The sequence below is a fragment of the Dermacentor andersoni genome, chromosome 1 (genome assembly GCF_023375885.2).
Source record: "Dermacentor andersoni chromosome 1, qqDerAnde1_hic_scaffold, whole genome shotgun sequence".
Lineage (NCBI taxonomy): Eukaryota > Metazoa > Arthropoda > Arachnida > Ixodida > Ixodidae > Dermacentor > Dermacentor andersoni.
The window spans coordinates 194,923,640-194,995,728 of NC_092814.1; the positions used below are offsets into that span (position 1 = coordinate 194,923,640).

Below are 72,089 nucleotides of genomic sequence, written 5' to 3' on the forward strand. Positions count from 1 at the left end.
GCTTCCGCAGTCTTTCGCGCGTTATAATTTCGAATATCCTTTATTTGCTCCTTGTTGATCAGTTTTGGCAATTCCGCGAATTCTATCTGATCTCTTGAGTTGAACAGTTTCATTCTTTGTCGTTTCTTTATTAGGTCCTTCGTTGCTTGGTAGAGCTTACCTATAGGTTACATTGGTGCGTTACCTCTCACTTCCATTGCTGCTTCTGAAGCCAGCCTAGTTACGGTTTCTTTCATTACCTCTATGTCATCATCATCATCTCTGTTCTAAGGCTGCATATTTGTTTGCAAGTACCAGCCTAAATTTGTCTACTTTTACACTTACTGCCTCTAAGTCGACCGGTTCTTTCTTGACCGATTTTACTCTTTTTCTGTTCAAATTGAGGTGACTCCTAGCTCTCACTAACCTGCGATCACTGCACTTTACCCTACTACCTATCACTTCTACATCCTGCACTATGCTGGGATCAGGAGAAAGTATGAAACCAATTTTATTTCTTGTTTCACCATTAGGGCTTTTCCAGGTTCACTTTCTGTTGCTATACTTCTTGAAAAAGGTGTTCATTATTCTCAGCTTATTCCTTTCTGCGAATTCTACCATCATCTCTCCTCTAGTGTTCCTAGAATCGACGACGTAGTTGCCAACTGCTTGTTCACCAGCCTGCTTTTTCCCCATTTTTGCATTGAAGTCGCCCATTACTACAGTATATTGAGTTTGCACTTTTCTCATCGCTACTTCAACATCTTCATAAAACTGATCTACTTTATCATCATCGTGACTGGATGTTGGAGCATAGGCTTGTACTACCCTTAATCTATACCTCTTATTAAGTTTTATTACTACTGCTACTCTCTCATTATTGTTGTAGAATTCGTCAATGTTGCCCGCTATGTCCTTATGGATTAGAAATCCTACTCCGTGCTGCAGCTTATCTGGAAGTCATCTAGAGCAGAGGACGTGGACATTAGTCAGCACTGTATAAGCCTCACTAGTTCTTCTAACCTCACTAAGGCCAATGATATTCGAAACAATGCCTGATAGTTCCTCAAAGAGGCCTGCTAAGCTAGCGTCACTCGAGAGAATTCGTGTGTTAAAGGTTGCCAGGGTCAGTTTCCATTGGCGGCCGGTCCGTGTCCATTGATTCTTAGCACCCTATGCTGCGCTACAGGTCTGACCACCGCCTTGGTCAAGTGCTCCGCAACATTGGGGACTGAGGGCCACCGGTTGGAAATTGCAAATACCTCCATCCAGTTGGAGTGCTCGTCTATGTAATCGACATCAGTGGTCCTTCGTAGGAACCAGAGAAGTCTTCGTCTACTTGAACTCCTTCTAAAGGACGGGTAGGCCAAGCCCATGGGTGCAGCGGAGCCAAACTAAACTACGTACTTAGTGACTGGTGCGACTGGCATGCGCTTTCTTGCCTTTCTATATGCTGGTCCATGCTTGAACACCAGACGTAATTTGTCGCCAACCTTTTAGTCATTGCGATTCTCAGGGTGCATCTCCTGAACCATAAAGGAGTGGAAACCCGGAGAAACGCTTACATGACACTAAGTGCCAGACATCCTCGCTGCAAAGGCAACTCGAAACGTCTCTTGAAAATTGGCTTCAGATTTTCATTTAGATCCCGATTCGTCGAACCGCTCAGCACATACTGTGAGAAGCCCTTTATCACAAGAAATGGTGATGTAGGCCGCGTCCCGGTCGAAACGCTTTTTGTTGTTTTTTGTGTCCTAGAAATATGGCTCATACCGACGAGAAGGATTGGTCACACTGGAGTTGATAAAAAGCACACAAAAAAAAAAGAAAAAAAAGAAACAACAAAAAGAAGGATTACATAACAGGAGGACAACAAAATTTCGGTAGGACATACTTCACAAAAGAAATTTAAATTTATGACAATCGGCATCCCTCGTAACCTACCGGACGCTTTAATGAATAATACACTTGTGGCTGGTATCCAAGTTACACGCACCAAAAGACAATAGGTTTGGTGGCCGTCAAGTTTAGCCCGATTTTATAGTCGGAAGTTTGAGGAACCTTCTGCTATGGGAACAGATGCGGCTGCAGGGAAGAAAAAAAAGGGTCAGTTGTTTCTGATTCGTCACAAAAAGAACAACAATCTGGGTTTTGTATGATTTGAGAAACCAGATCTATATAGGGAGAAATGTACACACAGAACTCTAGAGCCGAAGGCTCATGACGGCGTGTTGTTATGAAAGACATTTTTATGTGTTCTACGGAAATTATAAATGTCTGAATTTATCATTTGAAATCGGGGATGGCGATTATGAGCATTTTAGAAATAAAAGACGTTGCAATCGAGTGTCTGTAGTAAAAGAAAATTTAGGAAGGACATTTAAAACCCGGCTATGCAAGATAGTCAGCGTGCTGATTTAGGAAAAGTCCTTTGTTTCCGGGGAGCCACCCAAAGCGGTCTTCGCGCAAGCTGGTCGGCATAAGTGCCGAAAATAGGCGCAGCAGTGGCGGCTGCTTACAGAGATTCTGATGACCAATATAATTGCCATAAATCACGCCAGAAAGATAGGAGTGTAATGAAGCAGACGGAGAACAAGAGACAAGCTAAGTTGAACAGGAGAGACGCCGACTTCGGCTTTGCCTAAACATTGAGTTGTGTCCATGGAAATAACAGAGTGACAAAGATATTGAACCAGGTGATCTTGAAGGAAACCTTAAGAACCCTCGCAGGTAAAGATTTTGTGTGGTTTGGTAATGTATCGTCAAAAATCAATCCAACATGTATCGAATTTGAAGTTCGAAAATCTAAACCAAGCACGCCAACTTATTGTTCCGAGATCAGTTATTGGGCGTAAATAACCTCGGGCCACCAATAATGGCGTCGATGTGCTGTGAAAAAAGAATGAGGAGAAGCTATGAAAGGGCGGTTTGCGAACCGGCTAGAAATTAATCATGGAGCCTCGGGAAAGTTTCCATTGTCAGCTGCTTAACTTTAGAATCTAGCGGAATAATTCGAGCAATTCGGTAAAGCACATTACGAGCCACGTAGCTCAGCAGAGGTTGTTTTTCCATTAGTATTAGAGGGCATAGCCTGTAGGCTGCTCATCGTGAAATAAAAACATAGCCGAATTGCAAAATGCGCAGAACATAAAGTTTGTAAATGGTCAATAATGCAGCTCTACGCATACCAGTATTTTTTATGAATCGAACAGTGTGTTGCAACAACCCCATTGCACGTTCTCGTTTACGAAAATTTCCCTCGATGTGCTGATGTCAGTTTAAATTACCGTCGTAAATAGTCCTCAAATATCTTAATGATGCGACTTACGGAATTCCTTATTGTGCTCATGCTAACAATGAAGAGCAATAAACATACGCAGAAACCATCGACGGTGATTGTCGAGTAAGTAAAGAGGCCGAACCAATGAACGAACCAACGAACAAGCCAGCGACAGATCCTCCAACCCCTTCCCTCACGCCCCTCCCGCCCCGTAATTTGGATGCGTGAGGGCACGGGCCCTTTCCTTCGGCGCTTTTCTATCGAAAGTCGGACCACCGATCATCGACCGCCATCGACCGCCGCCAACCACGAAAACACGCGAAAGTGTCATTACAGCTTTTCGCTTTACAATTGGATTTGACAATAAAAAGGCAATATCGAGCATTTACTAACGTTAAGGGAAAATGAGAGCCGATCAAGCCAGGACTCAAGATGTGACTAACAAGTTTGTGAAATTTAGTACAAGGTATTGATCTTCCGCAATTAAGAGGAAAAGCACCAGCATCGGCATTGAGGCGCAGTTGAACATCCTGATAAACTAAGACAAAAAATTAAATAGTAAACAAAAGTAGAGGAATAATGGATCCTTGTGGCACGCCTCTAGTCTGTTGATGAGCACTTCTGAAAACGAAATAATTAAATTCCATAAAGAAATTCCTGAATCCAGCACACTATGTAGTTTCCAACGACACTGTTTACTAATCTACGAATTAGTAATCCATGTTCAGTACGGTCATGGTAATGTCTGAAGTGACCAAAACTGAAAGTGTGTAGAGTTGCTAAGGCTAAAATCTTCCCCGACAGTCCTTGTATAGTTTAATGCTACCACTCGACGAAGTTCGATCTCCATGTATGAAATGAAAATATCTACTATTTCAAACAATTGGTGATGTTTAGCATTAGTTGCTACACGTCACCTCTCCCTAAGTAGATAGGCCTGTTTAAGAAACCAGATATATGAAGGTAAAAATTTAGGCGCTGAACTCTACAGCGGAAGCTTGACTACAGCGAATCGCCTTCATCTCTCTCGGGAGCATCAAACGTACTCACGCTGCGTTTGTCTCTGGCTCGTTTATCGCCTCGCTTTGAATGGAGACGCATGGGTGGAGCTATTATCGGCACGGCCTGTGCAGGGCCAGACCTGCCCTCTTGCTTCTAAATTCAATGAGATGAACATGGATTACTTTTTGAATAATTTATCTAGTTTGGATGTAAAGGTAATTGCTCGAATGTTATCGAGGGCATAATCTAGACTGATATGTAAGCAAGAGCACAGTTCTTGCTTGTTTCTATGCGCGAGGGAACAATTTATATTGTTGAGAACAGATAATTATATTCAAAAGGTCGAGAGAAGGCATTAAGCAATAGTTTGACCGTGGCGATGGAAGTACGTTCGGAGCCAAGAGCCGATTGGTGAACGGTTAAGATTTGATCAGACAATTCTGTCACGGTAGCTCCAATAAATTCAGAAGTATATATATATATATATATATATATATATATATATATATATAGAGAGAGAGAGAGAGAGGCTTTATTTGTCAGGAAGAGATATTAAGGAGGGGTGGTCGGAGCTAGGTGCAGGCCCCACTGGCCCCTGCCGCCTGCCTGACCTGGCTAATTAAAGACTTTTGTCCTGCCAAGTCAGAAGGGGCGAGCTTTGCCTCCCACTGCTCCATTCTGTCATTGGTATTGGTCCTATGAGGACGCTTTGTTCATTGCCAGGTTACATGTATTAGGGTGGGTATGCCACTGCACCAAGGGCAGTTGGCCCTATAACGAGTGGGATACATGGCGTTTAGCAATTTTAGATGGGGGAACACCCCAGTCTGTATTTTTGCGCCAATCGGTCTCTTCCCCTCTAAGTTATTGGTGATGCGACGGGTATTTTCTGTGGACTCCGCGCTGATGAGCAAGGATGTATTTGGCATTTAAATTGATGGGATTTTTAGAGGGATAGTGTGAGTTGTTAGGGTAAGAAGAGGACGCTGTCGCTCGGTTAGTACACTCTCGAGCTAACGTGTTAGCCTGTTCGTTCCTTTGTACCCCCGCGTGTCCCGGGTACCAGAGTAGGCGATGACGGTGGTTGAAAGACTTGGGAATCATCGCGAAGCTAGTGGCAGACACGTGGTCCTTGAGAAACATGTGACGTGCCTCCAGGGAGTCGGTGGCCACAACTGAGTCCCTTTGCGAACGCTCTACATGCGCGAGGTTGATCGCCACTGCTAACATTTCGGCCGAGGTGGGGGATCCCGCCGTAGCCGACGCGGTTATTTGTTGCTGGCAGATCGCGTTCACAATTGCCAGGCCGTATTGGTAGCGCTGCCCGGTCGCCTCTGCATATGCAGCTGCATCCGTGTAGTATGTATAGTACCTAGGGTTATTAGAGTGCATCGATTGAATATGTTGTGCGCGTGCTTTGCGCCTTTCCTTGTTGTACTCGGGATGCATGTTCTTGGGAATTGGAGCTACTGTAATTTTGGATCTCAACGAAGGAGGGAGAGGTACGGCCTGTTCAGTGAAATAAATGGGGTATGCTGGGAGACTCAGTCCAGCCAATATTGCCCTACCAGTTTTTGTGAAGCTGAGGCGTTCCCTCTGTCGCGTCAGAGTGGCCCACCTGAGTTCATCGAAAATATTATGTACTCCCAAAGCCAGCAAGCGCTCCGTGGAGGTACATTTAGGCAGGCCCAGGGCCGCCTTGAAAACGGTTCGAATTATCGTGTTGGCCTGCTTTTCCTCTTCCCTGTTCAGGATTTGGTAAGGTAAGCCATACGTGATTCGACTAATTACTAAGGCCTGTACGAGTCTCAGGGTATCGTCTTCTCGCATGCCCACCTTTCGATACGTCACTCGACGTATCATTTGGGCTATTTTGTGGTTAGTGGATAGGAGTGTTTTGAGCGTCTGTGCTGCTCTCCCGTCGCTCTGAAGCTACAAACCCGGGACTCGCACAGTGGGTACGTCTCGGACCGTGTGGCCCTCAACCACAATGTTAATCGACCCTTTGGATTTTTAGGCTTTCGCGTGTATCCGGATGACCTAGGATTTTTCGGGCGCACACTTCAGCCCGCTACTCGGGAAAATTTCTCCACCACCAATACTGCGCTTTGGAGCGTATATCTCTTATGCCTATATAGGGAACCTCTGCTCGCCCGCAGCGTGATGTCGTCCGCGTAGAGCGTGTAACCTAGGTCGGGTATCAATCCAGATCACGTGCGAGGCGACATATCGCCATGTTGAAGAGCAAATGCGATATTATCGCTCCTTGAGGTGTTCCTTTGCTAGGCATTTTAAATGTCTCCGATGTGATTTTGCTAATACTGATTCGTGCCTCGCGGTTCGAAAGAAACGCTCTTATGTAATTGTAGGAGCTGTAGCCGCAACCCGCGAGTTCGAGTTCCTCGAATATTGCGGCGTGAGAGACGTTGTCGAAAGGCTCCTTTAAGGTCTAGTGCTAGCACTACTCTCTCGGTCGCCGTACGGTATATTAGCTAGAATTTCCTCTCCAAGTAGGAGGGACACGCCTTGACACAATAAACCCGTGCGAAATCCTACCATGGAGTCCGGGAGTCAGTTCCGTCCGCTCTTCCAGGTATCGCTGCAGTCTGCTTTGGATCACCTTCTCATAGAGATTTCCCAGGCAGGACGGGAGCGATACCGGCCGGAGTGTATCGATCGAGGGATTCTTTTTTGGTTTGGGGATTATGAATATTTTAGCCAATTTCCATTCCTCGTGCAAATCGCCCTTGACCTCGCTCGCTGTTGCTGTACTCGCTGTTGAAAATCTTTGTTATTTTCGCTAGGGCCGTCGAATCCATGTTTCGAATTTGTGATCGAGTCTGGGCCCGGTGCCGAGTTTTTAACTGCGGCTTGTGACGCCTCATACACTTCCGCGAGCGTTATTTCTTCGTGTAATTTAGGGTTGACTTCTCCCGCATATGGTCTCATCCTGTAGGGCGATCCCGTCGCGGGTGAGGGTCCTATGTATTTGTTCTGAAGGGCATCGAGTATAGTTCTTGATTTGTACGCTCGAAGTTGTCTGCTATAATTTGGAGTTTCTTGTTATTCTCAGTACGCGTACTCATCGGGTTTAGCATGCTCCGTAGTATTCGCTACGCACTGGTCGTACCCAGAGTCCCCGATAGGGCTCCGTAGAACGTCGCCCACTCGTTTTTAGCTAGCTTGTTGGCGTGGCCTTGAGCTTGCTCTGCCAAGAGGACGATGCGTTGTCTCAGGCGTTTGTTTAGACGTTGTGTGTTCCACCTCTTGGCCAGTTTCCGCCGCTATTGCCATAGGCTGACCAGGTCAGAGTCTATCACCGGGGCCTCCGCTGCGCGCCCAATGGCTCTGGTCGTGTCCGCGTGCACTTGTTGAAGGAATTGAGTCCATTCCCGTACGTTGGTCGGGGTGGTATCCGACTCCTCCAGCGCCCTTTGCAGTTCTCTATAACGAGGCCAGTCGGTTAACTTTGTGGTCTCTATTGTTCGCCGGATGTTGGACGTGGAGAGCGCTACTTAATTGTTAACTTCGTCGGTCGTGAGTATGGAGAAGAAAAGTGGGCCTAAAGTCTCTTAGGGAATATTTCTAGCGAATGAGCTACCTCTTTGAGGGACATTACGACGGCATACGACCACGCAGACTGTTGGGGAGATTTATTCTTGCCACGTAAATATCTATGAAGTACACTTCTTTGATCTGGTTTTGACAAAAAAGAATGCAATACGTTTTTTGTGTTCATCTTTTGCTGGAGCTCCAGTTCGTTTAAACACAGCAGCGTAGAATTTACAATCCAACTAATTTATCCGCGAAATATGTTTCAGACTTTTCCACACTGCTTTTCTTAATCGCGTGTGCATGCATCATTACACCAAGAGGACTTTGAAGAAGGACCACCACACCTAACCGTGAACTCGGTGGGCTGGATAGCAGCATGTAAAAGTAATACAACCAAAACTCCTATTCTTTGATTATCCCATACAGTCATTGACGACAACGCTGAAATTATAGCAGACATACAAAGCTGATAATTGACGAACGGTCGCTGGCCTTACGACAGCAGCCTGACACTAAAGAATATCTATGAAGATAATGGGGAAATGATATCACTACTCGTCCGATCGTTGATTGATTCATGGGTGTTCGTGTCTCAAAGCAGCTTTGGAGCGATGACAGACGCCCTATAGTGGAGGGCTTTGGAATAATTTTGACCACGTGGGCTTTTTCGACGTGCAACTTGTGCGATCGCCAAATGCGATCCAAGATGAAATGAGAGGAAGCGAAAGTCAGGTCTAATGGAGATGAGGATTACCCGCGTAGAAAAGTAACTTGGCCTGAATTGTGGTAATGTAAATCGTTATCGTGAACTCGATTCCAGAACTGCCTTACACAAGCATCCGTTTTCATTCCAAAAGAAGTGTGGTTAGAGTTAATTCTGCCAGGAGCATCGCATTTGAGCAATTTCGGAGGAGAAAATCAATGTGTTTGGCATAAGTATTAGGCTTATTATACTGGTATAAGTATTAAGGCGCGAAATAAAGGAGACTATGAGACACGCATCTGGCGCTAGCCCTGTTTATATGTGTCTCTTCGTCTCCATTTTTTCACCCCTTAATACTTACAGGTATTACTGTAGCGGCATGTCAGGATCGTACTGGGTCACCATGGACTCATTATAGGCATGAATGCGCACGGGATGAAACTCGCACCCTTGTTCTAATCTGCTAGCAGAATGTCATAGCCCCTGAGCCATTACGGCAGGTGCATTAGTCAACTCCTGATCAGCTGTTGTTTTACTCAAATACACCACACCGATCAGACCACGTAGTGACTGGTCTGTTTCGGATCGCGTCTGGGTCGCCCCATTTAGAAACTACTCAGTACTGACACTCAGCTTAGCGCTTCCCGATCCCGTGAGACTGCCGGTTCGCCACTACATTCCCAGACACAACTACAGCGAAACCAAGCTTCCATTGTCTGCCGGCTGCACTTCATATTGCATACAGGCGTGTTGGCGTCAAATAGCTCCAAATGACGCGTGGACATCTGGCGAGCAAGTGCGCATGTGACCGGCACGGGAAGTATATATCAGCATAAGCGCCGACTACGGGGGGTCTTCGGGGCCCGAGCCCGCTCCAGAGCCTCCGCCTCCCTCCCCCTTAAAGTGTCATTACCAGTATTTTGTTACCCATAACACTTGAGGTCTCTTTTGAGGTGCCTCTACGACTTAAAATTTTATTGCGGCTAAAAGCTCACCCCATATTTGTAGGCGCGGACGTGCACAGCGGTGAATCCATGTTTTTGCTTTATTTCTGCAAATCCTGACATTAGGACGACAAGCGCATTAAAGCACCAGCGGCGACTCCCGCATTCGTATTTTTTTCACTTCAACATTTTTTTTTTTTAAATTTCCACTGTGAACACCACGCGCATACACAATATGTGTAAATATGCAGTGTGTCCCAACTATCATGCACCAAAATTTAAAGATATTCAAATGCCACTAAACCGGACAGAAGCAAGGTAATGTTATTCGCCGTCGCTTGAAGATACAAAGATTATTTTTGCATTCCACCTAATTACGTAATTAGTATTATTTAATTAATCAACTTCTCAGAAATTATAATTACATTAAAGTGTCAACGAGAAAACTGTGCAGCAACATAAATAAAACTCCCGATACAGCCTTCTATTGCTCAGTACGTGCTACATAACAGTGTTTTTCCGAGCGTGAAAGATGCCCGCGAATACACGCGAAGTGCCTCGAGAGGCCAGCCGCGCGGCAATTTTGTGCGTATTCGCGGGCATCTTTCACGCTCACAAAAATACCTTTATGTAGCACGTATTGATAAACAGAAAGCTGTGGCAGGAGTTTTTTATATTGCTCTACAATTTTCTCATTGACTATTTTCATGTAATTCTAATATTTGATAAGTTGCCGAATTAATTAATACTAATTGTGTAGCTAGGCACAATGCAAAAAATAATCTTGGTATCTCCAATCGACGGCGAAGAACATTACCTTGGTTCTGTCCAGCTACGTGGCGAATGAATATCTTTAAATCTCTGTGCATAGTAGTTGGGACAATCTGCATACACAGGACAAAGTTTATTGCATTTTTCAAAGAGAAGGAGCTGGTCAACTGACAATTATCCCTGATGGTATGGATAGCCGAAGCCTAGAAATTGAATATGTTGCTGCATGTTCATCTCGCTTCAAGTTGCTTTGCGTGCTTTTTTGATTCTGAAAAAAACCTGCAGACTTCAATGACCGCTCCAGCAGAGTCTTTCATAAAAGATGCTTGAAATGCACGTGAATAATATGTGTCTGAGTATTGCTTCTCTTGCCAGTAGGCAATGCTAACGACTCATGAAAAAAAAAAAAAACTCTTCTAATAATATGCAACATTTATTAGAGATGGAAACATCGCCACTAGCATGCAGAGGTCATAAATATGTTTAATTCCCTCAGTAACCGAAATGAGGCCAAGCCGGATCCACTCGAAATCAGAATCAATAGCAGTCATGCTCAGCAGCGCCTACGCTCGGACTCACAGTAAAGAAGAAAAAAAAATGACTCGCCATCGCGGCCCGGGCCTGCGAAAGTAGATGTCCAGCGAAACTGTTGAAATCTACCACTACAACTGCTGAGAGTGTGTGAAATGCTTTGTTGCAATATAGTAATGGTAATGACGGTAATTTTGACACTACGCCGCCGCTAGTCATATCGCCGTCTTTTTTTCCCTTGGCCGCTCCTCGTATTCACGCTGCTGCTCTAGAGTCCTTACTATGCGTTGCGTACCCATAGCGGTGCGTCAACAACACTGAACGCAGTTGTTAGGCTGGTGCTTTTATTCAAGCAAGGCCAGTGACGCCACTCCCCGCGCCGAAAGCTGCCGTCGCCCGCGGCAGGTTGCGCAGCAGTAATCTTTACCGGGAAACGTACGCGGAGAGCGCTGCGTGGTTCGCATGGTTATGAGGAGCGCTTGATCATCAATTGTGCGGTTCGGATGCTTGTTTTGTGCTTGTTGTTTATTAAAACGAATGCTGCTCTTCACGTTGTATACGTGATTCCTAATAATGCACGCACTTTTCGCTTGACTTTTTATTTTCATTTCATTTCATTTTATTACCTTAAAGGCCCCAATAAATGGGGTGTTACATAAGGGGTGGCAAGAATAAGAGTACATAGTCACAATAACAGGAAGTTTTTTTACATTTTCGACGAACTTCAACGGGCACATGATGACAGCAACGTCGTTAGGAAGGCCGTTCCACTCTGCAGCTGTGCGAGGAAAAAGAGAATTTGAAAACGTGGCAGTGCGTGAGCGTGGACGGGCCACCTGTAGCCGATGGCGGGTGCGGTGAGATATGCGTGTATGGGGAAGGATATAAGCTGCGATGCGCATAGGGCTGTGAAAGAATATGTGAAATAAAGATAGGCTGGCGATGCGACGGCGGAGCGATACGGGGGATAATGCGGATGCAGTTTTTAAGGAGGAAACGCTGATATCAAAGGAATATGACGAGTGAATGAAACGAGCGGCGCAATTTCCTACAGATTCGAGATCATTGATTAGGTATGCTTGACGAGGATTCCACATAGGCGATGCAAATTCTAGTTTTGACCTGACAAATGATTTGTAGGCTAATCATTTTACATGTTGAGGAGCATGACATAGATGTCGTTTTAAAAATCCTAACGTCCTGTTCGCGGATGATAGTTAGTAAAATAAGAATTCCAAGAAAGATCGCTCGAAAGTGTTCATCCTAAATACCTGCACGAGTGAACTAGTTGTACCGGAACTTCAGAGATTATGTAAGGAAATACGCGAGAATTACGGCGACGGTGAATTGAAAAATATTTACACTTACGTGGGTTAAGTTCCATTAGCCACTCGTTACACCAGTCCTGGACTGCATTAAGATCACTTTGAAGAGGATCGGTCAGCGGTGGAAATAATAGCACGATATATCACTCAATCGTCCGCGAACATACGCATGCTAGATGTTATGTTTAACGGTAAGTCATTTATGTAAATCGGGAAAAGTAGCGGCCGAGCACGGATCCCTGCGGGACGACTGACGTTACAGAGACTGAATTAGAATTCCTATTATTAATGGTGACGAATTGTGAACGATTAGTCAAAAATTCTTCAATCCACTTCAGTATATTAGGGTGAAAATGAAAGGCTTTAGCAAAATCTTAAAATATTACGTAAGACTGAAGATTAGAATCAAGGTTAGAGTGCAGATCGTGTAAGAATGCGGCAAGCTGCGTCTCGCAGGAGTAACCGAGGCGAAACCCGTGCTGGGCAGGATTGAAAAAGTTATTCGAGTCTAGAAATGCCATGATGTGAATGTAGATGACGTGTTCCACGATTTTGCAGGGAATACTAGTTAGGGAAATGGGACGGTAATTTAGAGGTGAGTTCTTGTTACCTGATTTGTAGACTGGAACGACCTTCCCTTGTTTCCAATCTTTGGGCAGTTGGCCTGTGAGGAGTGACTGAGTGAATAACAAGCACAACAGAGATGACCATGTATCTTTGGTGTTCTTCAGTATCTTAGCGTTGATGTTGCCAAAGCCAGCAGAGGATGAAAGCTTTGGGTTCTCTATTAGTGAGAAAAACCCCTCTGAAGAAAATATAAGTGCAGGCATTGTCTCATGAAAAATTGCGGGGTTCAGAGAAACAGCCGGATCGGTTTCATTAGTAAACGCGGATGAAAAAGCTGCGTTAAAATTGTTGGCGCACTCGGATTCACATATAGTTTCACTTGATGCATCGGTGAGGGAAATTGTGCGTGTATTCTGGGGATTAATGACTTGCCAGAACCTACGGGGGTTCGTAGACAATATTTTAGGCAGATAATAATGAAAGAAAGAGTTTGGCTTCTCGCACATATTGTAGGTACGTTTCTTCAGCTGCATAATACTTGTCCCAAGCATTCTGACTAGGCCGCAACTTGACTGAACGGAAAAGACGCTTCTATTTGTTTTCAAGACGTTTGAGTGTATTCGTGAACCAAGGGTTTTGGGGGTTAGTTCTTATACCTGAGTGCTTGAAGCCGGCCTCACCCCCGTGTGGGTCGGCCCGGTATTGGAATACCTCCGGGAACGGCCCACATGTTTGCCCACGGACGCGGACACGAAAAATGCCGCCCAATGAGCGGTTAACAGCTTCGCTGTAAAAAAATAGGCTGCAGTTTCGCCAGAAAGGCGAAGCAGTAGTAATGACAGTTGCACTTGAAGAAACTTCGTATCATTTCGAAGAATTGTTCACTGAAAAGCGACGGCCTTATATGAGTAATTACAAGACCTCATAGTAGGAGACAGGTCAATTTCACAGCCTTACTCCCCTCGGACCACCAAGAGACTGACCTCTATCGGTGGTGTAATGTCCCTTCGTGTAATTTTCTTATACTTTCCCATTATTAAAGTTATATATATATATATATATATATATATATATATATATATATATATATATATATATATATATAGCAGTGATTACATCTCAAGTGTACTCGGTGTTTTTTCGACCATCTCAGATTCTGCTAAAAAAAATTATGCTAATTTACCTCAATGTGGGAAGTAATTATTCAACCGATTTCTTTCTAAAAAGAAAACTGATGCTGTGAAGGCGCTTAGAAGATTGCACACACTAGTGAAACTATGTCGGGCATAAAAATTTCTATAAAAACATTGCTTTAACCTATTACTGCGAATTTTTTTTTCATATATGTTTCAGTCGTTTCAGTATGACTACTGTTTATTACTTTTCGCGGTAATTTACGTTTCCTTTAAACTACAGAAATAGCCGACAATTGGAGCATGTTTAATATTTTTTCGAGAAAAAGCTAATTGTTTCATCAGGAATATATTCAAAATATGAGTTTGGTATGTATGTATACTAGATGATAAATGTAGTCTCAGAAGAAATAAAGGCTGAACTTTCGCTTAAGGTTATGACAAAGTTAGAAAAAATGACGCCCTTTGTAGCTTTGTAGCTTTGACGGTCACTTTGTAGCTTCATTTTCCCAATGTAGCGGTCCGAGTAAAGATATGATCTAATCAGCATTGTATAGTACGCTTTCCTGCCAATTTATTTAGAAAGTTCTAAAAGAGTAAGCTTTGCTTTGAGCGAGAAAAAAACTAACTGCACAATCACAAGGTTGCGCGGCGAATCTTTGTTTCGCCTTCACTGCTCAGCACGTCGGTCGGCGTTTTCACTCAGCTTGTTTCACATGTTCCTTCTTTTTAATTTATTCTTGAAGACAATGTCTTCTTTGGAAACTTCATATTGATATGAGGTTCGTGGGGCCTGGGTTCCTCGCCACTTTCGTCACGTAAATTAGACGATTTCCGGGAGAGAGAAACAAGCTTGAGGTCTTCTAGTGCGCGTAGGACAAGGAAACAGGCGTCAAAATGAACCTTGGAATGAGAAAGACGCATGGAGTTAGCGTATAGCTATGTACCGAGAAGTAATAATCCGGCATGTAGTAACAAAACGGCGAAATTAAATCCACATCTGCCCGTTCACACAGCGCTGCCTAAAACCGGAACTGGAAGTGTGGCTTATTCAACGAAAATGCGATTTGGGGCATTTCAGTAACCTTAAAACAACGAAAAAGGCCGCTGGCCCACTGGATACCGAGAACGTCCTCGAAACGGTTTCAGTAGTGGTGTTGGAACATGTATTCAAATCGGTAAACGCGTCCCACGACACCTGCCACCAAGGTTGGGCAGGCGACAAGACGACGAGAGGAGCGGACATTACGAGTGGACGACAACCCTATCGTCTGCTACTGCTCTCCAATATTCCGGGGAAAGCTAAAGCCGACACGGAACCAAACACGCGTCTACATATACAGTTTCTTTCAGATGGTTCATGAGCGAAGAAAATGTATGAAGTCGACGGTGTGCAGGACAGTTCTGGTACAGGTACATGGATTTACGTAATAATTGTCGGCATGTCTAAACTAGACGCTGCCTTTAGTTACCATATTTCCTGTCCAGGAGAAGGCGTGATCTTTACACCGCTGAGTTACCGGATGCAAATAAAAATTCTGGGAATACATGTGTAGGATAATGGGAAAACGCGCCCGTAAAAGACACTAACAATTCTACATTATAAGAAGCCAACAAACATAGATACCAAGGACAATATCGGGGCATTAGATGTACTTAATGAATGGAATAAAGAAAATTATAAATTAATGGGAATGAAAGTGGATGAAAAAACAACTTGCCGCAGGTGGGAAACAATTCCAGGTCTTCGCATTACGCGTGCGATGCTCTAACCAATTGAGCTACCGCGGCGCCCTTTCTACGTCCACTTTCTTGGGTATTTATGTTTCTTACTAGAAGCCTGGGAGTGTTAGCCAGCGCCACCACTCACAAACCCTGGCGGTGGATGTGGAATGTGGAACATCATTTCTGCCGCAGTCGTCACAAATACGTGATCTTTTTGGGTGAAGGAAACCGGTCAATAAACCCACACATGCTACCTGAAGGCATCAATGTTGCCGGATTCGATGCCCTCGTTATGTAATAAACGAGAAGAAAGGGTTTAACCAAGGGGCCCGATTTTTTATTAGTCATATCATAGGAAGCCAACAAACATTGACACCATTTCTACGCTTTTTGCCTGACACAGGTGACTCCTGCCAGTTACACTTTCTGCAATGCACACGCTAACGCGCATTTCAATGGCACGTATTCCTCGCAAACAGTATTTTAACGCTTTATTTCCAGGTGCTGAATTATGACACTGTTGAACCGAATGGGCGTCACACAACAATCTACGTGAAGTCAGTACATTAGTGTCAAAGAACTGAGCGAAGTTGATTGCCGGCTCTTGATTCGTCGTTAAACGTGCGCAGTGGACGATACAGCATGTGGCCATCATGAACACCTCTGCGTGGACAAGCACACATTGAACATTTTGACGCCTTTTTCCTTGTCCTACGCGCATTAGAAGACTTTAAATCCTCCAATTTACGAGACGAAAGTGGCGAGGAACCCAGACCCCAGGAACCCCAAATCAATATGAATTTTCCAAAGAAGACCTTGTCTTCAAAAATAGAAAACAGGAACACGTGAAACGAGCCGGGCTGGAACGTCGACCGACGTTGCTATGCAGTGAAGGCGAAACAAAGAGATGCCCCGCGCAACCTTGTGATTGTGCAGTTCATTTTTTTTTTTTCTCACTTCAAACAAAATTTACTTTTTTAAGGGTTTCTAAATACATTGGCTGGAAAGCACACTATACAATGATGATTAGTTCATATTTTTAGCTGGGCCGCTACATTGTGAAAATGAAGCCACAATGTGAGCCAGAATGTCATCTTTTTTCCAACTTTGTCATAATCTTAAGCGAAAGTTTACCCTTTATTTCTTCTGTGACTATCTTTAGCATCTAGTATACACACATACAAAACTCATATTTTGAACATATTCCTCATGGAACAATTAGTTTGTTCTAAAAAAAAATGTTAAGTATGCGCTAATTGTCCACTATTTGTCAAGTCTAAAGAAAATGTAAGAAGTAATAAACAGCAGTAGTCATGAAATATTACCGTCTGCAGGATATATGAGAGACATTTAGCAGTAACAGGTCAGAGTAATAGTTTTGTAGAAATGTTTATGCCCGACATAGTTTCACTTGTGTGTGCAATCTTGCACATGGCACTACTTAATAAATGAATAAGAATAAATCCCTCCACAGTCAAAAGATGTATTCGTTGTCTGTGTCGTTCAACAACAACAACAACAACAACAATAATAATAATAATAATAATAATAATAATAATAATAATAATAATAATAATAATAATAATAATAATAATAATAATAATAATAATAATGCCTTATATACATAGATGCGTCGATTGAGGTATAGCACAGCGCAGCTTTGCTGCTCGTCCTTCTTCACAAAGTGGTAGGGCTGATGAATTTTTTAAAGGATGCTGTAAAGTTAATCTCGGAAATGTTTATTTTGGGAATTTTGCTTTCAATGGACAAAAATATATCCCCGACGATTACAACATTCCAGAATGTGAAATTTGAGCGTAGCTCTATACGTGTTTTCATTTCGCGATATATTGGGGCAAGGAATTTGAGAGATACATGTAGCACATTTGACGATCGTCGAAAATTTGATCCGCGAGTCAAGCGCGTCGACTTTTATACATGACTTGTCGAAGGTTCCAGTGTAATCACTGGTGCCGTGTGGCTTCCAGAAAGTACTACACCATTCGCGTCGCGTATACAATCATATTACGAAGCAATCGCAAACCATGACAGCTGAAACAAGCAAGAAAGAGACCAAACCAAACAAGGGAGAGCGAGAGCTGACGCCAGCGGATGATAGTACGAAACGAGCGGTCCAGCTGAGACCAGTTAAGAGTACGCAACGAGCTGCTGGGCGGGTCCGCATGACACCAGTTTCTCGCACGCACGTCACTGAAAGGGCCGCTCTCATTTGTCTCTGCCGTTCGCGGCTCGCATCTTTCATACTCCGCTCCGCGTCAGCTCTTTCATCTTTCGCATGTGCGAAAGATGAAAGATATTGTGCGCTCGATTACGCCGGCGCCGACGCCGCCGCAGACGCTCGCTCCAGGACCTGGCTCCTAACTGCGCTCTAAAACAAACTTGAAGTAGTGTTGTAACTCCCACCACACTATTTCTTTGCACTCATTGAAGGTTGTCATGCACTGAAAATGCAGTGCAAAGCAACGATGGCAGGCTCAAAGGGGTGAACTTGCTACACCTATTCAACTTTTCATTTTTCGCTTGGCATGAAGATCTTCTGCCTCGAAACCCTAAAAAAAGTTATCGGCAAGCCTTAGAGTGCCCTAAATAATTTACTACGGCAGTTTTCCTGTGAACCAGTTTCGATTTCGATTCGCAGGGTACACCTGCTATGACGTTAAAAAAAAATTAAATTATGGGGTTTTACGTGCCAAAACCACTTTCTGATTATGAGGCACGCCGTAGTGGAGGACTCCGGAAATTTCGACCACCTGGGGTTCTTTAACGTGCACCTAAATCTAAGTACACAGGTGTTTTCGCATTTCGCCCCCATCGAAATGCGGCCGCCGTGGCCGCGATTCGATCCCGCGACCTCGTGCCTAACACCCTAGCCACTGAGCAAACACGGCGGGTTGCTATGACGTCGTGATACAAAATGTGAATGAGCAGATCATCGTGATTTCTTTGCACTCATTCCGACTCCTTCGGACGTCTGCTGTGTCGCGCAGCGAGTAGCACCATAGCAGACGACTGAAGTAGCGAGTGCCAAAATATCCCCATGTTAAATTAAAATAAACCCTGAGGTTTTACATGCCGAAGCCACAATATGATTATGAGGCACGCCCTGGTAAGGGACTCCGGATTAATTTCGACCACCTGGGGCGCTTTAACGTACACCCGATGCACGGTACACAGACGTTTTTGCATTTCGCCTCCATAGAAATGCGGCGGCCACGGCCGGAATTTGATCCGCGGGCTTAACAGCGCAAGGCCAAAACAACTGCGCCACCACAGCGGGTGTCCCGATGTTCGGTCCCCACGTGACCGCCGTCTTCGTCATGCGGTCTGAACGCATGCTATATTATAGTAAAGTATTTAGGGCGATCTGAGGCTTGTCAGTACCTTTTCTAGGGTTGCAAGATCGAGGACCTTCATTTCATGGAAAAAAAATGAGAAGTTGAAAAGTTGAAAATTTGTTGTCACTATTCCTTTAAGGAAATTTGAAAATAGAGACCTTTTCCAGTGCCATGTCCATGAGAAGTAAAACATTTACTTGGGGCATTTTTTTTTCTTTCTTTTAAGAGATTTATTGTTTGAGTAAACGTTTACTGGAGCGGTTGTTGCACTTGTTCTGGCAGGCTTCCTCAGTCCAAGAAGCCGTGGTCGTCAGCTGCCCTCGCCGCCCTGTTTATCAGCCAGAGCTGGACCTCCAAGGTCAGGTTCTCTTTTCAGGGAGAAAAATAAATTTTAATTGCTGTCCCCGCTCCATTCTCACTATTGTCCTGTACTGTATCTTCACTGGATTAAATATTGTTATACAGTGAAGACGCAATGCGAAGCAACGTTGGCAGGCGAAAAGAGATAAATTTAACGATATAAATGGCAGAGAGGTCGACCTGAGGTACATTCCTCTAGCTTGCAACCTTAGTCAACCAAGGGGAAGGCGAAGACGGAAAGGAAGGGAAACAAGGTGGGTGATAATGGCGACAGAACGAAGAGGCAAAACACATAACGGGCAAGTATTCTCGTAGAGTCCCAACCCGTACTTTCTAAAAGACCATTAAGTAACGCCTGAATGGCCTAAAAACTAGATCTGCAGTCACGCCAATAGCCAAGCTTATGTCCTGTGACAACTGTGGGCTGTCGAGGCGCGCAAGCTCATCAGTCAACTTCTGTCACTTTTCCACGTGCAGTCTTCCACGTGCAGTAACGAAGTACGTACCCTATAGTCTCATGCAGATGGCACAGCTCACAGTCTGGAGACTCGCGTAAACGCCACCCGCAGCTCACGTTTTGGCAGAAGACTGGCACAGCGGCGCTGAATGCTTGACGGTAGTCTAAGTTTTATGTTAGGGTCCAATCTATACTCTGTAGCGATTTTCCTGATGGTAACAGTGCTTTTCTGTGGCGTTTTGTATGATTCTTGAGAGAAGGCACTCGGCATCTGCTCTTCAAAATGAAAATGTAAGCAGCAGCTCTGAGTGGTCGAGCTCCGTCTTCGCTTCGGCAACGGCTAGTTCACTGCCATGTACACCACAGCGACCGGGAATCCATTGAAATGTAATGTGGTGGCCTTTCTCTTCCGCTATAGTGTGCAGCTCGGCAGTTTGAACAAGCAACGCCCTGTGGGAGCTTTATTTCATTACAACTCGAAGCAGCTGCATAGCCGATTTCGCGTCACTGAATATTGTCCAATATAACAAATTCAGAAAGGAGAATCTTGCTGGCGTATGTAGACCAAGAGGAATGTCTGCCATACATTTATGCGGATAATGCTTCAGCAGACGACGTGACATCATCACATTTCAGTAGTTTTTAAAACATAAAAGCGGATATGGTGGCTGGTTTGGCGCGGAAGCGGATATGCTAACAAAAATTTTCGCCCCGTCCAAGCGAAAACACCTTTATTCAGGAAAGTAGCGACACTTAGCTCTTCGCCTTCATACCCTTACCCGCGCCGCTGTCCTCCTCTCTTTCCTCCTCGCTGTGGCCGCGCCGGCGTTTCCCGCGCGCTGACTGGCTGTGGCGCGTGCAATCGCCCTATCAGCTGACCCTCACGTTAAAAAAACGTCTTGAAACTTGTTTTGGCTGCTTTTTACTTTTTTCCGGCAGCCATTCGCATGCCACGTGTTGATTGCGCTGTCATGGCGCACGTGCGCTTTGCAAGTTAGGTAAGCATCATTTGCCGGAAGAATGCCTGCCTGCTGCGCTCTTCAATAGAGCAGCATGCCGGGGAAAGGACTAGCGTTGTTTTCAATCCTCCGAGGAAAATGGGACGTCATGCGGCGAAAACAATGGCCGCACAACATCGGAAGAAACGACTTTGCCCTTACGAAAGAGCCCGTTCTTTGTGAGGCAAGTACTGTACTTCTGTTTATACTTGTCGGCAAAGTCGCATGAAGCTTTTGTTATAATTTTTGCTAACCATACTCTTTGTTAAATTATCACAGTGTAGCAGTGCGCCGCACATATAGCGTGTTAAAACACGTCACTAACGATTGTTTTTTCTTTTTTTTTCTTTTTTTACTGTTCGCTTCATGATAGTGCGGGCAGTGTGCCACCACCGGACGTGAGCTCTTCAGGGACCCGCTTTTTCGTCTTAATTTGTGTGTTTCCTCGCTTGACCTCAGCACTCAGTAGCCAAAACCTGCTCGACGGGTTCCCGCCTCCCCAGGCGGGAGGACTTTTTGGCCTCCAAGCCGTACCAGCTGCTTCTACGGCAACCGAAGGAGTTGGCAAAGAAGGGACCCCGTTCCTCCCAGCGCTTCCCTGATGCAAGTGGAGAGATGAATGCTACTGCAGAACAACAAGCGCCCGCTGTGCAGCCGGCTGGCAGAGACCACTTCAACTCAAGTGCGACCACGGATGCTGACCTCGAGACAAACTCTCCCAAGAGGGCACGTAGTGACGATCATGAGCCGTACAGCGATGTCACAATAGTTGAAAACGCCGACATGGAAGTGGAAGACAGATCGTTCACCACGATGATGTACAAGAAATCACGCCAAGCGGGAATACCAGTGATTTTCAAGCTCACCGAGCCGGAAGCTTCGTTTTGGAAAGGGAATCCAAACAAGTTGGCCAGCGAGATTATTACCACGGCAAGAGAGAAGGTACAATCATATCGTGTAACGAGGGAAGGTAACTCTTGTGTGAATGTGTCTTCTCTCGCTGCCTCTACGAGACTGCTTGAGTTAACTCATGTTGCCGCCTTGCAGTGGAACCATACGTACCACCATCGTACACGAGAAATCTAGGAAAATTAAGACATGTTCCAATTCAATACTCTGAAGACCAACTAGTTGAGTGCTTACAGGATAGCTGCGTCATTTCCGTTAGGAGTCAGACCAGATGGCTACGGCGAGAAGATGGAGCAGTGGAACCATGTGCACTTGGGAGCGTCGCCCTACAATTATTGCCTGACAAACCATGCCCAACACGCGTTCTACTTGCATTCACGAGTCATCCAGTCGAAGAATATTTGGAACCTGCAACTCGATGCTACAATTGCCAACGATTTGGCCACGTTGCTAAGTCCCGCCATGGCCAATTTCGATTCAAGATCTGCGCTGGAGCTCATGATTATAAAGCCTGCACCCCAAGAAATCAACTCAAGTGCGCCAACTGTAACGGAGACCATACAGATTCATACGCTGAATGTCCCAAGCATCAAGCGGCTTCATTACTCAGGCGACAAGAAATATTACATGGTCGGACCCCGAAGCAAGGCTCGCCTGCTCCGAACTTAGATGCTGTCAACGCAATGAAAGCAGCTCCTCCGTTACAATCAGCGGAGCGCAAGAAAACGTATGCGATGATGGCTAATGGTTTACAGGAGATGACAGGCAAACCAAGCAGGAAAGACAGCCAAAAAAAAAAAAAAAACGTCGCCAAGTGTTGTCGACCGCCAACGTGAGTCTCAGCAGGCATTCATCCCTTTGAAAACACAAGCACCCGCTCATGTCTCACGTGAAGCGGAATCATCTCAGCAACATATGGTGATGCCTATGCTCTTTGTTGCATTAAAAGCAATTTTGCGGACGCTTCCTATAGCGAACAACCTTCCAGAGGTGAGCGCTGTTCCTTTGTTAGAACCACTGGTACTACAAAAGTAGTTTACAACATAACATAATGGCTCGCCAGATGGATTTCGAAACAACCGTATTTCAATGGAATGAAACGGCATTCGATCTAAGAGTGCTGACTTCAGGAAGCTTGTTTCGCAATACAGGTTTCCCGTTGTGTGTCTTAACGAAGCCGGTGTAGACCGTGATTTCCGTCTCTCGAATTATGTAATATACTCACCTGCACGAACTCCGAATGCCAGACGAACTATGTTACGCGTCAGACGCGATCTACCTTCCTGTCTTCTCCTCGGACTCTGATATGCCTGAGTTCGCTGCCTGTAAAGTTCAGTTTAAAAAGCTGCTAGTGACCATTGTTTTCGTTTATATGCAACCAGCATCGCGCATTACTGAGTCAACTTTCATGCATTTCTTTCGAAGGATTCAAGGACCAGTCCTATTCTGCGGTGACTTCAATGCTCATAACGTTACCTAGGTAAGTAGCCACACTGATTCTAGAGGCCGGTCTTTAGAAAGGCTATAGATGCATGCAGCCTTGTTGTGCTTAATGATGGATCGATTACATTTTAAGAGGCTACAATTACGCTAGTTCTCTTGATCTTACTATAGCCTCCCCTGCCTTTACGCGCGGTATTAGATGGTGCACAGATTATGAGACACGGGGCAGTGACCACTAGCCAATTCTCATAGCACATCCTCTTATGCATACGGAAAGATCTCCTAGAGTAACTAAACTTACTAATTGACAACTATTTCGGGAATATAATTCTGCGATACTGACCCAAGTAGATGACCTTGGCACGTTCACGTTATCGGTACTTAGTAATTACTACAGGGTTACGCGATACACAACTGTTCCGGAAGGACAATACATTGTAAACGCAGAATATGAACCACTCCGAGCCGTCAGACGGAAAGCAGAGCGTCGGTTTCGTCGTTCGGGACGGCTTGAAGATTATCAAGGGAGTCAAGCTGCACACCGAAAATCTAACCGGGACATGCAAAAACTGGGACAGCGACGGTGGCGTGAGTTCTGTACGTCACTTACCCCCTTCACTCCCTTACCGAAAATCTGGAGGTTAATAAACGCCCTTGGCCATCCCGTATCACAGTGTAGTCCCTTCAAGAGCCTTGCTATAGCTCTTGGCTTATCTGAACTCGAAAGTGCAAACACGTTCTGCGCAGCAGTAGTAAATTTCGCACAGCCTGTATCAATTCAAGATTAGTCTATCTTTTCGGTGCAGCAGCAGATTGAAGGTGCTTGCAATTTACCTCATGCCCATTTGGATATTCAGTTCTGTATAAAAGAACTGCAGCATGCTCTCTCGAAGACACGCCAAAGAACAGCGACTGGTCCTAACAATATCTCTTATTGAACCTTGAAAAACCTTGGCTCAAGAGGCACGTCCCCTCTCCTTCACGTCTTGAACAAGATGTGGGAGGAGGCACATCATCCTGTGAGTTGGAGTATCGCTAACGTAGTCCCATTGCTAAAACCTCGCAAAACGCCACTGTCTCTTGACTCCTTCCGTCCTGTTGGTTTAACCAGCTGTGTTTCAAAGGTGATGGAAAAAAATGATCGATATTCGATATAATGGAGCAGTTATCTACCAGATCAAATGGCTGCTTTCAGGAAACGTATATGTGCAATGGACTGCATTTTTGACTTGGTAACGGTTGTTGACCACGAGATTATCTGTGGCAACATTGCCGTTGCTCTCTATATTGATGTTAAAAAGGCCTTTGACTTTGTCAGTCACCTTCATGTTCTGCTTGGGCTCTCAACTCTCGGAGTGCATGGACGGGTTTTCAAATGGATCGCTAACTTCTTGAAAAACATTTGCATATGGGCATCGATCAAGTCTCTAGAAGTTGTCAAGCATCGGCTGCAGGATGCTTTGAACACAATAGGTGATTATTTAAGTGAACGGGGCATGCAGATATCTTATGCCAAATCAGCGGTTTTGCCTTTCACAAAAAAAAAAAAGTTAGAAATCTTGGTCTTTCAACAGACAGCCATGAGATCGAGCTGATTCAGAAACATTGTTTTCTCTGCGTGATTTTAGACCTCCAGCTTCGATGGACTCATCATTTGACCGCCCTAGAGGACCAAATTAGGTGTGTGATAAATGTTTTCCGTAGAATCGCAGGCACGAAGTGGGGTGGAACAACTGCATCCCTGCTTCACCTCCACTCAGCGCTTGTCCGTCAGAGAATTGCTTACCCGGCACCTGTATTGCACAAATTATCTGTGACGTCCCTCCACCGGCTACAGCTGTTGCAGGCTCGGAGGAGTTTACGAGTGTACCTAGGAGTCCCGCAAGCTACGTCGTCACCTCACTATTACAGAAGCGCGGGAACCACATTTCACCGTGATTCGCCGCCTGGAAACATGCCGACATCTCTTCAGGATTTCTACCCAGCATTCTGCGCACCGACTTCTCTTTCTGATAGAGAACCGTCCGGGTGCACAGATACACACCATGTTTCAGGAGTATAAATCACGACTTCCACGATCAGTTTTTTTTTTTTTTGGCACTCAGACCTCTGCTACCCACCATGGCTTCTGCAGGCGCCGAAAATAGAAATGTCAATCGAAGGGTTTAAAAATAAAAGCGACGTTTACACATTAGCAGCGAAACAATTGGCATTACGTCACCTATTTGACCAGTACCAGGAATCTATTCACGCCTACACGGATGGTTCTCTAATCAATGTAAGTGCGACTGCATCTTATGTTATACCATCCTTACAGGTAGAGTACGCCTGTCGACTAGGACGCACGTCGTCACCAACAATAGTGGAATTAGTGGAAATTCTTCAAGCCACTTATTTTATCAAAACATATGAGACACCAACAAAGTGGGTAATTTGCACGGACTCCTTCTAGGCTTTAGCATATCTTGAAGATAGTGATGACGGTCAACCACACGCACGAATAACATACGCAGTACTGAACAGTTTAACTCAGGCTAATGAAAGGAAACATGAAGTGATATTACAGAGGGCCCCGGGACATGCTGGTTTAGCAGGCAACAAATTCGCAGACACGTTGGCAAAATCGGCCCATAAAGGTGCAGAAATTCAACTCATCCCTTTATTACCAATGGACACGAAACGCATATTGAGAGTACTAAAGAAGGACTTGTGTATGTCAACCTGGTTTAATGAAAATACTAAGACGAAGTGGATCCGCAACTCAAATACCAGCTGGATGTAGAGCTTTCGAAAAGTACCGAGACACCAATTCATTGACTGCGCTTTGGGACAGCAGCATATACCAAACGTTTCCTATATCGCATAAAACGGGTTCCATCCCTGGCTTGCTCCTGTGGCCACGACGATGAGGATGTTCGCTCTCTACTCCTCGAATGGCCCATATACGCGATGCAAAGACGGAAGCTAGAACAAGAGCTACACTCCACTGATCCTCACCAGCCTTTCTCACTCGCAAAATTGCTGAGCCCATGGCCATCGAAAATAACACAGCGAAAAGCATTGAACGCACTTGAACATTTTTATGAAGAAACAGGCATCCTTAACAAGTACTAGATATTGCACTGAATTATTACATGATGTTACTATAACTTGCTTCTATTATTTGTAATCATTAGTGCTTGTATATTACGTGTTGAATTTTTTGTATCCTGTGCGTGCATTACTTTAACTCTGTGTAATTCCTCCTCTGCTTATATGCTCATCGCAGTCTACATCAAGGCCATTTGTGCGTGTTAGTGACCTTGTTTACAAACTCATTGCGGTGCAACTTGCTATTAACTTTTATATTGTTATGTTCATGGGTGTATAGGACTGTGTGCTGTGTATTTTTGACCATATGACGTGACTTCTTTTCATTTTCTTGCATATTTTTCTTTATATTGTTGTTTCCGCTATGCGAAAAGGAGTAACCGTCACCATTATAAGGTGACTACTTCTCTTTCTTTTACTTTGATTTCAATAAAAATAAAAAAGATACAGTCTGTTTTTTTCCACCATTCGCATTATGTTTAAGCCATATATAATTAGAAATGTTGTGCCGGAGACTCAGCGTTCGTCTAAATAATTATGTGTCTCTTTTTCCTTCATACCATCTGTGTTATAGTACTTGGGAAACCTTGGAAGCGTGATACTTTTTTGCGCTTTGTATGTTTACGTGCGTCTCTGTGCGGCGATTAATACTTTTTTTCATAGAAGTATCTTCTTTTTTTGACGGGACAGAGAATGAATCCCGCTTTGATATTACAAACTAGATCAGTAACTTCTTTTGAGATATTATAATAAAAACTGCTACATACGTGCGCCGTTTTATAGAGCGCAGCTCTTAGGCGCCCGTTCCTGCATTGAGCGTCGGCGTCCCTCGGCGTAACCGAGTGAACGACCACAGGGAAGGATGAAAGAGCGAACGCGGAGTGCAACGGGTGATGAAAGAGGGCGATAGCAAATAGAACGCGAGGAGGAAAGCGCAGCAGGAGGGTGCAGCGGAACCAAGAGGCGGATAGCGGAGGAGGAGTGTATGGCGAAAGCGCGAGAAGAAAAGCGTAGTGCGGCGCAAGACGGGCACTGCGGCGACGACCGCTATGAGATGGCGCCATCGATAACGTCATCAATAAAGCATGCGGAGAGCGCGTCCACCGATACCACATATGGAAACAAAGCGCTCCATGAGCGGAGGTCTGTCAGCGGCGGCTGCTGTGAATCGCGCTCACGCGTCACCCACGCGCTGCCTCTCCCGATCTCTCGATTAGCGAGGCAGCCGCGCCACAGTTCGTTCCGTTTGCAAGGCGCCGCACGAGACAGATTGTCCGCGCCAGCGGCGCTACTCACAGCGTTCTCTTCAAGATATAAACCGCGAAATTAAATAATCATAATACAATGTATCGACACGCGAAATGAAAACACGTGTACAGCTGCACTCAAATTTCGCATAAGGGGGCGCTGTAATCGTCGGTGAATTTTTTATTTAACGATGTAACTTAATAAAAATACGCGGAGTATGTTTCTTGCCTCGAATAGACTCGAATAATGCTATCACGTTTCAGCTCCATTTTACGGACAATCAGCAAATGGGCAAGCAAAAGCGTTGGTATGCATGCTGTTATGGCAAAGATACGACAACAATTTTAGATGCTTGAGGTAATGTATGCTAATGCAAACATTTATTTTGTCACTATGTATTTAGCTTGAGGAAGAAGATACTTGTGATATCTGTACTTTTTCTTACCAATATGGGTGTTGTGCTGTTTACAGTACTGAAACAATGCTTTAATATTGTATAGCCTGTATATCGTCTTGTATAGCCGATATTAAACTGGTTAGCCATTAATAAAGGTTATATTTTGTGCGTGTGTCTAAAACTGTCTCTAGCGAGTACGTTTTGTTTAAAAGTTTGTGCAAAAAGTACAGAATTCCACACAAATTTGTTCATCGGCTTTGTTAACCAGTGCAGTCAGCTTCCATGCTTTGTGTTAGTTCACTGAGCACAGTGCATTCCTCACATATTTAGTGCAAGTTAAATTTCGTGTTCATTACAATCGCACTGGCGTGCTCTTCGAGGCTGCATTTATCTCATAAAATTATGTTCAACAATAAAAAAAAATTCAGGTCACAATAACTACTCCGAGGCTAATTTCGAAGAGGATTTATTTTTTTGCGAATCGACTACCAGACGCAATTGCTTAATCACGCGCCTAGCTACAAATCTCTGAACAATCCTTCCATTAATTAAAGTAGGACACAACTTAAAAAACAGCTGTTGGCAACCAAGGTACACGGACCGCGTGGGGTTGTTACGCCGCCAGCCAGTCACACAAGGAAACAAAATCGTTGTCATGCGACTATTTCAAAATGGCATCGTGCTTGATATTTTTTTCTGCTGTTCTTCAAGAGTATTTTCGTCGACGGAAGCGATGAGGTGTGCAACAGGCATGGACAAAGTGTATATAGTCTGAGCATCTCAGTCTTCAAAAGTCCGTGGTACAGTTCATCTCATTGCTGACATCGTTTTACCCGAGAAACTTCACTGCGAAATGAAATGACACTTGACAATAAATAGTTGCAGCGAAGCTAGCATTTTATTTCAGTTCAATAAAGAATTAGGCGTACACCGTTGCCCTATAATAGACGAGTGAGAACGTATAAAATTACGCGCTTATAATTTTATTTTTATGGCTATCGCCTTATTCTGGTAACAGCAAAAGTTTGAAGTACGAACTATTTGCAGCCTCGCGGAGGAACAGTAGCTGGCGGTTATATGGGCATCGGCAGGGCTTCACTGCACACTTAAGTTGTATCCGACTACAGTACTTGCATCCCTAGAAGGTAGAGAGTTCCGTATAATTAAGTCTCGGAAATCTTGGAACACTGGCGGCGAATGGCTTGAAGAAAAAAAAAATGCGCATAAGAAATGATGTCCTGTCAAACCAAATAATGTCAAATTCTTATGCATGAATTTGACAATGTGGCCTGATTTTTCAAACGCACGCTGTAGGCGCCCATACTTCAGTCTGTGGCCTTCCGAATGAAAAAAAGAAATACCACTTCACAGCTACTTAAAGTTACGTCGGCATCCGCCGTGCAGTAAGAAGCCAGCAACACGAAAGACAATCGCGTAACTGGCGGGCTTTATTCGCGACTTGAGACGGCATAGTTGTACTTGGCCCCCTTAATGCTGATAAAGTGTACAGGTTGCATGGTGTCGGTTTATTGAGAAGCGAGGTTAGCAAAGTTCAAGCGCGTGCATTGCTTCTTTTATTGACTCTTCACGCAAGTCCAGGGCCGCTATTTTGTAGCGATGCCTTATGCCTCATTCTATGCTATTCTTATCATCCACCACACATGGCCGCCTGATCGCGTTGATAATGTGGGCAGACCATCGCTCTGACCAGTGGCCAAGCGCAAAAAGCCTGAAAAGGCATAGAATCGGGAAAGGCATCGCTACAGAATACCGGCCCAGAATGCATCTCGCGTAGTAGCATTAACCGAAGTGCTTTCGGTGCACTCGATAAAGGCGGATATATTACCCGCCGTGGTTGCTTTGTGGCTATGGTGTTGGGCTGTTATGCATAAGGTCGCGAGATCGTATCCCAGCCACGGCGGTCGCATTTCGATGGGCGCGAATGCGAAAACACCCGTGTACTTAGATTCAGGTGCACGTTAAATGACCCCTGGTGTTCCAAATTATTTCGGAGTCCCCCACTACGGCGTGTCGCATTACCAGATCGTGAATTTGGCACGGCGCGGCCACGGAGAGCAAGCCGCTCGATAACTATTTCTAGAGTGCTTCCGCTATAGTTTATCTTGAAGGCTTTTTCAAAAATTATTCGTCAGCACGACCTACCGGAGCTTCACCATACTTGTATCAGTGCCATTAGGTGATGAATTCCATAATAACGCTTCAAACGACTGAAACAACAAGCGCTCGCATCGATTCTTCGGCGGCGCCCGGCGGCCGCTGGCAGGAAAAGCGTGCCGTGCGCAGCGCGCTGTGCCATGGGAGAGTAAAATCCGAAGAGAATTGAGGAGAAAAGCGCGCGCGCGGAGAAGGCCGCTGCTCTCCAGAATAAGAGTGGTTTTAGTCAAAGCAGCCTCTCCCAAACCGCTCGCGCTCCCTCCTCACCCTCGGGGTGAGCTAAAGACGTGGCGTGCGGCAAGGCTTTGGCGCAGCGTTGAAAAAAGTTTAGACTTTAAAATATAGAATACCATGCACGGAAGGAGTGAGTTCTACTTCCGGCAAGGTCGCCTAGCGTGTCGGAGCAGTTCTTGTCGGTGCGTCGCATCCTGCCTTCTCATAATAAACTTTCTATTTGTTCAATATCTGCTTATCCCACATCACTGACGAGGAAAAAGAGAAATAAAGCGACCGTTGCTTTCTTTTGTCCAGAGAGAACCTTAACCTTTGTATTTCAACCAGTGGCGCGCAGTCTGAGCCGAGGGCAGCGACTGGTGTAGAAAAAAACTGTCCTCAATTCCGCTGACACAGTCGGCGTGTTCTGACAAGGATATGACAACGACAACACGGTCTAAGCGCGTCACTTTTACTTGGGATATTACATGCGATACTTACATTTTTTTCTTGGCACATGTATCTCGCTACACTAATGAGTATAAATTACAGCTGCCTCACTTAATATAAAGCAGCCCTCGCGAAACCTTGAGAGCCTTGTAGGTTCGCTTGCGCTTCGGCGCCTTTTTACATCCAGAAAATTTTCTTACATCGGGGTCTATAACACGATGTTTGAAAGCAAAGCTTCTTTTGCCTGCCTTCCCTGGTTTGGTGGCTCCTGCTTTCTGCAGCTGGGTAGGTCGGTATCTCGGCGGATATATTTGCCGATGCATCTATATACGAAGTTTGTATGTGAACCAAAAGCTAGCCAAGCGAGCGGGCTATTACAAACCTTGTATGCTGACCAACAAAGTATTGCAAGTAAGCGCATAACTTTGTTCTGCGTAATAAAAAATAATAACTTCCTACATAAAATTTGAACATATAATGCCAGCTCTTAAGTATCACTCAACCACACCGACCTGTTGATGGAATAGAATATTATATTCAACGAATTCTTTTATTTCTTTGATTTTCTTTGATTTGGCTAGCATGGCACATGAGGTACACAATCCTAAAATGCAGGCAGCACTTGTGTTGTACTTCTCTGTACATACTCCCGTCGTCACAATTCTTCTCTCGACAAGCATCGTACATCGCCTTCGCTCGTCCTGGTGGCATCGCTTCGTACTCGTCTCACACGGTGCATCTGCCTGATTTGGGGTTTTCATTTTGGCATAGCTGTGACCAGTGTAGTGCATAAACATGATAAGTAGACCTAGATTCACTCAACTCCGGTTATTCTGATTTTTCGGCTAAATTGATCACGGCCTAATGTGCCGGCCAGCGCCCATGCTTTTCTATGGGCCTCAACTTTCATTATTTCTATCCTAAAATTGGCCTTCGCTGGATAATTCGAGCTTGACCAGTCAGCATGCACGCACCTGACCCTTATGCTGACCCAAATAGCGACCCCTATAATAGCAGCGTCTGTCTCAGCGGATCTTAGGGGACAGCGAATGCATTGAACAAACTAACCTCCCGTCGCAAACACCTATTTCTGGCCTGCACTTGAAGAATCTTTAATGTCTAATTGTGCTACCTACCCGATTCTAACACGAGGCATTTTTTTTTCAAGAAAATTGGGCCGGAAATCGCCTGCGTTGGTGCCCTATCGTACACGAAACCAAAACAACATTCGCGGTGTTCGTATGCTTTGGCGCATAACACAGATGTACTGAGGCGAAGCTGGTATATAGACAAGGTGGCCGCCATTGTGCGACACCTATTAGACTCTTGCACATTTTTCTTGTTGATAAATCAGGTGTGCATTAGATTCCTACTTCGGTTGGGAATTTTAATGTCATTCTTATGTTAGCTTTCCAATTTGGACACATAGAAAGTGGGCGCGCCTTTGATTCGAGGGTGTGTTAGAATAGGGCGAACACTGCCAAATCAATCAGTGGTGTGTTCTGGCGTTTTCTTCTTTTTTTTTATTACATCTTGTTTAATTGAACCCGCCGTGTAATAAAATCAATTTCTTCGGCCCCGTCAGGGTCGAATTAACGGCAGTCAACTGTAATTTCATGATACTAATCTTCATTGGGGCCTTTGCGGTGGAAGCATTGCATGAGGTTGCAAGCTGCATCGAACAACAGTAGAACACATAGAACACAATGCTACGCATCGCCATTACTTATACAGCATTTCATACACAGCGCTTCAGTGAAACTTTGCTTCACATGGATTAAAACTTGTGCATTTGATAACTTTTGTCTAGATTGTGCATGAGCTTTATGCTATTCAGGCAAAGCTTGTATTGCCTCACTCGTGTCGGCGTCGGTGTTGGTGTTGCCGTACAAAAAAAAAAAAAAAACCAAGCCTCGCGAAAATAAAGATTGCTCGTCGGACTACTGATTCGAACCACCGACCTCCGGGTAGAGAGACCACCACGCTAACCGATTCAGCCACTGTCGATTTTTTTTTTTTTTCTTTCATGGTATTTATTACAGTAGCATTCAACCCGAGATTCGCCAGTTGTGCATAGTCGATAATAGAGGGCACAATGACAATCACACACAAAAAAGGCAACGTTCATAGTGTGGATGGAAACGTTGGTTTCACTTTAGGACGGTTCATCATACGCGACCTTTAAAGCGGGTTTTTATATGCATGAAGTAGACGCAGCGCAAGGCGTGAGCCAATCACAGGCGTCCCCTCCCTCTGGAGGTGAGAAAGGGTGTGATCGCGTGTTCGCTCGCCTCGGCGCCCGCCGTTTCCCGCCAGTTCAGGCCCGGCAGTCAGATGGGGAGGCCGCGTTTGGTTCGTTCTGCCGAAAGAATGGCAGCGGGAACGGGCCGTGCGTCGTGCGTTCGGCCGAAGAACAGGCGGCGTTTCATAAACGCCGCCGGGAACTCGCTCGAGAAAGGGCTCGTCGTCGTCGTGAGGGAGCGCGAAGCCGAGGCGTTAAGACAACGAAGAGCCGCGGATCCCGAGGTTCGCTTGCACCCGTCTTCACAGTAGCGGAAGGGCGGTCAATTTTTTTTTACAGCGAAGCTGTGTATGCGGACCCTGTGCCGTCGTTGCCGCAGTTCGCTAAAACTTTCATCATCAGCAATGGCGCGAGCGTCGTCGTCTTCTTCATTAGCTGGCTCCTTTGCCGCTCGTCATTCCAGCGTAGAATTTCACTTCTCTTCTGTCGTCGTAATGGAAAGGCTGCGTTTACGGGGGTATGAGCAATTGCTTAAGGGGGTATGCGCCATTCATTGTCTTACGTGACGGACAGATTTAACTTGGAAGCAATTTAATTTTGAAGAATCGCAAGCGGTAATGCCGGGCGTATGTTGCTAACCACGTCACCGAGCAAACTCATGATATCGAACACAAGTGACAACGGCGCACTGCGGGCATACCGTCACTGACGTCGCTCCCTCCGTCGCAGCCGAAGGTGTGTGTAGCCTCATTAAGAAACACAAAGACGTCAGTTGTCAAACCAATCCAAGCAATTGTCAAAACGATCGCAGTGATCCGCATCTCCAGTGGTGGGCCTTGCGCCTAATATACGGAGCTTTGGATTAATGGTTCCACACATTCCTTCCCAGCTAGAACTATGGGAACACCACGGGGCTAAGCAACTTGCACGCGCAAAAAAAGAAAAGAACACTCCTAAAGCATGCTCACCACGCGAAGAACGCAAAAGCCAAAATGAGGTGAAAAAATGGTGAAACAAAAGATTTACACTATGTACTGCTTGCGAAGTTTGACTTGCATGCTGTAACGCTCGGTGTAACTAACACAGCTTCACTGATCAACCATCTTCACGGACTGGAAGGGGCGGTGATTTTTTAATGCAAGATAATAATAATAATAATAATAATAAAAATCTGTGAAACCACGTGTCGGCTTTTTTGAAACAGGGAGAAAGAAACAAGATAAGGCATTCAGGTTAACCTGGTGGAGGTCCGACTTGCTTCCCTGCACGAAGGAGAGGGGATGATAGATTAAAAAAAATAAGAAAGCGAAGAAAGAGACAGCTCACTCGCACAATAGTAAACGCAGGCTTTCTATAAGGGTCTCTTCGGGTCCGTTCATTTCAGGAAAAGCGATGAGAGCACGCGTAGCTTTCTGCGTTGATGACGGACGAGGGCAAGCACCCGGGATCTAAACGGTCAAGGTTAAAGGGTCAACCGCCCAGTTTGGTGCGTGCACTCCGAAGACGCTGACATTCGACGTCAATTTCTTCGAAACGGCGCCGCCGAAAGACAGGAACGCGGAATGACACTAAGAACACAAGCACCGTGAACGCGGGTGCAGTGGCAGAGGACCCGCTCGATGGTCTCCTCAGAGTTACAGCCTAAGCACATCCGCACAAGCCGGTTGTGGTAGTGCCAAATGTGCCTTAAAGTAAATTAAGAAAGTTAATTACAGAAAGCTTGTGAATTAGCAGGCTCATCATTTTCATTTCTTGTACAGGTAACGTCCGCACTTTTCCAGGAAGCCACCCCAGGAGGCTTAATTACATAATATGCCACCGGCGAATAATGCGTACATTAGCATGACCATAGCAGACTCTAAAAAAAATCAAATACATGTAAAACGCAGAAATGCTTTCATGAAACAACCCCTAGAGTAATTTGAATGGCATATGTTGCACTTGAGGGAGAAACTGAATTTCTAGTTACTGTAGGATGCGGATTGTTGAATTTGTGACTGGATTTTTTTTTAGAAATATAGCCAGAACAACGTATGCCTCAAAAAAAAAAAAAAAAGAAAGAAAACGTAGAATCCCAAAGTTTACGAATCCGTAGCTCTGCACTAAAAATAGATATAGCAGTAAACTGCATTCGTTATAGTATATAAAGCGGACAAATTTTATATATTATATTCCAGCTTATGTGAACTGTTTACAAGGATTTTGCAGAAGTCCTACTCACAATTAATGGTATAATTCATAGAGATGTAAAATACATCAGTCTTGTCCACTTTATATGTATTATTATATGTAGTTTACCTGATTGTGATATAATTTTTATGGTTGAGTTAGAGAGTTGTAAACGCGATAAGTTAGTTCTTTAAATTTGGTGACTTGCAAATTTTCGTAAAAACATTGGCGTCCAAAACATAATTCTACTTAGAACAGTCACTATATAGTTTAACTTTCTTTGTTTGAAATGTAACAGACCACATTAAGTTCGGTGAAGTTGTTGTTGAGAAAAACGATTTTTCCGTTCCCGTATGTATTTAGATAGGAGCCCCCGATCTAAAGCTTCCTCTTAAGCTCACCTTTCTTTAGATTTTCCTGGTGCTTCCTTGCCAGCACAGAGAGGCTTAGCACTTTTCCGTATGTTATATTCTATAATATGTCCAACATAATCTATCCTCCATTCGATGATGGTAATTCGATAAGGAAACCAATTTTGAAAAGTACTTTAGAGCATGCATGAAGACACGAACGTGTATTCCCTGGAATTCTGCACAGATTGCATGCATATACTAATGACCAAATATATTTAAATCGAATGACAATATAGCCAGTTACAGTTCTTCTCACATTGTTTATGGTAGCTGTTAGAGTTGAAATATACGGCATGATGGCCACGCCCGAAGTTGTCAGAGTTCACGTAGTGCTTTGATGGTGCCGCTACGACGCAACGTGCTTGCGCCATCGATACGCGTGATCTCGCGGGACAGGCATTGCGTTGCCGGCGGATTCATTCGAAGAAGGCGCATTTTTTCTCCGGGTTCATTGGCGACCCACGAGCGCAGTGGAAGGCTTCGGAGAAGTGCGGCGAGTTCCTGAGCAGTGCGTTGCAGTCGGTCACTGGATCCTGGGCAGGTTCCGCGACGTGGCACGTGGTGCGACATAGCGTCAAGAAGAAGACCTGCGTGCAGTTGCGGCAAAGAGAAAAAAAAAAGACATGTAATGGCGACAGTGCAGTTGTTGCTTGCTCTTGAAAGGAATAACTGTGCCCTTGACTGTAGGATAGCGGGTGACCGCTGATTGAGAAGAATGTCAGGTTTGCTGACTGGCGAATTCAAGCCTAAATTTATTGGTGTTCTTAAAGGGGCCATGGTGCCTCAAATTATGGATGTTGTTTTTATTGCAGGTTTGCTTACTATAGGATTTGGCAAAGCCTCCAGCACCAATATTTTAATTTGCTCCTGAAATCAGTTTCCGCGCCCGACTGCAGCTACATAAATCAACAGTTTTCGGCAGCGGATGTGACGCAAAGACACGTGACTTATGTTGGTCGTTTTGATTGGTTTGGCATGAAGAATATATTGTGCATTTCTTTTGCTGCATATACAATGACAAATTTATAAAGAAAAACGTGTTTTATGCTTTTAATATTTAGGAAGGTGACATACATCTGGGCAATAGAATTAAATTTTGTTTGCAACTGACACTGGTGCGCTCTTCAACTATCCAACTCGAAGTGTAATAAAAAGAAAACTGCATCTAGCATGTACGTTTGAACAGTGTATAAAAGTCATTCCGTATAAGTTTGGCAAACATCGGATGGCTATTTATAAAAGTTCCTGTGCGTGAGAGGGTGCGTTTGGAGGCGCCTTACCCAAACGGCGCGACCATATCCACCGAGGTTCGGAAGCATGCGTCCGCGCATCTCGTGTGAATCACATCTCGTTGTCTGCTGTTGATTCGTGCTGAGAACTCAGCTCTACCCGTACTAGACGTGGTTATTGTAACCATGATAATGACGCCGTAAAATAGCGAGGCTAGCGTTACTGCGGCTTGTGGTGGGAAGGTCACAATGGGAAGAAAGCTTCCGGTATCGCGGGATGTATGCCGCATTCTGATTGGAAACAGCATAAGTCCTCGCTGGGTGAAAGAAACGAGAAAGCGTATATATGTGCCTCTTTCTGTGGTCTGCCTTTATTTTGAATATGTAAATTCAATAGCTTTCGTTTGGGCGCGTCGATTTTCGTATCTATTATTATTATTTATTTTTTGCATTTCTCTCACGATAACGGAAGCAACGCGTTATGATGCCAAAGTTGGCGGGAATAAAATGGTCGCAGGGCTACCTTAAAATTGCACATTTTAGAAGTCGCACATGGATGATAAAATTTAAGCTTGTCTTGGCTATGTGAAAATTTGATACCTCTGCAGCCTTGGCTCACCATATATATGTTGCAATTAGAAGTAAGAAGGACTGAGTTTCATGCGGTCAATGACAAATTAGCGACGATTTGTCCCATTACCATTCGAACTAATGGGAGAAAGGTAATACGCCTCATCGCATATTTCTTAATCAATGGAACTCGCTGCCGTCGCGCGCTCTTATGGGTACACTCTAAAAACTAGGGAGGGTATCGCAGGAGTGAAGCTGCCGGTTCACTCTTCAAAGCGTCGTTTTACTCTCGCAAAATGTCGAGGAGAGTGAAATGCATTGTTCACTCTGTCACCAAGGAGAGAGTGAAATGTGCTTTTCACTCTCCCCTTCAGAGAGAGAGAGTAAAAAGACTCTTGCGACAATAGAAAAGAGAGACTCTTGCGGCAATAGAAAACAAAACGTAGCGTGATCTTCTGCTTCAACTGTAGGTGGCTGGCCCCGAACATGGCAATGTATCATTCATGCACGCTGAGCAAAGAACACATCGTTTTGCTTCTAAGAGAACAGGCCGCCGCAGTTCAAAGGAACGCGTAGCGAGCGCTCTACTTTTTCACTCGGAGTGGCTACACCGCGCGCGCGCGCGCTCACGATCGCGGAACAACACAGCACTGGAGAAAGAAGATCCGTCCAGCGAGCAAAGGCCAGCCGAGGGAGATCGTGTGTCAGCCATCTCGCGCCGCCACGAAAACACGACAGTCGTTCGTCATGCCTTGGATATAACAACAAATCCTCCACGGTAAGTGAATTCTAACTTAGGTGCACATTCTCCGTATATGTCATGCTATCGCCAGGAAGTCGTCGCTGCGCTTAGCCGACGCGATTGACAAAGGACTAGGCGCACGCGCTGTCTCTCGATGTCAATCGAAAAAGCCAGTCGTCGCGATAACTGCATGTGATTTTATCACTTTGCCGCTGTCCGTAAGAGCTTTAAAAATCGCAAACGCTGCCAGAACTATGGTATGTTCAATAAGACGCCAGGCGAGAGGACGCTTAAAATGGTTAGTTCACCAGCCCGTGATTCCGAGCCTATGCGGAGCGTGATTAGCGTGCGTTTTGTGTGTTTGAATTTATTCAGTTTGGCAGTCTACTGTGTACGGAACGCTGTTGAACTAAGGAATCACATAACAGAAGGCGTCATTTTGCTGGCAGCATGCTTTTTTTTAATAAATAAACCGCGCGCTTGACGGTGTCTCGCGCAGGGGGAATCTGCGACCACTGAAGTTACGTGCAGCACCAGTGCTAGTTAGAAACTTTGCAGCAGGCATTCAGCTGCATGCTGCAAGAGGTCAGTTGGGCGCGTTATCTTGAACTTACTGAAAACGCATGAGGAATTCATGTTTTATGCTGAAAAAAGTATAAACCCCATATAAGCGATCTTGCGCGCGGCAGCTACAAGCGACGCGACGGAGATGGCTGTCGCGTTCGCTCGTCGCCTACAAGTCGTACTCCGTGCGAGCGACGATTTTGAGCGACGCCTCCCCGGTGTTGCCGGCATGAGGGCTGCAGTCACGCGTGACGCGTGCTTTAGTAATTTACGTTGATGTATTTTACTATAAAAAGTAGCATAAAATATTTCCGGTGGTCTTGCAGTACGTTCTTATCCTTGCACGTATAAAAATTGAATCATTTGCTCGTTCCGCGCGACAATCGGTAGTATTTGAGCGATGTATGTACATCCAGTTCCGGCTTCGCGCTATTGGCTAGTCGCTCATAGCACTTCTGGACGACGAGCGACGATTTCTAGATTTCCAGAACCGAGCCATCTGTTCAAGCGACGGCCCGTTTTGTCGCTCGAAGCCGTCGCTCGTCGCCGTCGCGCACTAAATCGCTCTCACAGTGTTTATCCCTAAGACCGAACTGTTTTTGCTCATGTTGAAATGGTGTGATTATAGGTCTGGTTTTGTCTCCTGTTGCGGTTTTCGTGCACGGCGCGAAACTGTAAGGATGCTTATGTCTACGAACTCGGTGAATTGTCGAGCACCTAGTTACGCATCGGCATCGAATATAACGGCTGCTGTGTGGAATTACAATTGCAGGGGCGCTTTGCATACGCTTATTGTTTTGGACATGCCTGTGCATTTGCTAATATGAGTTGGCGTGTCAGAGTTGTGTCATATGAACAGCTAAATCAGCCTTCCTCTGGGGGTTACAAGCGTAATGTGTGCATTTTGCTATAGCATGGCAGATCAAGATGTGTTTATCGCTTGAATATTTTTAGTAGAGAAATAAAATATCAAAATAAAATGTTGCTTTAATTCCGTGTTACCAGTCTGTCGTACACAGAACAATAGGTTGGTGTAATAAACTAATAACTGCGGTTTAACTGCAACTTTTACATGCCTACAAGAATGTAAAATGCTAGATTTCAAACTGCAGCAGTAGTCGGGTCTGTCAAAAATGAACTCCACTGCGCACCTCATGCATGAAAATAAGTTCATGCCTTTTAGTAAGCTTAGATGCAGGCCGCAGTGAACTTGTTAGTATTGAAATGTGGGTAAGCTTGCCATAACAAGCCTTGTTGCCCTTTTTTTATAGGCACATCCATATATCCATTGAGCTGAAGGACAATATTTTCATCCCTACTGAGCATCGTGTTTGCAGCTATAATCCTCAAATTATTGCTTCAGCAGTGGCACAACCAGGCATGGTGCGGGGGGGTGGGGGGGCACACTGGGCACGTGCTTAGGATGTGTCACAAGTGGTGTTTGCGATACACCAGACTCATGACAGACCTATGACGTCTGAAAATGACCAATATTCTATTCATTAGCAGGAGTATTCTAACATTCATGAAAAACAAGGATCAACTGTGGTTTATTTGTTTTTTTGCTTAAATCTAAAAATTGAAGTTAGTTTAGCAGTTGACTGTTGCAGTCATTTGGATGTTTTGCATGCATTTCACTAGGAAGACTAAGAGCTAAGACTTTTTTATTGCCATGGCTTTGACTGTCTTGATGTTGTTTTGCACCATGCCCTTGTGTTGACTTTTGCATACGATATTTTTCAGGCACCCGCTTTATATAACGCAAGAAGGCAGCTGCAAGGACACGAGGATGTGAAAGAGCCAGTGCAGCGCGACTTCACGTAGTGCAGAGGAGCCAATGCCAAAAAATCAAACTACATTGGCATGCTATTTGGACAAGAAAACTAGTATGTGGGTATATTGGGTGTACCATTTGACCAAATGTCAACAAAATCAAGATACAGTATGTTACACGAAGATGAAAATTCTCACGTGCTCCAGGCAGTCATCTTAACATGGTATATTTATGTAATGTCTCTGATTGGAAAGTCAAATCAAGTATGCTCTCTGGAGACAAACACATAGCAGCAAGTGTCATTGAAAAGTTAAAAATGTGTTTTAAGAAAGCTGATTAGTTCTGAGAAGTGACTGCTTTTTGTCTTGCCTCTCAACAGATATATCCATGTGATAAAAAAATAGTGGTACAATGAAATTGCATATTTGCTTAGCGACATGATACATACTTGCAATGAGCACGGTGCCTTTGTTTACTATAAAAAGCAACAGCCCATGCTTGGTTAGGTTAGGCCCACTACAACATGCAAGCATGGGTGATTGGCGCTTTTTATATTTCTGTGTCGTGAGGTTTATTGACGTGCGTATAGGTGCAGTGGCGCGCAGTATGGCTAGTACAAAAAAGGGGGGGGGGGGCAGATATATGTAGCTCACTGTACACGACACAGGGCAAAGGAAATCAGTGTTCAGCAACTATGTTAAATGCCATGTACGTAAATTTTACAACGCTACTCGTTCGAAGCGCGCACAGGTGCATATTGAAGAAAAGTTTCCAGGGTAGATAATTTAGTTCGTAATTTACACTAATTTTGCTCTAACCACGAGACATAATAATTTGAATATACTGCACGGAAAAACCTAGAGCGAATTAAATTGTGTGTCAGCTTCGTGTGTATACATATAGTCTTTCCTATGCATTAGGTTTTTTGCGTAATGCATTAACAGTTGACAGCCTATCTTATGATGTGTACTCTGTTTACATTACAGTTGTTTATTAGTTCACTCGTTTGTTTTGCGACTGATGAAATGCCGGCATATATATATTTTCAACATTTGACATAACCCTGTATGCCTTGCAGGGACAACCCAGCACGTGCATTTCTCAGCACCCAGTCAACTGCCAAAAGTGACTCAAACACAGGCCACCAGTAAGTGGACATCAGTTGCAATTTCACATTATGCAGTTGGCGGCTGCCTTGTACGGAGGCTTTTTTTTTTTACTGAGATGGTGATGTCGTTCTAATGTACATTTTGACCACAAAGGTGCGATCATGTCTCACAGAGGCATATATGGTTGCTATTCTCTGCGAGGGACGTGTTCTCGTGTTCGTGAAGCATTTGTGTTTGGCAGTATTGTCGCCCAATGAGTCGGATATAAACACTAACTCACCACTGCCGGCAAGTAGTTGCGAGAAACGCATTATGACGCTGTAAAGTTATTTCATTAATTCGAAGGAAAGTTTTGCAGCAGGAAAAAAGGTTGCTATTCCAGGTAAACATGTCTTTTTCTCGCAGGTTATTTAGCCAAACTGTGGATGCATGAAATTCGTGACTTATGAATAGATTTTAATTTATTCTTTAGTAATGCTTCTAAAAGAGACTAGAAATAGCATGGGACTACCTCTGCAATCAGCAGACCATACATATACAGTCATAAGGGGCAGTTCCATGCAGTCTCGCACTTTATATAACCTTTCCTTTCAGCAACATTGGAACTGGTGGCTGCGTTTTCAGAAGAAGTGCACTTGACACTGTATATGTATGTGTGAATTCGGTTTTCTTTGTATGTGTCGGCTCACTGACAAACAGTGCAAAAATCTGTTGTACCATGAGCCTGACGACGCCCTCTGCTGCTAGAAATGCGGCACTTCGTATTTTATAGTACTGCATGACATTTAAATCAAAGCTACCACATAAAATGATCAAGAAAGCTAACCGCTGTTATAGCTGTTTTCCTCAAAGAACGCTTGTCCTTTATGGGCTGTGTTAATCTGAGCTCTCCACCGATGTTTCAGTAGTATTATCCCTTAGTGAGTGAGAGATTGGGGGCAATTAATCGTGTTAGTGTTTAAGTGGTGTCCTAATCATTTGCATTTGTTCCAACAAAGTTGTCTAGATTACTTTATTGTGTAGTGTAAAGCTTATGAAACCATCAGCAACTACTGAGTTGCTAACACGCATATGGATTTGTCACTATACAGGTGGAGCTCGGCTGTACCACTGCAGTGCTGCGGAAATTGCCTTCACCAGCGGCTTTGCAACAGCTGTTTCGCAGCGTGTCGGTATGTGTTAATTTATAATTATGTTGGGATGGGCTAGTATTATGGACCACTGCTACTCTGTATTGTGACAGATCCATATGATAAGGGATGTAATGGGCACAGCGAAAACCTTTGAATTTTTTACTATGGTACATAAACAGGCTCTCCTTTTCGTCACTGGAGCAGGAGAGAAGGGCATGCAGGCACTCCTGAATGTACATATATTTCAAAACATGAGAGAGACACACACACACACAAACTAAAGGCAGGGACGTTCCATCTTTCATCTTGAATTGAATTGTGCAGCGCAAAAATACAACACAGACCACAGAGAAGCACACATGTTAACAGGTTTGATACACACGTTAGTTCAACAGATTTGATACTTCAAGTGTGCTAATTTACTCAAGGGGGAAGGGAAAGGGGAGAAAATCTGAAAAAAAAAGTGGAGTGGAAAAAAAGGAATCGTGCCAAAAAGCATGAGAAGCATCGCGCAGCCAGGATCACCAGCAGGACATCTAAAAAGCACTCTGATAAAATTACATCCAGACAACCTTACGTATAGTTTGTTTCAATCAACTCAGATCACATGCAGCCATTACTGCTATCAAGTTGTTTCCTTATGTCATATGAGGGAATGATGTGGGCCCAAAAAACTGTTTAGAGCTGAAGGATTATGTTCCATTCTAGCCTCATTGCCTGCTTTTTTATCATATTGTTATCAGCTGCTTATGTTAGGGACACAAAGTAAGAGTACGAACTGTTTCCCGATTCGCCATTCCACACAACATGTCTTCTGTATACAAGAGACACCTTTGTTACTAAGGATGACTTTTTAAGTATTCACTACTTCGAAGGGACACAACCCAGACACATTCACTTTTTGCACCTTGTGTGCTCCGAAGGGCGTAAAGATCACGCAATCCTTACACAAGTCAATCGCGCATGTCTCTTTTAGCATGAACCAGAAAAGGAGGGCAACGAGGACAGTGCAGGGCAGAAAGTGTCGGCAGTTGAAGCTGACGAGCGCCTAAGAGCACCTCAAAGGTACTGCGAGCAACAAGGCTTGCAAAGTGAAGTGTTTAAATTCCAGAAGTTGGGAAGGAAGCTAACACAATCTACAGTCACTAAAAAGCTGTGAATGTCTTCTTTAAAGGGCCCCTAAACCACCGAGGTTGAAATTTAGTTGCGGTGTTGCAGTTCTACACAATAAGGCAATGAACAGGTAGCCACGAGAATTTTTCGAAACGGTGCAGTAATAGTGGAGCTACGTGTGTTTGATTATCGAAACGTAGTCCCCACTCATTTCACTCTTTCATCTGGTACACGCCATATGGACAGTATCGTCTTTTCCTTGCCTAGTACACCTCCAAATGTTACGGGACAGGCCAACACCAATGAGCTCTGTTGCTGCCGCGCTGGCCCGTCGTCCTGCGAGGGGTGGCGCTAATACAACGGAACTGTATGGTGACTCGTGTTGAAGAGCCTCATAGGGAGACCCTTCTGTTGGCGTTTGTTCTTTGCCCCCATTGGCTGCCCACAATGCATCGCGCGCAACGCGACGAGGAAGGAGTGTGTGTATTTGCTTGCAGGCCTTGCCGGCAGTCGTACACTTTCGTTCGACCAATCGACAGCACCGGGAACTGGTGACATCATCAGAGACAGCCTGGTGACGTCAGGACAAACTGGGGGGTGCAGGATAGATCCAGAGAGGCGCACGGGGTCATATTCTTCATGTTGTGGTGCTCCGGCAGTGCTACGCACTCTGGCATTTGGCTTCGTCGATCGTGACGGCATTCTGATTTCAATACGCGTGTTTACTTGAAATGTTCAAAAAATGTCGAGAAGTGGTCTAGGGGCCCTTTAAGCCACCCTGAGCATTTATTCCTTCAGATGTATTAAAACATACTTTAGTGATGATGCATAATAAAGTGATCTAGTCTGGCTACTCAGTGTCTCAAAATTTTTGGTTTCGAGAGACATGTTTCCCGTGCCTCTTAAATATCTTCTGATGAGGCTTTACTGTAATATACACAAACAATTGTGTAACTCCTCCTGCAAGTATTATTCATTAAGCCCGGTCACTTATGTGCAAAGCTTGTGGTTAAGTCTTGATGTCCGTATTTTTTAGAGCTATGTTTATTAATTCGTGCTGTTCTTATTGGTTCTTCGATGCAGGAGACAATGCCTACGAAATTATTGGCCCTGATCATGAGAGCCCTCAAGGGGCAAACAACATCTCTGTTGCAGAAGTGAGCCCGATACCACTTGGAAGTTACCATGACAGATGACACGGCAGCAATAGATACAGAGACTGCCATGTCTACTGCAGCTGCAACAGTGTACGAGGCAAGCAGCAGCGCGTCAGCATCAGCAGCAGTGTCAGAAGGAACCCCACCAGGCCTGGTAGAGCAACATGTGTGCTATCACTGACTTTTTTTGTAGTGGATACAACTCATTTGCTCAACATACAAAAGCTTTTCACCACGACTGTGAGCCAGTGTTATTGTGCAGCAAGTGCAAGACTAAGTTAGGTGTTATAACACAGTACAAGCATCACTTTAATATATGCAAATGCAAACATATTACAGTTGTTGTCCTCCCAGCCAGCCCACATAGTGACAACAATGTGGAACACATGGTGGGACACACCTCTCCCCCATTACAAGATAGTAGAGACTGTCAGTGTTGTTGCTAGATTGACTGGTCTTTGTAGGCAACTAGAAGGACAACACAGGTGTCATAAGATTGTTGTTGATGTTGTTGTTGAAGAGGTAAAAAAGAAGTTTGATGCAGGTGAAGTGCCAACTGATATTGAGCAAATCAAAAGCAACCACCTGAGAAAGCAACACTATCGAAATTTGGGTATCTATGTGCTGCCAACTCTGGTAAGAATGGCATAGGACAGAAGTGTGATGAAAATCACACAGACACTGCTGTTGCATCACTGGCCACAGTGAGCAGCGACTTGTAGGGCAAGAGAGTCAACTGAAACTAACATTATGATATAGTGTCATGCTCCCATGTGACCACTTTTCAAGTTATTTTGCAAGGTACAGCTCAACCTCCAGAAACGAGACTGCAACTTGTCTGTAAAAAAGCTTTCACAAAAAATTATTCATAACACTATTAACATAGCAGTATCTTTTTTTTTTGTGTCGGTTCGAGGTTCCCGGCTGTCCATTAATGCAAAAATTGAGGAAAAAAAGAACATGTGTCATACTTACACCTTTTTAACAAGTACGAGGGGGACAGAACTTTTCTAGTCGTGCATCTTCATCATACTATCAAGTTTTTAAATGCCTTTTATATATTATTACCAGTTATATCTGAGTGCATTGTATGCATGTAGCAGGTGTAAAATCAGGTCAGTTGGATCAGATGCCTTATCTGCAAGCGAGCCCTATATTCAAGAAATTTGAATTAAAATAGTTACGTTAGAGACGCAGTCTTTCAGCACTTTGTTGCCTGTGGTTTAAGCATTGCTCAATACTTTTGTGGGTGGCAATTTCAACCGGCACAGCACTGCGCTTTGCCACAGTCACATTTGTCTTCAAAGCGGTGTTTACCATTTGTGTTGATCTGTTTGTGTATGCATAGAGCATGTTTTTAATTTATATTTTTCTGTATTCTTGTGCTTGCACTAAGCTTGTGTAAGGCAGTTACAAAATGTGCGTCACTATAACGAACTGTTCTGTTGAGCTTACACTTGCAAATAATCGTGTTCAGATGGCCGCACTTCTATGCGGGTGCACCGCTAGCTTTGTGTATGTTCTCATGTTTGTATAAAGCTTATATAAGCTAGTTAGAAAATGTATGTCACTAAGCATTGTGATATTCTTTAAAGAACTGCTTGGTTGGTTTTACACTTGTGAATTAGTATTGAGGCGGTGGTATTCCCATGTATGCCCACTGCTAGCTTTCTGTGTCCTCACGTGTTTGTATTAAGTTTCTACAAGGGAGTTACAGCATGTACGTCACTAAGCGCTGTGATATTTTTTAAAGAACTGCTTTGTTGGTTTTACACCTGTGAGTAACAGTACTCGGGTGGCACTAGTCATGTGTAGGTACACAGGGACCATTTGTATACATTATGCTCATGTAAAGCAGTTACAAAGTGTATGTCACTAATTACTGTGATATTTGTTGAATTGCTGTGATGGTTTTACACATGTGAATAATAGTGGTCAGGACACAGTACTTGCGGTGTATAGTTGAATTTATACACTGCCAAGACATGGGCTGTATACGTACCAAAAGAAATGTATGTCATTATATTGTTGTGATTATTACTGTTTGGATTTTATTAAACTGTAATAAAATTGTTTCTTGTATCTATTGAGGTATGGCAATTTGTCATGCAACCAAACTGAGGACCTGTACTTGTGTATACAAATAAACAGCTAATTTAAGAGTATACTGCTCATATTCTGCTAAACCAGTTTAACAAATCTTGTACTACAATGCTGGAAAAATGACAGAGCTGACTCGGATGTACAGAAAAAGTTCTGCACTGGCTGAAGGACTGCCCCACACTGGAGTTCGTAATGTTGCGTTTATTGGAGTAGAACAGAAAGTGCACTTCTATTAAAAATGCGACAGTCGGTGCAGAAACATAAGGCAGACGAGCGGATGTGGCACATTTTTTTCAGGGCCCTCCATGCCTACTACTGCATTTCTAGTCTTCCTGTGCTCTGCGTTCCCTGTTCAGCCAAGGTTTTTACTCCATGACAATTGTTCTACTGGGTTCGTAGCAATATTGAAGAAAAAAATTCAATGGTTTTCAAGGACTTTCGAGGCCCCGACACAGTAACTTCAAGGACCTCGTGCAATGTGTGTAGTAGTTTGGACAGGCAATAACTTGTTCAAGAACACCGTTAACTTTAATGCAAACAAAAGAAAACAAAACAAATCGCATTTCAATGATTTCAAACATTTGAAAGACTGCTAATTTGCCTTTCACCGCCCACCACTAAACGCACACAAGGAAGCATTTCAAGAAAGCGCTCAAAGTTTTTCTGCAATAGCACAATTAACTACTTGGACCTGCAACGTTTGCAGTTTTTGAATACTGTTTGGTTTGACAGTGTATGTGATGTCATCTGTTGCCTCAGCTTTTTTCACCATCAAATAAGCAATAGTCATTTCTAATTTCTTTTTATTGTGTCTGTCGCTCTCAATTTTCTCTTCACGGCTTCTCTTCGAATGCCTCAACTGTTGAGCTTCCTGCTTCTGCTCCTCCAAGCACATTTGTCGCCGGTTCCATGTGAATAAAACTGGTATCTGCAGCTCCTTTGTAATTTCAACTTTAAGGATGTCGCTTTCCTTCTATTACCTCCAGAGACAATTTTCTGTGACATGCGAAAGAGTGTCACAGAAGGGAAAAAAAGCGCTTGGCAATGTCTGCTAAGTCTAGCCAAGTGTAAAAGTTTAAGGACTTTCCAGTACTTCTAAAATTTCAAGGGTTTTCAATGCCTTGAAAATGGCATTTTAGAAATAAAGGATTTTCAAGGATCGCTACAAACCCTGGATTCTAGCACCTAAATAATTTTACAAGCTTATTTTGGCATGGAGTTAGGAAATTCATGCTTTGTAGCTAACGCTGCACTATCTCTGTACAGTGAAGCCACGAGAGCGCAACTATTTTGGAGTAAAGAAAAATACTGAAAGCTTTTAATACCACTCTTCTTTTTTTCTATGGAGCTTCGTATTGCCTAGTTAAGTTTGCGAATGTGCCTGGTTTTGGCGGGCGTTTCTTCGACATTTTCTGGAAGAAGCAGATGTCTAGCCCCGTATTCAGAAATGTATCTTAATACAAAGCTCATGCTTGACTTGATATAAACTACGCCTGGTGCGAACGTCCCCCAAGACGCTCACTGCCTTTCTTTTGGTGCGTTCACGACTTGCGTCGTTTAGATCAAGTCAAGCATGGGCTTCAAGTTATGATGCATTTCTGCATATGGGGGTAAGCGTGCACAATTCCGGGCAACGCACTGTGCCATTGACACTGAGAGAAAACGGGGAAAATAGAGTTAACCACTTATGCTCCTAAACTTTCGCGTACCTGTGGTGTGCGTGTATCGTGGAAGAAGAAACAGCGCAAACACAAGGACGAAAAAAAGCATCAACCACACCAGCGCTTCGTGGTGTGGCATGTTTTTGCGTTGTCCTTGTGTTGCGCTGTTTCTTCTAAAATGCTCAACCAACTAGCCGGCAAGTCCATCCTGTGCATATATAAATTGAACACACGCATGAGTGTAGATGGTCTTCGAAGCTTTTAGAACGAGCACTGCCACAGGATACGAGCAGTGCACGCGTAACAAGTGGACACATTAGTCATTTAAACATGCGTGCCAATGCATTTGACGCGGCTATCGGCATAAGCAGTCTCCAAATGCTGGAATGCATGCGCTTCAAAACGCTAACGATCCGCTGCTATTGCAGGACAACAGCTCACAGCGGACTGAACTAAACTCTAAACTAATGCACTTGAAAAGAACGCCTACACGGCAGCGTGAGGCACGTCGAAATGCCTGGTACTGGCGTCGCAGTTGCTCACCAGTATACGCGCGAATTAAATTCACATACGTGGATGGTTGGCGCAATACTTTGTATCCGCGTATTTTGGAGAACATGGACTGGAGAAGTACTCGATCATGAGCTGAACGGCACATTTGTTATTTTCCTGCGGTGACGACAAGCCGTGAATAGTTCTCACGTTGTCGTCTACGTTGTCTTCCTTCGTTAGTCGTAGCAAGGAATGGAAATGATGCAAACGCACACGCATTCCAGTACACAACAGCACAGCACACTGCAGAAAAACCCCACCCACCACAGCCGATTCATCAAATACGTTCGGTATATATATAACCCCTAAAAGAACACTACTGGGCGTGGCGGCGCTGTGGTGTAATGGTTATGATGTGCGTTTTCAATTGTACAAATGCGAGTGTACGCGGGTTCGAATTCACATGATGTATAGAGCATTGTGATTCTTGATAAGTGTGTGATTCCCTTGACAATTGTATTCTAATTAGATTGTGTGACTTCTGATTGTGAAATTTGCGAAGATATTTGCAGATTAAATGGTAATTCGCTTTTTTTTCTCCTCAGTGGCGTTCGTGACGCATACACATAGGCCGCTTCAGAGCAGTCACGCCTCACGGTAGGCAGCAAATAGCCACGAAAAAATGACTTTAAAATCCTGCATAACTTTGCTCACGCCTATTCTGAAGGCCGCTTGGAATCGGGCCAGTGTCTCTGAGGAGCCGCCTAGGGAACAGTATATCAGCGGCCCTAATTTGATCAGATTTCCTGCCTGCATGCGTGACCAGGACTTGGCTAAGAGGGTATTGGGAAGAGTACTAGCACTCTGTTCTGAAGGAGTACAAGCACTCTGTTTGGGGGAGTAGAAGTACTCGGTCTGGCGGTGTACTATTAACCCTGCGGGGAGAGTATTAGCACTCTGCGGAAGAGTACTAGCACTCCCTGTGGGAAGAGTATTATCACTCTGCGGAAGAGTACTAGCAATCCCTTGCGGTGGAGTAACAAAACTCTGTCAGGAGGAGTTGACCTACTCTCTCTCAAAGAGGGTCGATCTACTCTCGAAAAGAGAGTGAAATATGGGACAAGCAGCTACTCCCTCAAAGAGAGTGCCCGGCACTCCCTTAGTTTTTAGAGTGTAGATGATAACAACTGTAGTGAATAAAACAGAATACACTCGCCAAATATATATAGATATATAGTCATATCATGAAAAGCCAACAAACACTGACACATAGGGGAAATTACTTGTTCTTAATAAATGAAAGTAAGGAAACGATAATTTAATGGAAATTAAAGTGGATGAAGAAACAACTTGCCGCAGGTGGGAACCGAACCCACAACCTTCGCATTTCGCGTGCGATGCTCTACCAATTGAGTTACCGCGGCGCCACGGGTTCGGTTCCCACCTGCGGCATGTTGTTTTTTCATCTACTTTAATTTCCATTATTTATTGTTTCCTTATTTTCATTTATTAAGAACAAGTAATTTCCCCTATGTTGTCCTTGGTGTCAGTGTTTGTTGGCTTCTCATGATATGACTAATAAAAATTGGGCCCCTCGGTTAACCCTCTTTCTTCTCGTTTATATATATATATATATACAGCGAAACACTCAAACAGGAGAAGGCTCCAACTGTCCAGTGAAGGAAATCAGACTACATTCAAGACTGATTTTTTCTCTACCTCGTGTGGCGTATAGTTAAACCGACAGATGTCGTCGGTCTGGTCGCGTTGAATAGTGAGCCAATAATGATACAGTAATCGGTTATTCAAAGCGTATCTGAAGCCATCATGTTAATCCCTTCAACCTACCTGAGCTTCCGTCAGGTTCCTGCTTATTGGACGGCGACTGTAATCGAGGCCATCGTCTGCGACGAATGCAGAGTACGCAACTTCCAACGCCGCAACGTGGGACGCGAGGTAATATTCGCTGCCATTGCCAAGGCAGTGAATCCTGTTCTGGAGCCCATTTGAGTCGGACGGTGTCATCCAGGTCCCGTCCACGACGCTTCTATTAGCTAGTATGTAGACTCCCGTCGGGTCTTGCGCCTTCATTATCTGCAAGGCGAACAAGAACCCTATGCCACCGTAAAACATGGCTCTCGTCCCATGTGAGTAGTACACGGGGGGAGCGAAAGTTGTAACGGCCACGTCAACAGAATTTGAAAGGTAGTCGTACATGGCTGAGTTGGAAGATATGACGTTGTGCATGCCACGAGTGCTCTCCTGGAACGGAGTACCCTCCACGCGACGTAGACAGTCGTGTCCTTCGATCCATATGTGCACGAAGGACCTTCCACTGTTGGGAAAGCATCTGTAGAACTTTTCCACTTCTTCTTGGGAAAGGTCTGGCGGCCACAGATTGACACGCATAGACTTGTACTTCTGCACGGCTACGCCTTTGCTTGGCTCGCTTAGCCAGGATGAGTTCACCTTCTCCGTGGCTTGCCTCACAAGGCTATTCAGAGCAGCGTCCACAAGGAGGCGGTCGCGGGATGTCAGACTCGAAGCAGAGTACAAGAAAGCCAGGAGAGGCCTATAGATGTCTTCTACGTACAAGGCGCAATAGAGTGGAATGTATGGTGCAGCGTGCGTTTTTCCCCAGAATATTATCTCCAAAGGCGCTTTGTCCACTACGACGATGTGTGTCTGAACGAATTCCCAAGACATCTGACGGAGCAGGACTTCGTCTTCATACTCGGTGAACAGTCGACCGATTGTCTTAAGAAAGTAGCGGTCTTCGACAAACGCTTCGTCTTCGCTGGTGAACGAAAAATCGTCGCTAACGTGAGCGTTGAGCTTGTCCAACCACAGCGACGAATTCAGTGCCCCCGTGTATTCGCCGATGCGAGAGAGTGGAATGAGAAGCGGCACCTTCGGTTTCCGCCTAATCGCGCCAAGCAGAAGGTTCACGACCGTCGTCTGTAGCGAACCGCTTTCGAGGATTTCTTTTTCTGTGAGAGGAACGGTTTGATTTCCGTAGAGGGCCTTAAAATGCATTGTCCAGTAATCCACGTAGGCACCGCGCTCTTGCACGTGCAAATGATTTCTGGCGAAGAAGGTGAGTACGTCTTCGTTTCCCGGCGTTATCAGTAGCCTCTTTCTGCGCTGTTTCTTCACTTGTGTGCCATTGGCCGCCTCAACCCTGAGCGTCAGCCAGAAGGTGTCGCGCCAATTCAAGGCTAGGTGGATCAACACTCCGAGCGCGCTTGACCCGACAGGCGGCTTCTCTGGCCATGACATGTTGAGCTCAGAGAGGAACTCACGAAAGCGCATGGCATCGGAAAGATCCGTGGAGCGATCTGCCACGCACGCCTGGAACATAGACTGCGGCTTCTTGCCCACTGTGCTGGTGTTCGCTGCCTGGTCTAAAAATTGTGCGAAGGACCGTATCCACTCGATCATGACCTTACCCATCGTGGTGCTGGCGACCTGTTCATAGCCACTAGGAGGCTGCCACGAGGAACAAGCGTGCGTGTAAAAGTCGTTGCAAGGGTCCACAGAAAGATTGCGGCGCAAGTCCATGTACAGAGAATATTCGCGGCAATCATCCGTCAGGCAGAGTAACGGTTCCTGGCTGCCCACGTGTGCCGTGTCTCGCAAGAAGAACCAGGCTATGGCGAACAGCAAGCCAAGGACAGCGATGCATACGATCAGGAAAAGCCTACTCTTCAGTCTTGTGTTGTCACTAACGGCCGAATCTTTGTTACAACGCTGAGGTGGTGTTTGCGCCTGTAGAGGAGAAATAAAATTACAATAAATGTTTTGTGAAAACACAACTGAGATTACAACTTCGTAAATGCGCTTACAAATGCACATAGTGATTATTTTCCCGGTGAAATACATAGCCATACTGCTACGTTAACCTCGAAAAATGATCCGTCTTCAAAGATTAAACGAAGCAAATGTGCTGGCCGTGGGGCGCGACAACTTCGCCAGCCAAACAGACATGCCTGTCAACAATATTATACACTTATACCGAAAATAAAACTCCAGCATAGGTGTTTTGTTTGCTTTCTTGGGGTACTTCACGCACTTCCCGGGGGCTGTCTATCTGCCCGCCTGTGTCTCTAAGAGTTTTCCCGCCAACTTGGGTCACTGGATAGTCCATGGTCTAACGGTTAAATCACCGGGCTGCTCTGATGAGGGAAATGGGTTCGAAACCAATCGTCGGACAACTTAATTGGGTCAATGGTATGTGGCATTGCGTACGTGTCGTCATCAAGTTAACCCGTTTCACGTAAACTTGTGTCACTGGGTATGTGCCACCTGCTTATCTGTCGCTCTTCAACGAACCTATTCCACACCATTTTGGATCACTGGGTATATGAAACTAGGTGTGCCACGCATAAATGAACCAATTTGACACAAACTTGGGTCACTCGGTATGTATGCGCCACTCTTTAAGCACAAAAATGATTTACATTTATCTGGTAGTGGGCGCAGTCGAACACCCGTCATGTATATTCGATTGTCTGAATAGACTTTCGCAAATGCGCCATGCGGGGATTTCGCTGCGGCGGCGTTAGGAGCAACCGGGCTGCATATACACGCTTCATACATGACTCGTTCCGGCGGTTGCGATACGGTGTGTCGATACATTGCTTCAATGTTGATCTCATTGACGTCAGCATTCATCGTGAGATGAGTTCTGACAGATTTTTTGTAAGACAACTCGTTCCTTTCATTGCCTCTCATTTTCCTCTAAAGGGGCTCAAAAATTTGGAGCGCTCTGACTTCACTAAACACGGCCTAAAGGGTAATAAGCAATTGAAATCGAAAGGACAATGTGCACAGCACATGGCCTTGATCGCTCAGATCGCGTGTTACTCGTACTTACAACGAAATATAAGGAAATGACTTGTATAACGAAGAATTCCGCATGTCCCACGCGAACTCCTATCTTTCATATGTTTTGTGAGCAACTCTAAACCGAAAGCCGTTGTTACGAATTTGACTATTCAACGAAAGAGTTTAGACTTCCCGGAAAGCCCATTTCATTTGGTCATATACAACGGAGGTACGTAGAGGCGTCGCTTCCGCTCGCCGCAGCCGCCACTGTGCTACGGTGCGTAAGGAGTGCCGGTTGACACAATACCAAATGCAGCGCGCCAAGCTTTGGGCTCGGACTCCTCATAATGTAATTGTATTAATGGTATTAATAAAGAACTCAGTAAATCAATCCCCCACATCAATGATGAAAAGAAAAGCCACTGTCGCTCTGCGCCTTCGCCGCGGAGTATGCCGTGAACCTCGATGCCATGTCAACTGCAGTGTCATGCTCCATCAGACGCAGTGTGCAGAAGATTAGCCACTTCTTTCAATCAAATGCCTGGCTCCATTATAGTGAGAAGGACAACACGGTATCTTTTCAACGAAGCGACCTGCATAACGAAGGATTTTGCAAGTCCCAAGTGCTTCGTTATTAAGGCGTTTGACTGTATATGCATAGTGGGAAGGCCATCAATTTGAGAAGAGGACCGACAGCCGTCCTCATTGGTGCAATTAGTGTATCTGTAAGTGCAACTATTCGTCACAGGAAACTTCGCAGCAGCTGGTGACTCAAGCGGGAAATCATTACTTGAAGCCCTGATACTCACAAATATACAGATATTCACCGCGCTATACATAAAAAAGACAAAGATATGACATGGTGCTAACATGCCTCCGTAGAAAAAAGTATAAGCCAAGCAGTCACGTGTTCTCCTTTATAGAATTGTGGGAGAATCAGCCACTTTTTAGTGCAAGGCGAAGAGTTTTTTTTTCCCATTTTCATCGGTCTTCCCTCTTATGAAACCATTCGTCCTACCTCGCACGGCGGAAGGCACTTGGGCATGCTGACGAGAGCAGCATCATGCATCTTAAGTGGCATGGTTGCGAACTCAGAATAGGGTTACATTTATTGGAGACCATTCAACACAGAATGTCATGAACAAGCTCATGAAATATAGATGACGAAGATGGTGGCAATGATGATCTCTAATGACCTCCCTTTTGAAACGGAGGGGTGAAAAATCGTCATCTAATTTATATAGGGGACAATTTGGCTACATAGATGTTACCATATCGTAACCTGGCATTCCGCATAACTCTGTTTTATCCCGTAATGTTATTTATGATTGTGACGATAGCGTCCCCGCCTCTTTCTTGCTGTTTTCTACTAATGCTACAAATATTTATTGCTTATCTCGACCGCTGTCATATCAACACCCCTATCAGGTTTGATCCCAACACTTCTGTAAGGTATAGACGTTACCTACGGTCCTGCCAAGAGGAGTATCGTGACATTTGACCGCTCAACACAACGTACTGAGCTGTCTCCAATTTTTATTGCGAAGCAAATAGATGGACACTCCAGGCGCACTTCAGCTGTCGTTGTCCGCATCGCCGCCGTCATGATGTTCCGTCACCGTGAGTCCGAATGCGATAACATCATGGCCACGCGCCGTATACTGCGGATGTGAGTAAAAGCGTGCGAGGGTGAGCCAATCATGGTGGCTTAATCTAGCGCGTGCGAGGCAAGAAGGCGAGGAGGAAGCGCGCCGTCTTCCATCGCGCGCAAGGCACCGAAGGTTGAGGGGGTGGGCGCCAGTTTACTCCGGCGGCGGCTGCTTATGGCGCGGCTGAGCGCGGTCGCGCGGGCCCTATTTTGAAAGCAATCTATGATGGGTACAGAGTCTAGGTGCGCCGAAGGCTCATAGCTTCTTGTGCTCTCTGTTCTCGCCGCTTAGTTCGCGTTGAAGCTAGAGAGAGCACGAAGGTGAATTCGCTTGCTACTACTGCCGCTCTTCCTCACGCCAGCACTATGACACCGAGTATCCGCGGTCATCGAGTGAGATGTGTTCATGTTTGCCTGTGCGCGCGTGACACCATGCTTGTTAATTTAGTTTAGCTAATAAGCAAATCTTTACAAGTTCATACCGCCGATAAAACTACTATCCTTACTTCGTATAGCTGCCTAATAATTTGCTATCGCAATCGGTGCTTCGCCTTTCGGGCAAAACTGCAACAATTTTTTTTTTTTGCAGCAGCAGACGCATGTCCCACCCTGTTGCGAATATTTGCTCTTGTATGTTCTTGTCCTCAGACAGACAGCTCGCGCTTCAAAAGGCAAGACCCTGCTCTTTGTGCTAAATGAACAGCAATGCACTTCGCCCCAGATTTTGAGAACGTATTTCTCAAATTGTACCAATCTCGATATCTCTACCAAGTGCACGTGCCTACAGCCCTAACCGACTTCAATTACTCATTTGCAATATGTGCATAAAAGCAATTAATTAAGAAGTAGATAACAAATCTTAGTTAATTTCGCTCTTGAATATTACTGTATTGCCCATAACGTCTGCCAATGCCAAACTAGTGTTCGCATAGTTCATTTACTTTTTTTTTCTAGTTCAGATTTGTCGAAGTATAACTTTGAAGGCCGTGCATAACGATTCTGTGCGTCTGGTTAGGAAAAAAAATCACTGACGATTACGATACTCCCCAATGGGAAATTGGAGCGCAGCTCTATATATGTTTTCATTTCGCGATACGTTGGCTGGTGCGGACGATCTGTCTCGTGCGACACGTTGCAAACGAGCGAAGTGTGGTGCGACTGCCTCGCTAATCTGGAGATCGCGAAAGCCTGCGCGCGGGCGGCGCGATTCATAGCAGCCGCCGCCGACTGACCTCGCAGACGACCCGCGCTGCTCTGGCTACCATCGCCGTACTACGCTTTTCTTCTCACGCTATAGCCATACCCTCTTCCGCTTTCCGCCTCATGGTTCCGCTGCACTCTCCTCTCCGCTTTCCTCTTCACGTCTTTCATCTCCCGCGGCTCTACGCGCTCGCTCTTTCATCCTTTTCTCGTTCACTCGTTTACGCAGCGGGCAACGCCGACGCTTGCCGCAGGAACGGGAGCCTAAGAGTCGCGCTCTAAAATATTGTCTCGAAGAATAATTGCGCACATTTTTGTTCCGTCAGGAGTAGTCGTGTCTCCTGCAGGCGGGGCCCCACATTTATGAATGCGGTAAGCAAGTACAAGGGAGGCGACGAGTTAGATACCAGGGCACACAAGACCAAGCGCATTGTCGTCTTTGCCTTTGTTCTATGGCTCACCTTTGCCGTTGCACAACATGTAATAGAGCATCACGGACTTCAGAATTAGGAATCACAGTGGCGAGTGGTTGATCCTTAGTTTTCGTCTACTCAAGTGAGACCAATAATAGCCTTTTAGCCCTTTCATCCACTAAGCACTGCGTGGTTTGCGTGGTACCCCGCGTGGTTTGCCCCCAAAGAATTAAAGATCGCCCACGCCGTCCACAGGGGAACACTGCGCCCTACCGTTAAAGTGAAGGGATCGTTCCTAGACTTTGGAAGGACAACAAACCCTAGGCGATTCCACTCTGCGCATTGTTCTAGCTGGCGCGTTCCTTATACGATGCTGCGTTGTGCACTCACCAAACTTGTGGGGCTTGGCGGCGGAGTAAAAAAAGTCCTGCCGCGCTCTAAAGGAGCACGCTGCCGCTGCGGTGACGCTTGCCAAAAGTACGGCTTCGAAGGGCGCTGCTCCAACTTGTTGACTGGATAGCTGCCTTCACTTAGCCACTTTGAGTTTGTCGTGCGTGCTTTTCCTTCTACTCGTGCTCCGATGACATCTGGCGCCACGCCACCCCTCGTTAAAGTGAATGCAGGCTCGGTTCTTTTCGCCAGCGGCAGAGCGTGGTCAGAGTCCCATTTCGCCCGTGGCTGTGGAGTTTCAGGCTTTCGGGCTCTACGTGCGACGTCTGCGGGCGAATGTGAACGTTCATCGCGCGACTGGGCCCATGCACGCGATGTCGTCAGTCCAGAACTGTTTGCTGGTTGCTGAAGTCGAAGTGGTGAACTTTCTTCCCTTTTAGGGGGCGAGTTGCACGCTGTGTCACTCTGAGAACGTCGGCTCCGCGTCATAGGCAGCGGCGGTGAACGGTTTCCGATTGGTGTTTTCGTTTTCTCGCCGGTGGTGTACCCGGTGGTCCCATCTTGAACCACGGAAATTGTCTCTTTTGATAGCTGAGGCTGGGCGACATGATTCTCCAGAAAGCAGCTCGACGATGGCGATGCGGCCTCGCTAGGCCGTGACCTATCGTTAGGACTGTGTCTCTGGCGTTCGGAAATCCTTTCGGTTGGAATGTCAGGCGTCTCGAAGGCTAACAGCCTCGGTTCCTCTGGTGTTGCCCGGAACGAGCTGTTGGACGGAGCTTCAGCCGATTCACGGCTGCCCGCTTTTTTCGTTCCCGGCCGAAGACGGACGCGGCCGAAGGTCGCAGAGTCCATGCGGTTTTGCTCCGAGAGCCATGATGTGCGGCTCATCTTTCTATGCGGTCCCTGTTCCCCGGTTTGGTGCTGCACTTTTGGTGATTCCTCGGATGAAGTCGGCGGGGCTAACGTTTCTACAGGAGTTGACGCGGTGTCTGTCTTCTCGATACTCATGATGCTTCACGGTGTGTTCCGCAAGACACGTCGGTTTCGCTTGCAAGCTCTACAGTCTTATGCGGCGGCTAATAAACTCTGATGGCATTATATCTGCATACGACAATGGCAATGGTGAGGCTGGTTGGTTGGTGACAAGTGAAATGGCGCAACCCACTACGGAGAATACGCCAAAGTCGGGTGGCAGGGTGGACAGTAATGCGAAGAGCATTTTTAAAATCTAGAAATATAAATGAAAATGAAATAATGCAATTAACAAAAAAAAGCGAACGGATGGCCAACCACTCGATAATCAAATGAAACTGCATGCCAACGGACACTGATACCGGTTTCCCAGAAAGAAAGCTGCCTTTCCGGGGAGGTCGGTCACTCACATGAGCTTGCCAAGTGGCTAGCATATCGCAGGCCTATGGCGAATTAGTCGACCACTCGAAGCGCCTAGGACAGCGAATATGACAATTTAATTCTGCAGAAATCCGCTCGGTAGAAGTCTCATGAAAGAGAAATATTGTCATCCACGCGAGAGTTGCCACGCAGCTACAAAAACCCATATGGGTTTCTGAGACGAAAAAAGAAAATAAGATAAAGGAAGTTTCGCAGTTGGAAAAAGCTCTTCCTGGTCCGAGGGTCGAACTGAAAGCATTGGTTCAAGCGGTGACGATAGCATTATTTGTGTTATTTTCATGGCGTACCAAGAGCTCCGGGGATTATCGCCCACCACTGCCAAGGAAACGAGCTGCCCTACGCTATGAGCCAGAGATGAACAGCTTGTTTTTGTTGTTTTTCTTTCTTCGAAAATTTGCACAACGGTATAAATGATTATAGGTATATACCAGGGGTGGGCGAATATTCGAAGTTTCGTATGCGAATAGAATATGACGCAGTAACTACTCGAATTCTTATTCGAGGGGAACTATATTCGGTGTTTTTGAATATTCAAAACTAACCAGATATTTCGCAACCAGTGACTGTTAAAGTATTGGTCACTGTTCTTCGTCTGCTGGACAAAATATCGCTAATTATCAGAACAAGACAACGACAAAAGTTTTAGAAGTAACAACAAGAAACCAAAAATATTAACTTTTAATTTTAAGAAACTATAGCATGAAAATTATTGTTAACGATTAGAATTCATTTCATGTCTAATTTTCAAAAAAAAAAAATACTGTTTAGGTATTTATTCTTTTTCGGCCCACTGCCGCCCGATTCATGGCCAATCCCCCGTAGTGGGTTGTGCTAGAACTACAGGCACCAAACCAAACCAAACCAAGCCTTCCTCCGATCGTGCGGCATGGAAACCGACGCGCGCTTCGTCGACGCCCCGACGACCGACGCTTCACCGTAGCAGTAATAGACGCCAACTCTAAAGCCAACAGCGCGTGTAGTGTCGAACGAGATCCAGAGAAAGCCGAACAGGTAGTCATCGCCCTGGCTCTCTCGAATCCGGACTGCAACACCGGCCTGAGCGACTCCCAGGCGGCGGTGAGAAACTTTGCCAAAGGACGCATTTGGCCCAAAGCCGACAACATCCTTAAGAGAAGACGCATCCCCAGGGACCACCCGAGTCTAATCGTATGATTCCCACGTCAACATGGGCGACCAGGCATCCCCGGACCTCAACGAGGTAGCCCACCGCAGAGCACGAGAGCTGACGGACCGCGCCCGGCCGGCCTCTCGAGAAGACGACCGAGCCGAACGAAACAGACTGACCAAATACAACGACATCACAAATATGTACCAACAAGCCAGAGGAACATTCCCACCACCACACAAACACCTAAACAGGGTAGAAGCAGTGTCCCTACGCCAACTACAAACAAGTACCTTTACGAACCCGTTTCACCTCAAACGGATATTCCCTGAAGTACACAAAGAAGACACATGTAAGATAGCAAACAGGACACAGCTACACTCAAACACATGCCATGGCAATGTGACGCCCAACGCAAATACGAATTAAACTCCGAGACCCTGTCGCTGAGGTGGACCGCCGCTCTGCGCAGCTCCGACCTCGGCGACCAACCCTGGGCCGTCTAGCAGGCCCGCGAGTCGGCGCTGAGACGAGATCTCGACGTCCCGTCGTGGGAGACCTGAGCCCGGGTCGCCAAGAACCTGCGGGGCAATTAAATAAAGTTATTACCAACTAATCCAGGTAGAACGCAAGCTTTGCTTTCGGTTTCGCTACTGCCTATGTAGCAGTTCTAGCTTTTACGCTACAACCAGCGATGTTTCCTTCCAACGAGTCCTTCTAAATAGAGAGTTTTAGCAGAGCGTTTCCGGTTCGCTCCGCTCAGACCGGCGTATCATACCAATTTGCGCACAGCCACTCAGCAGAACCCTACGAGGAACTCGGATGCGCGTGCGCACAACGCACATAGCGGCAGCGGAACGTAGAACGCTGACCACGTTCCGCTAGCAACCCGATTTAGCGGAGCGTAAGGGTGCGTCTAGCTGCTTTCGTAATCGTTTTACAGCTGAGCCGAAAGCACGTCACTGGCGTCTCTGGGAGACGCGCTTGTTAGATAAGCGAAATCAATGCACTCAAAGCAGCCAGTGGTGCGCGTGAAATGTGCGTTCTGCGGAGCGTAGACAACGCTCTGCTAAAGCTGTCGAATGTGTTTACGGCCCACAAGTTCTTCTCTGGGTCGTTTTTTCCTCCCCACAACGGCTAATCTTTTTTTCGACAACCATTCATTTAGCGTTTTGGGAAAGCTAGTCATACAGTATCCATGTATTTTCGGAAGCCTTGTTTTCAACCAGTCTCAAGGGTGTTCCTGCAGTTTCTAAATGCGAACTCATTTCTATGCCTACCCAACAAGTAAACGCGTCCTTCCGCCCGTCCGTCACGCAAGACGAATCGCTACGAAAAAATTAATGGACAGGGTTATCATTTCTATGTTCTGTGGAATATTTAAAGATAGCCTGTTGCAGATAACATAATTGTAGTCCTTGGGCTGGATTATTCTGAGAGGTGGGCATTACTTGCTCGAGAAACCGAAACTCATATTCAATTACTTTTAAAAAATCCACTAACTATTATTTGAAATAATTAATTGTACTGAACTGAATTAATTACCTTACGGCACCTATTGCAATTTAGGAATTGTAACCGGTGAGCTTTCAAGATGCATCCACTTCGAAAGAATTTCCAGAATAACGCCAGTTTGAAGATATGCGCCATCAAGTATGCTGTAGAAATGTACTGTTGTTCCACTTACTTTTTAGCAAAATACTCTTTTATGCATTGAAGCACAAAATTAACTGGAACGCCGATGTATTTCATCGCACACTTTGCGAAATATCTCGAAACTGGTGTCATATCGGAAATTTTTTCCAAGTGGATACGTTTTGTAAGCTCACCGGCCACAATTCGCAAATTGCAATATGTGCGGTAAAGTAATTAATTAAGAAGTTAAGTAATGAATCTTATTAATTACTTGAACATCTGTTTCGATTGATTGCGCTAGTAATGTCCGCCTCTTCGAATAAACCAACTTAAGGACAAGAATTAGGCTATCTGCCACACGCGATTTTTTAAAATTCCACAGAACTTAAAAATTATTACCCTGTATAAAACAAAATAAATTTAAAAGGAAATAACGTTGGCGGCGAGTTTCTAACTCACGGTCCCTCACTCAGAGGCCAAGTGTCCTACTGACAGTGACAAACATGTTTTTTTTTATTTATTTGCAGCTTGGCTACAAGCCTAATAGGTGTTTGTGATCCCAGATCACACTCGTTTTATATGTACTAAAGCATCCAACATTGACATCACATCTTCATCGCAGTCAATCGTCTTGTACACATCACGTACTTTCACAACAATTTCCACAAAATCTTCAAGCACAGATTGGCCTTTTAACATCACAGTGTCTATGTACTAACAGACGACGACAGACTGCGTGCAGCCCGAGTAAAACGATAACGTCCATCTGTTCAAAATCGCGTTCAGGGGGTAAAAAACGAATGACATGTGGATTGAGCGGTAGTTTAAAGTTCCCTGCAATTTATCCTAACAGAATATGACATTATTACAATCAATGAAAGCATGTTCAATAGTTTCAGCTCTGCTGCACAAGAAGCATCGGCTTCCCCATGGCACAGAAATCCCTATTTCTTCTAACCACGCTATAGCAGGCAAGATTCCCGTGTGAAGCTTAATGAAAACTATTTTACCATTCGCCGGTATACACATATTTTTAGCCCATTTAAGTACGCTTTGCCCACGCGCTTCTTGAAACATTTAACCGATAGAGTAGTACGTTTATTCAGCCAATGGTACAGGGAACACACTCCCAATAAGATCCATCATAAGACGCTTTATTTTTGCATTAGAGAGGTACTCAAGTGAAAATCTTGCCCTAAGGAACCGATAAGACGTCACAACTTCGCGCAAGGACCGTGACGTTGTGTAGCGAGGGCCAATGGTTGAAGAAACAAGAAAATAAGGCATAGCAACTGTTAACACCGAAAAAAAAAACACAGAAAAGGGTCGCTTTTGTTTGTTATCAATATGAAATGTGATACAACTTGCTGAAGAAATCACCCGCCGTGGTTGCTCAGTGGCTATGGTGTTAGGCTGCTGAGCACGAGGTCGCGGGATCGAATCCCGGTCACGGCGGCCGCATTTCGATGGGGGCGAAAACACCCGTGTACTTAGATTTAGGTGCACGTTAAAGAACCCCGGGTGGTCGGAATTTCCGGAGTCCTCCACTACGGCGTGCCTCATAATCAGAAAGTGGTTTTGGCACGTAAAGCCCCATAATTTTTTGCTGAAGAAACAAGTGACACAACGACACCACTTCCCCTTATTCGAGGAAACAAAATTGTCATTGATGTTCGCTCCCACGTAGATCGCCAGATAAACGTGGTAAAGATGCGTTGAAATTTTTTCATGTGCTTACGAGTGCAATACAGTGCCTGCAGAAGATAGGGTGCTATAACGTAAAGCTATTACAACCTTTTCTGTTCCAATTCTGCAATCAGTCCTCGACGGTCGGTCAAAAAAATGTTCGGGCCACCCCCACTTCGCCTGTCTCTCACGCGACATCACGAAAACCGCGAAAACATCCCATCTGATATGATGTGGGCCCGCTGATTATGCATGACTAGACCGAATGAAAGAAAAATAATTATTTCTCATTAGATGCCTTTTTCGCCACAATACTCTGCCATTGATCAAACGTTTTCGGGCTGCATGCGCCCACTTCGCCCGTCTGTCACGCGACTTCACGAAACCCCAAAAACTCGTAGCGTCAAAATGACGTGTACGCGTTAAAGACGCATTAATATGCCGAACATAACTGATTCTTTTTTTCTGAATAGCCGGAGGCCGCCCCGTACCGCAAGGAATAGAAGATGGCTGCCCACCGATTGCTCTGGCACTAGCTACTGGGAGCGGCCGCCGATCATGGATTTATTTGCGTATAATAAACATTTTTCCGTGCAACTATAACGTTATCGAGCCTTTTCGGAACGTATGTGACATCACTTTGGGAACTATTCTTTGCTGAGGATCCGTTCTGGCGGCATTTTTAACGTTCCGCTGCACGCCGCCGCAATTTTCGACCAGCCACCGCAAGCGCATCAATCGCCAATCGCATAACCCTCTTCATCCGGTTATCTACTCTCACTGTGCTGGCTCGGCCCCATCGAATCCCTTTCCAGTTGAGCGTGCTCATCACCGCTTGTCGGCCAATTCGATAAAAAAATCTGTTCAATGTAGGCAATGCTATTCGCTCTGAAAGCAAAAAAAAAAAAAGTGACCTCCTATAAACGAGGAGTTAAGTTATGGGGTTTTACGTGCCAAAACAACTTTCTGATTATGAGGCACGCCGTAGTGGAGAACTCCGGAAATTTCGACCACCCGGGGTTCGTTAACGTGCACCTAAATCTAAGTACACGGGTGTTTTCGCATTTCGCCCCCATCGAAATGCGGCCGCCGTGGCCGGGAGTAAACGAGGAGCGCGTTTCATTGAGCTGTTCAAACAGCGCTGCGGGTTACCGATGCTTGCGTTGGTTATTACGTAAATTTTACGCCAGGAGATATTAATAAAAACAGATTGGAATAGCCTTGCGTTATAAGGCCCATACGTAATTTTCGCAGCGAGAAAAACGTTCCAAATAGTGGCACGTGCAAAAATCGCCAATTCACGGCCACCCCATGCTTCGGCTACCTCACGCATTTCATCCGGTTTTTCAAGCCAGAGTGACTCTTTATTACGATATCTATCCAAAGGCACCCCCAGGTAAGTGCTAGGTGTCGTGAGCCACTGCACATATTGAAATACACCCACGCTTGCAGAAGGTGAATATATCTAAACCATATGAATGCGTTGTACCGGCGGTACAAAACAAATGTCTCAGGAAAACAGGTTCTGTGAAAGCTTTGGTGAAAGATATGGTGATGGTGGAATGAAAGCGATCTTTAAGACCACATGTAGAGCCGTGTTGGAGCATTGTAGATATAAAGAAAATTCCGATTTTGCAAAAATTTAATTCCAAACATCACATCCCCGATGCGTGTCCGCGGTCGCGGGATGCGCCTTCTCTTGGGGAGCTCCTTCCCCGACCGAAATGCGAGAGAGAGTAAAACATCTTTATTAATAATATTTGAATGGCGAGAGCAGTGTGGGAGGAACCCTCAGTCTAGGGTCCCTAAGATGATTCCGGCGATGTTTCGAGCCCGTTGTATCACAGCTCAGAGGACCTCGGGAGGTCCGTCGCGGAGGGCATCGTCCTACAGCTCTTTGTTGCGTAGGGGGTAAAGGAGAGTTGGCAAGGGAGGAAAGAGGTTTGCAGTGCACTCAATCGTGACGAGGAAGATTGTGGGCGAGCTGCCACAGCCAGGGCAACGATCCGCATAACAGTGTGGGTAGAATTTATTGAGAGAGACAAGATTTGGAAAAGTTGCGGTTTGTAACTGGCGTAATGCCACTGCTTCCTCCCGCGAGAAGGACGGCGGTGGTGCGGCGTGGGTGCGACGAATGCGTGTATAATGACGGAGTATGTCTTTGTAACGCAGCAAGGGATCCCCCCACTCTGAACTAGTCGCCTCACCACGCCGAGTCGCCCGGAGGGAAATTTCTCGGGCAACCGCATGTGTGCGTTCGTTACCCGGCTGCGAGGTATGACCAGGGGTCTAGAGTAAGTGGATGCGGGGAGGTGTGGTTGGTGTATTTTGCGGGATCTGTTTGAGAATTTGGTGCGCCGCTCTCGGGATGCCATGTCCTGATAGGAACGCCCGGCATGCCTGTTGCGAGTCCGTCAATATATACACTTCCTCAGGAACACGGATGGCGTATCGAATTGCAAGAGCAACACCGAGAATTTCTCCGTAAGCGGCATTTGTTCCGCGCATTGCAGCAGAGTCTCTCAGGGATTCGGTGCCATCCAAAACTACCGAGGTATAGCCCTCTTGAGTGCGTGATGTGTCCGTGTATAAAGTATGTGTTTCCGGGATGTTTGCAAGCACGCGGCCAATGTATCGTACACGGGCTTTGGGCCGCCCTTTGTCATGCTCGGGGTGCATATTACGTGGCAATGGATGAATACTTAGTGCTTGGAGTATCGCTGACGACAAGATCGTTGGACGGGCTTCAGACTCAAGGGGTGGGACAGAGTATCCTAGCCGTGTGAGAAGATGGCGGCCAGTAGGAGTGAGTAGGAGGCGCTGGCGATGGCTGGCCCAATGTGCCTCTAGCAGCTCGCCTAGTGTGTTATGTGTCCCTAAGTTAAGAAGACGGCGTGTGGAAGTATAATTCGGGAGGCCATGGGCCAGCTTCGTCGCTTTGCGAATCATTGCGTCTATGCGAAGTTGTTGCGCTCACGCGCTTCACGTCGCGCAAAACACACAGATAAGCAGCCAATGAATTGATAAGCATAATAATGAGGGATGAGGTGTTATATGGGTCTCACCACGGTTGATAATGGTTGAACATGGATGGATGAAATGATAACGAGCGATAAGGGCTTATAATAGTCGGATCACTTCTGATAAGCTTAATAAGCACCGATAAGGGTTTATAAGGGTCGCATCAATTCCTATAAGGTTGATAAGGACCTATAAGAGATGATAAGGGTCGGATCATACCCGATAAAGTTAAAACCGAGCGATAAGGGTTGATAAGGCTTGGATCGAGTCTGATAAGGCTCTGGTATGCGTTAATAAGGGTTGGATCTAGTCCGATAAAATTGATAAGGACTGGTAAGGATTGATAACGGTTTACACCAGTCGGATCAAGTTTCATATAATTGATAATGACACGAGGCTGCGTGGAGATGAGCAAGTTGCACTATGTTTACGCATGCTTAGACAATTGCCAGAAGATTTCGTGCGTGAATTTTTTTAATTGCAATCAATGATAGTCTGCTTAAATTTTATCCTTTGTCCTGATACTTAGCTGACATTCTTGCACTAGTCACACGCGAGTACACAAATGGGACCAAGAAATGAAATTCCCCGTATGCCACACCAGTTCAAAAGAAGCCAAGCAAGCATGGAGCACCAGATTTGCCTTGACGTCGCATTCACCAACCGTTGTAGACGTCTGATAGGTTGCAGTGATACTGACCCGAACTGTGAATACTGTAAGGTACCAGGAACACTTGGTCATACATTTTGCGTGTGTCCCGCGTACGCACAAGAACGACAGCAACTGGTCTCTTCCATTGCAAACGTCAATAGAGGACGCTATCAGACGAGTTTTTCTTAGGTCCTTGGCCTAATGCAAACAGCGCAGACCTGATAAGAAGTGCCACTGTAGCCTTTCTGCAAGCCACTGGACTGGACGCACGGCTTTAGAGATGCCACAACGCTGTGAACTTGTATATGCGCATCTCTTCCTCATACCATCATCATCATTCATCAGCCCTTTTCCTCCCCGTCCCTGTTTCCCAGTGTAGAGTTGCAGGCCGGAGCACGTTATAGTTCAGGCCGACCTCACTGCCTTCCTCTAACTAAATCTCCCTCTCTCTCTGCACTAGTCAGCACGGGCGTGGTACCTAATGATATCCAAATAAATATTCCTACAGCAAATATATCCGTCTGTGTTTGACTACTTGATGTACAATTCGGTATTCGATACTTAATATTCACATTCGATTCGTATTCGAAAAGCTTGATATTCGACCACTTCTAGTATATACGAATACAGGCCGATTTTGTCAATATCAGTAAGGCTCGGTGATTTGGCCCATGGAGACAAGAATCGGGGTCCGATGGTCTTGTTGCATGAAGGCTCACTGTCTGAGGGTCTCATTGGGAAACAGCCTCATTGAGAATACATGCTAACAACATCCAGGAACAGATTATTTTCCCGATGATACTTTTTGATGGCGCTGCCATTTCGCGCTCGCCCCCCGTCCGTAGTCGCACACATTTAGTATTTCGTAGGGCTTTCTCTTTTCACCAGAACCATGTAAGCACGAGACATGTACCTTCCTGGAAACATTAAATTTTGACTTAATGTCACGTTGTAGTGACGGTCAATTACACAGTAGCAAAACTGCGAATGACGAAACTAACTGCTTATTTTGCGAACTTGCGCCCCTAAAAGCAAGTTACATTCGAAGCACAACGACAGAGGCGAACACAGTCGGCGATCGTCGAAAATCTTATCTTTGGGCCAAGTGCGTCGGCTATTATACATGACTCGACGAAGCTTCCAGGGTAATCGCTGGTGCTCGCGTGCATTCCAGAAACTACTACACAATTCGCGTCGCGCATATAATTAGATTACACAAGGTTCGGTGACAGCATACTATGGACACAACGATCGATAACATTCGGGAAACTTCCGATACGTGCAGGCGTCTCCTGCGCCGAGGGATTACGTTTAACATTTGTTGAAAAGCGGTCACTGGAGGAAAAAAATAGGATTCAGAGCCATTTCACTCTGTGAAGTTGGATCACCAGCGGAGCTGTATATATGGTGATAAATATGTTTACTGAAAATAAAAGACAAATACCACAAAGAATTTCATTTTCTCACGAATTTTTTTGTTGTTTTATCAAAATGAATACTCAGTGCTTTCTTTTCTATTTTTAACTTTCGTTTGTTTGCTTTTTTGGATTTATTATTTGGTCACTAAGGTGACTATCGCTTTATGATCGCTAAGATATACAAAGGTTCTTGGCCAATGTGAGGTCTATACACGACTGATGACGTGTCGTGGGCACACTGATGTTTGTGTAACATTGAATGCCGAACCTTTCCAAGAGAAATGCCATGAACCACTTTCCGTCTGGCCGAGACACGTCTATGTTGAAATCACCCACAATTACGACTGGAGTGTAGTCGGTAGGGGTGATCAACCAAAGGTACACACGCTTGGCGTTTGCGGCATGATCTTCGTCCGTATTACGTGCCGCCCGCCGTCGCCGCGGACATTCCCGCTTCTGTTCACGACGGTGTTCTTCGTAGGCGCGCTGTTCTTCCGCAGTCCCCACAGCACGCCGCCTAGCGGTGGAAGGGGGAACTGAGATGAGGCTACGTCGTTTGCCTATAGAGCCCGCGACGTCAAACCGCAATCCATACTAAACAGTGTCTCTTCCGGTTTTACTTTTTTATTACGATATATATTTCTTTATCACAATACCTTTTGACACTTCTCGCAATTAAACCCAGCTGGACATACCCGACAATACGCTTTTGCTTTCTGCTTTAGCTCTTTTAGCTCTGGAGTGACCGCCATCTTTTTTGCCTACGCACACAAACCGCCAGAACCTAGCGTATAACAGCTCCGCTGTAATAAAAGCCGTCGACTGCTTTTAAGAGGGGGGCATTTACAGATGTACTTGTTCATCTTCGATTACAGATGTACTTGTTCAATCGCGCATAATCTTCTCTTTTTTATTTTTTAAGGCGAAAGCCTTAAGTGGTTCGTTGCAATGGCTCATACCCGAAAAAAGCGGCATTTAGTCGAGTGGTTCAGAAAGTATTTTTATCAAGTCTAGTGGTTCAAAAAATATCAATCACCAGTGGCTCATAGTACAAAAATATCATCAGCAGCAATGGCTCATACCCACATAACATGAAGAAATATCATCGACTGCGAAGCAACAGAGGCGATAAATGAGAGACTGTCTGAATTAAGAAAGAAAGAACGAATGACAGAACAAGAGAAGATAGAACAAAGCAAGAAAAAAACGAAGGAAAGAAAGAACGAGTCAAAGAAATAAACGGAAAAGACGCAGAGAACGAAATAACTTTCAGAGTGCCTTGGATGCTCGCATGTGTCGAGGAGATCGACCTACAGCGCAATACGTTTACTTCACACTGCAGCTCGTGCAAGAAGTCTGACCCCTCTGATCGGTTAAATTAATGCATTACTAAGTGTGTAGCAAGCTTTCGCCTTCATGTGTTACGGGAGTGCAACACATTGCAGATTTTTTAATGTTTCGCGCATTATAGCAGAGACACCCTGTATAAACGCGCAGTCATGTGTTCTGGCGTTTCTATGACGTTTAAGTGCATAGTGACGTAAGCGAGACAGTTCGAAGACACCATTCCTCCACTCATAATAATGTCTTACTCTGATCTCATTTCTCTTCCTCTTTCCTCTATGAGAAATAGCGCAATGAAGAATAGCGCTTTGCATTTCTGCATCTTCAGCCTTACATCCCTTTCCAGCTCATCAACAGCGCGTATATAACTCCGTCTTTGGAAGGAGCTTGTCCAGCACACAAAACACTTTGTTCTCCCACTCTGAAGCAACAGTATACCTAGTGCAGAGGCATATGTTTTGTAATGCTTCTGGCCATGCGGAAGAGTGTGCTGCATTCCACAACTGTGCATAATGCAGCGCAATTGCAAAAAATCAACAGTGCCGACGACCATTTACGTATTTCGCTCTTCGTTTGCGAACAGTGCCCGTCATATGCAAAGCTTCTTTTTAAGGGATGTCGGCGATTGCGCACCGTCTGGGGGGTTCTTTCCGGGTCACCTTTATTGTAAGTGTCCGGTGGCTGAACGTTAGCCAAATGAGGAGACCGTCTTACGTAAGACAAGTCTTGTAAACACTGGCCCAGTTACGCCGGTTGTGTGTTTCCGACATCCCGAAATAAACGGCAGCATTGCAGACAGGAGGAGCGCATGCGTATATTGCCTAGGGCAGCTGCAAGAGGCAGCCTCTCCTGATTCCGGCGACTATCGCCACATGGCTGGCTGCCGGGTCCCGTGGGTAGCACTGGTTAGGGAGGGCCCGTAGAAGCTGTTGAGCAGGGACATCGGAGACCACTTGGAGAGGAAGATGAGCCGTGTGACGATGATGTAGCAGGTGATGACAACAACAACTAAGACGGCGAAGGTAAGGCAAGCGCGCGACAGGTTGAGGGTGTTCCGGCGAAATGCAGGAAAGATACCATCAATAGCTGGTGCTGCCTGCGCTTCACCCTCTGTACAAAAATGAAAAGAAAGCAAAAGAGGAGGGGTTAATTTACATCGCATATAGACGACCGGGAACGCGAGGCACATCACTCGTTATTCGAGCAGAAAAAATATGTGGCAAACGTTTACACGCAAGCGCTTTTCCATTAAGCTCACAAAGGGGCAAGATTCAATAATGCAGGGCGGAAGCGGAGGGGGGGGGGGGGGGGGAGCTGGTAATTTTGTAGGCCACAAAATTTTCCGTGCCCTGAGCATCCTGTCGTGAGAATGTGCGTTAATTAATTAATTGCATATGAAGCAGCTCTAATTCTGGGGCTATAGCAGGAGTGGGAAACGTTAAACAATATCAGTAATAGACAAGAAAGTAATAGAAGAAAATAACTGAACCAACTGTCACTCAAAAGCAAACATACACACAAAGAACAATAATACAGATGAAGCAATTTACATGTTAGCTAGGTATTCGCTGATGACAAATAAATGCTCGTTTGGTGGTAGGGAACGAATCTTACCAGGCAGATAATTCCAAGACTGTATTATGGGTGGAAAAAGAAACTATTTGAACGTGTTAGTGTGAATCAGAAATTCCCCGACGATTACGATACTCCCTAATGCGAAATTTGAGCGCAGCTCTATGCGTGTTACATTTCGTGATAAGTTGCCTGGCGCGGGCAATCTGTCTCGTGCGGCACGTTGCAAACGGAGCGAAGTGTGGCGCGACTGTCTCGCTAATCGGGAAGTCGCGAGAGGCAGCGCATGGGTGACGCGTGGGTGCGTTCACAGCAGCCGCCGCAAACAGACCTCCGCTCATGCAGCGCTTCGTTTCCATTGGGGGCGAGCTCCACCACTGGAAAAGCTGGCGCCACCATCGCCATGACACCGTGGCGTGAGGAAACACGTGGGCACAGAGGCCGCGTCGGCTGCTTCGGAAGCGGCGAAGCGAACTGAAAACGAAAGTTTGAAGTTCCACCTGCGCTGTGGTTCTAATTAAGTGGGGAGGTTTTCGCGCCTTGGGTATCTACTTGACAGCATTTGGAAGTACTATAATATGTAGTGATTGCTTTTGGAGGCGTGCAGCATGGTATGCTACTGCTCGATGCCGCAGTGCCGGACGTACGCAGCGGAGCCT

At 45.3% G+C, this 72,089-nt stretch overlaps 2 protein-coding genes and 1 long non-coding RNA gene across 3 annotated transcripts in view; 1 reads left to right on the plus strand and 2 right to left on the minus strand.

The window, feature by feature from the left end:
• Positions 1–37,860: 37,860 nt before the first annotated feature.
• Positions 37,861–46,991, plus strand: LOC129380840 (uncharacterized). Its single transcript, XR_008609055.1, has 4 exons — positions 37,861–38,012; positions 40,284–41,461; positions 42,515–42,595; positions 44,753–46,991. It is a non-coding gene; the product is annotated as an uncharacterized lncRNA (long non-coding RNA).
• A 3,930-nt stretch (positions 46,992–50,921) lies between these two features.
• Positions 50,922–52,643, minus strand: LOC126546900 (neprilysin-like). Its single transcript, XM_050194620.2, has one exon. The coding sequence runs from the start codon at positions 52,641–52,643 to the stop codon at positions 50,922–50,924; it is 1,722 nt and encodes a 573-aa protein (XP_050050577.2).
• A 17,902-nt stretch (positions 52,644–70,545) lies between these two features.
• Positions 70,546–72,089, minus strand: part of LOC129380764 (uncharacterized) — a 7,566-nt gene continuing 6,022 nt past the window's right edge. The window contains exon 2 of the mRNA XM_055062620.1: positions 70,546–70,968. Within this exon, the coding sequence (XP_054918595.1) occupies positions 70,721–70,968 (248 nt within the window). The 3' untranslated portion in view covers positions 70,546–70,720. The remainder of the gene's footprint in view (positions 70,969–72,089) is intronic.

What these genes read in the sequence shown, in the direction of transcription:
- LOC126546900 (XM_050194620.2), bottom strand. Translation starts at nt 52,643, where the DNA reads ATGGACTTGCGCCGCAATCTTTCTGTGGACCCTTGCAACGACTTTTAC.